The sequence below is a fragment of the Panicum virgatum genome, chromosome 3K, assembly GCF_016808335.1.
Source record: "Panicum virgatum strain AP13 chromosome 3K, P.virgatum_v5, whole genome shotgun sequence".
Taxonomy (NCBI): Eukaryota; Viridiplantae; Streptophyta; class Magnoliopsida; order Poales; family Poaceae; genus Panicum; species Panicum virgatum.
The window spans coordinates 387,484-446,258 of NC_053138.1; the positions used below are offsets into that span (position 1 = coordinate 387,484).

General features: G+C 46.6%; 7 protein-coding genes, 1 long non-coding RNA gene, 1 other non-coding gene and 2 pseudogenes across 14 annotated transcripts; 4 read left to right on the plus strand and 7 right to left on the minus strand.

Annotated features, from left to right (window-relative positions):
- Positions 1-6,045: 6,045 nt before the first annotated feature.
- Positions 6,046-9,686, minus strand: LOC120696520. Of its 4 annotated transcripts, none has more exons than XM_039979449.1 (9): positions 9,516-9,686; positions 8,838-8,915; positions 8,275-8,413; positions 7,948-8,152; positions 7,551-7,679; positions 7,391-7,440; positions 7,227-7,324; positions 6,853-7,140; positions 6,046-6,764 (listed from the first exon to the last, which is right to left on the minus strand). In XM_039979449.1, the coding sequence occupies exons 2-9, from the start codon at positions 8,883-8,885 to the stop codon at positions 6,282-6,284; spliced, it is 1,440 nt and encodes a 479-aa protein (XP_039835383.1). In that variant the 5' UTR covers positions 8,886-8,915; positions 9,516-9,686; the 3' UTR covers positions 6,046-6,281. The 4 variants fall into 4 exon arrangements, with proteins under 4 accessions (XP_039835383.1, XP_039835387.1, XP_039835385.1 ...); XM_039979453.1 differs by having other exon boundaries at positions 8,838-8,918; XM_039979451.1 differs by having other exon boundaries at positions 8,838-8,970.
- Positions 9,687-11,830: 2,144 nt separating this feature from the next.
- Positions 11,831-15,529, minus strand: LOC120696521 (RNA-directed DNA methylation 4-like). Of its 2 annotated transcripts, none has more exons than XM_039979454.1 (10): positions 15,214-15,529; positions 15,010-15,105; positions 14,733-14,830; positions 14,225-14,296; positions 13,970-14,011; positions 12,985-13,133; positions 12,783-12,910; positions 12,530-12,611; positions 12,385-12,455; positions 11,831-12,285 (listed from the first exon to the last, which is right to left on the minus strand). In XM_039979454.1, exons 1-10 carry the CDS (start codon positions 15,332-15,334, stop codon positions 12,134-12,136), a joined length of 1,011 nt encoding a protein of 336 aa, XP_039835388.1. In that variant the 5' UTR covers positions 15,335-15,529; the 3' UTR covers positions 11,831-12,133. The 2 variants fall into 2 exon arrangements, with proteins under 2 accessions (XP_039835388.1, XP_039835389.1); XM_039979455.1 differs by having other exon boundaries at positions 12,783-12,901; positions 15,214-15,508.
- A 3,739-nt stretch (positions 15,530-19,268) lies between these two features.
- On the plus strand, positions 19,269-22,966 carry LOC120700300 (annotated as a pseudogene).
- Positions 22,967-23,070: 104 nt separating this feature from the next.
- Positions 23,071-23,145, minus strand: TRNAP-CGG. Its single transcript has one exon. It is a non-coding gene; the product is annotated as a tRNA-Pro (tRNA).
- Positions 23,146-24,726: 1,581 nt separating this feature from the next.
- Positions 24,727-25,751, plus strand: LOC120696522 (transcription factor SCREAM2-like). 2 transcript variants are annotated; one of them, XM_039979457.1, is made up of 3 exons: positions 24,727-24,836; positions 24,959-25,090; positions 25,217-25,751. In XM_039979457.1, the coding sequence occupies exons 1-3, from the start codon at positions 24,780-24,782 to the stop codon at positions 25,526-25,528; spliced, it is 501 nt and encodes a 166-aa protein (XP_039835391.1). In that variant the 5' UTR covers positions 24,727-24,779; the 3' UTR covers positions 25,529-25,751. The 2 variants fall into 2 exon arrangements, with proteins under 2 accessions (XP_039835391.1, XP_039835390.1); XM_039979456.1 differs by having other exon boundaries at positions 25,214-25,749.
- On the minus strand, positions 25,652-29,245 carry LOC120696523 (BTB/POZ domain-containing protein At1g01640-like). Its single transcript, XM_039979458.1, has 2 exons — positions 27,107-29,245; positions 25,652-26,577 (listed from the first exon to the last, which is right to left on the minus strand). The coding sequence occupies exon 2, from the start codon at positions 26,311-26,313 to the stop codon at positions 25,828-25,830; it is 486 nt and encodes a 161-aa protein (XP_039835392.1). The 5' UTR covers positions 26,314-26,577; positions 27,107-29,245; the 3' UTR covers positions 25,652-25,827.
- Positions 29,246-30,665: 1,420 nt separating this feature from the next.
- On the minus strand, positions 30,666-31,856 carry LOC120696524. Its single transcript, XM_039979459.1, has 2 exons — positions 31,527-31,856; positions 30,666-31,410 (listed from the first exon to the last, which is right to left on the minus strand). The coding sequence occupies exons 1-2, from the start codon at positions 31,597-31,599 to the stop codon at positions 31,145-31,147; spliced, it is 339 nt and encodes a 112-aa protein (XP_039835393.1). The 5' UTR covers positions 31,600-31,856; the 3' UTR covers positions 30,666-31,144.
- Positions 31,857-38,158: 6,302 nt separating this feature from the next.
- On the minus strand, positions 38,159-39,224 carry LOC120696527. Its single transcript, XR_005684207.1, has 2 exons — positions 39,080-39,224; positions 38,159-38,976 (listed from the first exon to the last, which is right to left on the minus strand). It is a non-coding gene; the product is annotated as an uncharacterized LOC120696527 (long non-coding RNA).
- On the plus strand, positions 38,311-40,768 carry LOC120696525 (peroxidase 4-like). The gene is made up of 4 exons (XM_039979461.1): positions 38,311-38,629; positions 38,770-38,961; positions 39,066-39,231; positions 40,204-40,768. The coding sequence occupies exons 1-4, from the start codon at positions 38,411-38,413 to the stop codon at positions 40,593-40,595; spliced, it is 969 nt and encodes a 322-aa protein (XP_039835395.1). The 5' UTR covers positions 38,311-38,410; the 3' UTR covers positions 40,596-40,768.
- Positions 40,769-50,046: 9,278 nt separating this feature from the next.
- Positions 50,047-51,586, plus strand: LOC120696528 (annotated as a pseudogene).
- A 2,552-nt stretch (positions 51,587-54,138) lies between these two features.
- LOC120700301 (GDSL esterase/lipase At5g03610-like) lies at positions 54,139-55,548 on the minus strand. The gene is made up of 3 exons (XM_039984530.1): positions 55,263-55,548; positions 54,425-54,967; positions 54,139-54,341 (listed from the first exon to the last, which is right to left on the minus strand). Exons 1-3 carry the CDS (start codon positions 55,546-55,548, stop codon positions 54,139-54,141), a joined length of 1,032 nt encoding a protein of 343 aa, XP_039840464.1.
- Between the last annotated feature and the right edge of the window lie 3,227 nt (positions 55,549-58,775).

Consider the following 58,775-nt stretch of genomic DNA (forward strand, 5'->3'; position numbering starts at 1 on the left):
CATCCCGGCGTGGTGGAGCTCAAGCCACGTACAATCTTCTTCGGGCTCCCACAATCAACTTGGCAAGCTCCGCAAGAAACACCTTCAATCACCAAGATCGCCTAGGTGATGCCAATCACCAAGAGTAACAAGGTAGGGCCTTCACTTGAGCAAGAACCGATCACCAAGAACGGATGCACACAAATTTCTCTCTACTCAAGTCCTTAGCCTTACTTCTTGGATGATTAAAAGATCAAATGAGTGGAATGTGAAGCTCAAGGTGGCTCTCAATAATAGAATGAGTGTATGAGTGTTGCCTAGTGTCAAGAGACTTCAAAATGACTCATTGGAGGGGTATATATATGCAGCTCACGCGGATAGAGCCGTTGGAGAAAAGTTGCCAGAAAAGTACGCAACGCCGGTTAATCCGACGGCCCTCCAAAAGTCATCGTCGGTTTAACCGATGAATGTAAACTGTCCATTTGAAAAACTAGCCGTTACAACTCGGGCAATTTAACCGACGTATCATCGGTTTAACCGGTGAGTGTAGTTGTCCACTGATCAACTGAAAAACCAACTCTCTGGACAACTGCACCGACGCTAACTCAAATCCATCGTCGGTTTAACCGGTGAGTATAAGATTAGAAATCCCTGGAAAACCAATGTTCTGGACAACTGCACCGACGTTAATTTAAAATATTGTCGGTTTAACCAGTGTACTCAGTGTCCATGCTTCAGTGACAGCGTTTAACCGACGTATAGAAAATTGATGTCGTCGGTTAAACCGGTGATAAGACTTTTTCCTGATTTTGTCTGTTTTGATTTGAGTCTTGAATGAAACCCAAATATTCTTGAGATATGAGTTGAATAGCACTTGTTTGAGCTTCCAAGAACCTGAGTGACCAATGTGTGCATCCATTTTTTTGATTGACCAAGTCCATGCTCATGTTACTTGGCCTTAACCCCTCTTAATAGTGTGATCTCTACAAAACTATAAAACCTATACTAACCTAAGTGTCCTTCTCAACCTTGCGACACTTAGGACTAGAAAGATCCTTAGTCTTGTTATATACTTGAGTTGAATACCAAGATCGCCTTTTTGAATGATGAAATTTAGGGGCCTCTTTAACATATGATCCAATGAGCGATAAGATTTCATTATGCTGCACAAACTCATTAGTCACAAAAATGGTTGTCATTAATCACCGAAACATACCTAGAGGGCCTAGATGCTTTCAGCATGCACGGTTGCTCCAGTCAGTAGCTGATCATCATGACTCGTCGCCCATGCGCGCGGCGCTGAGTTTTTAATGCTTGCCTTGGTAACTGACGAGCCGCCTCGGTAACTGGCGGGCTTACTGTGTTGTCATTCGTGCCTGTCCAACCCGTCAGAGGGCGGCCCATGCCCTGCTCTGACAGCGCACGCCTCCTCCGCCCGCATTTAATGCGGCAGGCGGGTTGGCCTCCGGCGGAAGGCTTGCGCTTGTGGGACACGTGTTGGCACTGGACCCGGAGGTCAGCGGTCGTGCCCACAGGGACACGTGGCGGCGCCGGACCCGGAGGTCTGGCGGCCGCGCCTACAGTGGCACGTGGCGGCTCTGGACCCCTTCCCGAGCGGGGAGTGGGGTCCGGGCGCCCTGACTAGCTCGAAGGCTCAGGCCTCCTGGAGGTCCGGCTTCCACATGTGGAGTTCCAGGACCAGCCCACGGGGGTTCGGGACCTGTCCGCGGGAGTCCGGACCCGTGGAAGGCGGCCCTGAGCACTTCGTCCAGGTGGACACGTGGCAGCGCCGGACCTGCCACCTCGTGGGGAGCGGATCCGGAGGTCGTTGTCCCCAACTGTCAGGTCCGGGCTTTTGTGCCTAGCTGCCCAGAGGCTTAGTGCGAGGTTACGGATAACCTCGCTCCTCTTTGGGCTTGTTGCTGCGGGAGAGAGTACCCCTGTTTGAGTGTACCGACAGAGAGGCCCCCGAGCCCACCTGCGGGAGAGGTACGAACCCACAGGTGGGGTCAGAACCATGTCGCAGTTGTCGGGAAACACCGTACATCCGGACACGCTTCCGGAGCCATGTCCCTACCACCTTCTTGGCTGACGACAAGCCGGGCCTGCAGGGGAAGGAAGACCTCCGTTGGACCTGCCCACGACTTAGAACTGGCGTTTAGTAACGTACCCACGGGATCCCAAATCCTGTTGGCTGTGATCCTTTGAGATAGACAGCTAGGCTCAGTGAACGGAGCTCAAGGGGCCGGCCTTTAGGTTAAGAGAAAGTCCGGACCTCCAGGTTCCCAGTCCTAGGTACTACGGCACTCATTCATAGGAGGTGGTGCGCGCAGGCTTAGGGTACGGAACCAGGCTAAGCGGCTACACGGCTCCGGACCTCCCCGGAGAATGAGTGCGCTTCCCTGAACCTACAGGTTCTCAGGGGTCCGAACCCCTCTCTTCCATGAGGGGTCTCGAGCTAAGTCACTAGCTAGCCAACTCAATTCGAACCACAATCACCGCACAAGAGTAAGGAGCCACGTGGGGGTTAGTGTAATGCAAGGATAGAAGCTGGAATGTAACAACCTTAGGGACGAGCTGAGAGTAAACTTTTCATTCATAACTTGGTGTGTACGAGACGTGCGATGAACGCCAGAGGCCGGGTTTATGAGGACGGACCTCCACCGCTCTGGACCACACGCAAGTACTCCCTAGCTACAAAGGAAAATGTTAAGAGAAGGTCCGGACCTCCAGGTTCCAGACCTAGGTACTACGGCACTCATTCACAGGAGGTAGAGCATGCAGGCTTAGGGTACGGAACCAGGCTAAGCGGCTACACGGCTCCGGACCTCCCCGGAGAATGAGTGCGCTTCCCCGGGTCTGTAGGTTCACAGGGGTCCGGACCCCTCTGAAAGGGTTTTACTCTCGGTCGGCCCCCCAAGGATTAAACTTACGGGGATTGTCAGCGTTACCGGAGTTTAGCTTTCTGCTGGAGCGTGCCACCAGAGTGGGCTTGGTGCGACCAGAGTCGGATTGCTGCCGGAGCGAGATTGGTGCGACCAGAGTTGGCTTTCCGCCGGAGCGGGCTTGGTGCGACCGGAGTCGACTTTCCGCCGGAGCGGGCTTCCTCACATGAGTGAGGTATGTTGCGAGCTGGGATTTGTTGAAGCTATGCTCCCCCAGACCTGCTTGATGACGAGCTGGGAGAGCATGACCCGCTGTCGCCGTCCTGCTGACGCGGGCGCTTGCCGCGCGAGTTCTGGCCCCCGGGCGCTCGCCACCTGAAACATGGTGATGCCGAGCCGATGATCAAGCGAAAGCCAAGCAGTCCCCTACCTGGTGTGCCAAATGTCGGAGGATTTCTCTAGTCGGGTGGCGGAATGCACCCGCCTAATTCTAAGTGCAGGATGAGCTTAGGGACAGCCAATGAAAGCTCGATCTAGAGACGTATGAACACGAAAAGCACACAAGTATTTAGAGTGGTTTGGGCTGCCGGAGCGTAATACCCTACGTCCACTGTGAGTTGTATTGCCAGAGCTTAGAGAGTACTGTATGAGAGCATGCTAGAGCCCTGGGCTTGAGCAAGAGTGTGGAGGAGGAGAGAGACCTGGAAGAAGTCCCGAGAACTTGTGTCTGTGTGAATTGTCATCCTGCCGTGCGTGCTCTCCCTTTTATATGACCAAGGGGAGCACGTACACTGAGCGGGGCCCCGACATGTGGACCCGGCGATATATTATCTTACAACGTACGAATCTTCTGACCATGCGTGGTCTTGAGGTGTCCTGTAGGAGTAGAGTTTAGCCTTTGCAGCCGCGCGTCGAGGTCATGATGAAGCGCCGAACTACTGACTCAGTCCACTGTAGCAGCGTGCACGGTGGCTCCAGTCAGTAGCTGATCATCATGACTCGTCACCAATGCGCGTGGCGCTGAGTCTTTAATGCTTGCCTTGGTAACTAACGAGCCGCCTCGGTAACTGGCGGGCTTACCATGTTGTCATTCGTGCCTGTCCAACCCGTCAGAGGGCGTCCTATGTCCTGCTCTGACAGCGCACGCCTCCTCCGCCCGCATTTAATGCGGCAGGCGGGTTGGCTTCCGGCGGAAGGCTTGCGTCTGTGGGACACGTGTCGGCACCGGACCCGGAGGTCAGCGGTCGCGCCCACAGGGACACGTGGCGGCGCCGGACCCGGGGGTCTGGCGGCCGCGCCTACAGGGGCACGTGGCGGCTCCGGACCCCTTCCCGAGCGGGGAGCGGGGTCTGGGCGCCCTGACTAGCTCGAAGGCTCAGGCCTCCTGGAGATCCGGCTTCCACATGTGGGGTTCCAGGACCAGCCCACGGGGGTTCGGGACCTGTCCGCGGGAGTCCGAACCCATGGAAGGCGGCCCTGAGCACTTCGTCCAGGTGGACACGTGGCAGCGCCGGACCTGCCACCTCGTGGGGAGCGGATCCGGAGGTCGTTGTCCCCAACTGTCAGGTCCGGGCTTTTGTACCCAGCTGCCCAGAGGCTTAGTGCGAGGTTACGGATAACCTCGCGCCTCTTTGGGCTTGTTGCTATGGGAGAGGGTACCCCTGTCTGAGTGTGCCGACATATGTAAACATATAGTTCTGTAGTTGTTCTCAATCTTCGACGAGACAATGAGCTAGCAACAAATTCTTCTCAACCCACGATGTCCACCGCTTGCTAGTATCCCTCCTTCAATTTTCGGTCGCTTCGCTATAGCCGGATTTGTGGCCGCATTAGATTAAATTGATCACATTGATCCTCTTCCTTTTGCTCCATCTTTCCCACACTCACCACTATTTGACGCTGCCACATGGCAAGAGCCACCCAAAAGGTCAAGTCTCATGCCGCTATTAAATTTATCATATGGTTTTTCTTAATCAAAATGGTGAAAAGCCACCCTTCATGATTCATATCTCACAGCACATGGTGCATCATGTGTTAATGTGTGTACCTAGTAGGCATGTTTATTTATTATTAATTAAAATTTGTGTTTAGAATTCAGAACAATCGAAACTATATATATTTAATATTCATTATTTATTAACCACAGCGAAAATGTACTCTTTCTTCTAAAGCATATTAGGCTTTTGACAAAGTCTTTAAGATTTTACTTTGAATATCGGTATATGTTCTAATACAACACCATTAAATATTACAAATCTTTGAGTATCAATTAACCTTACAGTATGATGTCAAAACATTTGCAAAATATAATCTGTTTATATAAATTTCATATCCTAAGCACTCATATAATTTGACTAAATAATAGTTGAAACAAAAAACATTCTGTGCACCCAGCGACATGTGCCCACCCTCAACGTCGTTATCATCCGTTAGAGCACGTGGGTCCTAGGGACTCAAAAGTTTTCCCATTCGCATTCATCTCCATGTCAACATGTTACATCCAATGAGAAAGGTGATTCCTGACCCACAATACATTTTGGAATCAGATGGAAAATATTTCAAATTGAAACATCATCCATCTAGAGCGATTAAAAGCTTCTTTCTATCCATTGCAAGATGTCTTTTGTGCCGAGGAACCAACTTAACAGTATGACACTCCGAAAGTAAACAAGATGCGATTTGGGATTTGGAACGAAACAAATAATCTGACGAAAGGCAGCAACTTTAGTGGCATAATCTCAATCCAAACAAAATTTGTCAGAAAGTGTAGAATGTATTTGAGGTAACAAATGTCAGTCATTGGCCATCGCTGTGAAACTTGCCTTTTCATTACACCTGACTAATAAGTATGCACTTACAGAGAAGGAAATAGTATAGTATGCACTTACAGAGAAGGAAATAGTATCTGAAAGAACCTTTTTTTTACGCCAAAAGAACCTTATAATTCCTTTTTAAAAGAAAAGGATCTTACATTAAACAAGAATGAACCACGAGGCGCCAACAACTCAACACCTCACGCTTTCTTCCGAGTGGATCGTTCACTAGCAGGGCATGCCAATTCGATGACGAAGGTTTTGTCAACCTGACTGATGGATTTAGTTAAAACAATGTGCAGATCCTTTGCCTATGTACGCGGCACAGGCAATCTGATTGATCGATTTGATTTATTATACTCAAAGAATTAGCTCAAACAATCTGATATATTGGGGGCAACATGCCAACCGTTTCTAACAGCCTTTTCTATCCACCTTCAAAGTTCCACATGATAGGCAAGGGCATTCATAAGCTTCTGCAAACCAACCAAAAAACAGGTCCAGAAGCACTTTGAGCCCAACTCTGTACAGCCAACATAACCAAATTCCACGATTACAGGATACATCATGCATCTCAGGGCAACACTAACAAGTAGTAATACTCTCACTCATCTTTCATGGCCGTCTCGTGCCTCCTTTTCTGTGCAACCTCTACAATCAGGGTCAGCAGTGCTTCGCATACCTGCGATGTGTCCGCCTGATCGCCAGGCTCTTCTTTTAGAGAGGAATACACCATCCATGCGTGGTCTAGCTTCCCCTCTGGCCGGACCACGACCGATCCAGGAACCTCAGCATCCTTTCTCGTCACAAGACCATCACTTTTCTCACCATACCTTGCCACCAGAAGTTGAGAGCATGCTGCCATTGCAGCTGAAAGTGGCATTACAACCGGTATCCTGGTGGAATTGCCATCAGCAGCAATCGGGAGCTCCAAGTGCGCAACATGAGAAAGCGCGGTGAGCACACTAGGAGTGACGCTTGCCTCGGTGTGGAATGATACGATGGGAACCTCCTGAGGCAATGGATGCTGTCGCAGGAATTCTTTCCTCCTTTCATAGGTCAGATCTTCTAGAGCCTGCAAATCACCCTGAAGATAACAAAACGAATAGAATCAAGAACATTATCACTCTCTATCAGGCAAGCTGGTTAGTGGCTGGAATGGTCAAGGCAAATACCTTAAGGACTTTGGATACCAAAATCTCCATGATTTTACGCAATCTGACATAGTCACCAAGCTGCCCCTCTCGCAGGACATCTGAAGCAACTGGGCTTCCTCCATATGGACTTTGAGCTAATACCAAACCTGCAACTTTGTCTTTCAGCTGTGGCCAGTAGAGGGAGAGGGCTGCAGCCGAATCTACACCGCCCTTACTATGACCGAGAAGTAGCACTCGTTTCCTTGATCCCCAGTATATTTCTTCTATGTATTCCTTTATCTCTCGCGCGTTTTTACTTACTGAAGACTGCAAGGTGTTTTTTCATGTATTTCTTAATTAAAACCAATATCGAGAAGCAAATTACAGGCTAATGTATGGGCACTGGGCAGTACCTCACTATGAATTTTGGCAATATGGCAAGCTAGACCCATCTTGGAGAAGTATGCCTTTGTCTTGACAAAGTAAAGTGGTCCATGGTTACTAAACAGACCTATAAAAATGTTAGCATAAAAAGTTGAAAATTGACAGCTCACAATAGGAGTGGTAACCGACTAACCTGGAACCAACAAGTAAACAACTGAATCAGGTAGCTTGTGCTCATTTTTTCTGAAGAGGAGTGAGATGGCCCACATGAGATATAATTCAGATTACATCTTTCATTAAAAGCATTTTTACAAATCATCTGCATTGATGTTCAGTTTGGTGCTTTTGCTGACCTCACAGAGTCCAAGATCTCCAAGAATCTGGCTGTCCCATCGTCAGTTGTAGGTAAGCTTTGATCCCTCTGGAGCCAGCTGATATCATCTGCCGAACCACGAACAGTTTTCCGTGCACGCTCTACAAGGCTGCACAAAATATCAAAGGAACATATTATTTTGTGAAAGACTATTATATCCACTAAAATTGATTCCCCCCCCCCCAAAAAAAAGAACGCATCTTAATGGCGTCTGTTTTCTACTCTCAGGTGCAGAGTTTAATCTTCAGTATGGGCAAGACACCCCAGCATAGCAAATTCTATGAGAAGTGCAGCTCTACATGTGTTGAGTCCTTAATGCATAGATTAGAACTTGCATATGAAGGAACAAAGCATAAAGATTCAAGAACAAACTGTACCCTTGAAACAGCGAAGCCCCATTATGAAAAACATGTGAAGGCACCATTTGACCTGTGTTTTCTTGAGAGGGGCTTCCACTGCAATCTGTCTGACCAAGGGATGAATTGGTGCCAGTAGACACTACGGAAGAGGTCTGAACAGAAAGCCTGTCTACTGCCGATGCAGGTGGCAGTGTTACTAACTCTTGATCCTCCTCAGATAGACCTGCATTAAGATAATAAACACAATCAATTTGTTAAAATGGAATTACCATAAGAGCCTAGGTTGCTTATGCAATTGACATAGAGAATCTGAATCATTTTTCTGAAGAAAGAAAAAGAACTAACTCACATAACCAGGTACAGGGAGGCACTGGGTTAGAAATGAAGCTGTCTGGGCAAGATAAGATGCAGCTTGATTTAAAGCGGGTACAGAGAGGAATAATTGTGAATCTTCAACCCTGTCAGCTGAGCAACTATCATCAACCTGTATTAATCAAGTAACTGTTAAAGAAAGAAATAACCAAAGAGATTAAGTACAACTACAGAACTTTTGCCTAATATGAAACTTTACATATAAAATCAGTGGGATTAGTTATTCTGTTAATGGTGGTCATGTTTGAAGCATTTATGAAATCACCAATTTAGGTGGGGTGCAATATTATAACATTGATAAATCTTTACACTTAAATATTTAAAAATTTGGTATTCGAATAACAGGGGTGCCAACGATAGTGAGTAGACATGATCAGTCACTATAATCACTTTAAGGTTTACATCATGAGCAACTGAAAAAAGAGGGTCATGGTTAGTTGGTTCATAGAGTGACAGAAAAGGGATAAGAGTTGAACAAAGTTATGGCAATACAGTGCATGTGATAACAGCAGGAAAAATTTGGAAATTCAACAAACCGTAGCAGACGTAGATGGCTCCCCCTGTGTTGAAGGTGATTCCCTCATGTTTGGTATGGTTATCCAGAGAAGAGAAATCTGCTAGCAATGCTCCCATTTGTCAGGACATTCAATGTGCAACCAAGCAATGAAGCTGCATAAGTAGAGTAACAGGAAAAATATGGTGGAGCTAGCGACAGATCAGAATGCTATGACAAAAAAGAACTGAGAAGGAAACACAACTGAAGAGCAAGTGATGAGGTCCTTTTAGAGCAAAGGAATACAAGTGCACAAGTAAGAAAAAGGTGATGCTTTATCGTGAAGAAGGAAAGGATTAAACGCATCTCCAATCAGCAAAGGCATCGGAGCTTCCAGCAGGTGCATACGTCAGAAGCCAATTTCTTTATTTTCTTTCTTGTGTTAAGATAACATAAAATAAAATAAAACGTCAGGGCGAAGCCTGTGCTGCAACCTAAGAAGAAGCAGGTTTCTCTGGATAAAGGAAAGCTGCAAATTCTTGCACGGATAGAATCAGACGACCTTATGGTGATGCGAGATGCTAAGTGCACTCGGAAACGAAACGAATCAGGAGATGAAGTATTGAAGGGAATCGATAGGTAAGAGATCCAACAATCTCAACCAAATTGAATACGACTGGAAAACGAAAGAATAAAAGGCAACATCTATCTATATATTTACCGGAATTCAGAGCGGTGGATGCCGCCAGGACACTATGGTGGATGGGAGGGGAGTCTTCGTCTTCCGAGTTCCGGCAGCCGCGTCTCGGCTTTCATCTCCCACGCCACGCCACGCCGCCCTTCTTTACTCTGCAGTTTTTCTTCCCCGTTCGTTATCTTCTTCTTTGATGTGGCTCGCTCTCAGTCTAGCGGTTTTTTCTTTTTTATATTTAAAAAAATTAAAATTTTAAAAATATATGTACGTTTTGGAAAATTTCAAAAATATACCCCGGTCGCCCTCCCATAGGGCGACAGGCCCAAAATGTAATTTTTTTTTTAAATTTGCAACGAAGTCCCTGGAAAAAAAAAAAGAGGGCCTGTCCCCCCCCCCGATGGGCGACAGGGGCCTGTCGCCCGTTGAGGGGGCGACAGGGGCCCGGGGGGGGGCGCACATGGCGTGTAGGCGCGGGGATGTCTGCCGCGCCCAGGCCACGTCTCAACTCTGAAGAGGAAAAGGTTGGCAATTTTCTGGCCGATCGGGGAAAAAAAACGTGGGTGTCACTGCGGATCCATGGAGCCTGTCACTGCGTTCAGACTGTTCGTGCTTTTGTCAGGTAATGATCTGTGATGGGGATTGGAGCCTGTCACTGCTGGATCTGCATGTCTCTTCCTCCTGAGGATATTGTTTAGATCACAAATTTTACACCCAAACACCCAAATTCATCACATTGAATGTTTGGACACATACATAAAGTACTAAATAAAATTTAATTGTAATTTTTTTGCACGGATGGATTGTAAATCGCGAATACAGACGAAACAAAGGAATACCGGCGAATACATAAGTGATAAATAATAATATTTCATTACATACCGGTCACACCAATCGTGGTGTATAGAGATCGCCTCGCCGGGTGGACGAGGACGTAGCACCTCTAGGGCTCGGTGCTCAACAGCTGCAAAGTAAGACCTGTGGCTCGATTCGATCACTGGGTCTAGCAAGGAGTCCATCTCCATACCTGCATTCAAAAATATACGAGAACACATAGGTAAATATATATTTCATACAAACTGGACACATAAATACAATAATACTTCATTACATACCTGCAATATTTCATTACTACATATTACAAATAATGAAATACAATTGTGGATCATGACACCGAATGCCTTCCACGAGCAATTCTCGCCGATGCTCGTCTGAACGTAGGAGGTGCTCCATCTCTGGGATTTCCGGAAGGACCGACGTCAGCAGCATCGTGAAGTGCATTCTGAGGACACTTCTTGTAGTTGTGACTCAATGCTCCACATTGGCTGCAATGCTTTTGTGCCTTTGCCTTTCTTAGTGGCTGGATCAGGAATAAACATCTTATTCTCATTATCCTGAGTGAAAGGCCCCACAATTCCAATCCCGTATACCTCATGTCCCCAGGTGGATACAGCTGCTTCCTTGCTGAAGTACGGTGAAACAAATAGTCCTGGCTGCAACGCAGACTCTGCACATGCCGCAATGAGATGGGAGCATGGCATATGCAATAACTTAGGCTTCATACAGGAGCAGAAGGCATGAGAAGACTCGCGATTTACAATCCATCCGTGCAAAAAAATTATAATTAAATTTTATTTAGTACTTTATGTATGTGTCCAAACATTCAATGTGATGAATTTGAGTGTTTGGGTGTAAAATTTGTGATCTAAACAATATCCTCAGGAGGAAGAGACATGCAGATCCAGCAGTGACAGGCTCCAATCCCCATCACAGATCATTACCTGACAAAAGCACGAACAGTCTGAACGCAGTGACAGGCTCCATGGATCCGCAGTGACACCCACGTTTTTTTGTTTCCCCGGTCGGCCAGAAAATTGCCAACCTTTTCCTCTTCAGAGTTGAGACGTGGCCTGGGCGCGGCAGACATCCCCGCGCCTACACGCCATGTGCGCCCCTCCCCCCAGGGCCCCTGTCGCCCCCTCAACGGGCGACAGGCCCCTGTCGCCCCAGGGGTGGGCGACAGGCCCCTGTCGCCTATCGGGGGGGGGGGGGGCGACAGGCCCTTTTTTTTTTCTCCAGGAACTTCGTTGCAAATTTAAAGAAAAAAATTACACTTTGGGCCTATCGCCCTATGGGAGGGCGACCGGGGTATATTTTTGAAATTTTCCAAAACGGACATATATTTTTGAAATTTTAATTTTTTTTAAATATAAAAAAGAAAAAACCGCCTCAGTCTAGTCATCTGATGGGCCATGGACCATCACTGTATCGCTGGGCTGAAAATATTAGCCCTGCGGCCGGCAGTCCCACGGGCTTTCTTTTTCTCACGTCAGTAGAGATGCACATACGAGTAATATCATTACACAGTATAATAAAACAAAGCAACACGCATGGCATTTTCAAACCCCAAAGGATTCCTAGCTAGATTCTTCTCCTGTCCTCTGGTAATGCAGGGAACACCTTATCATACACTAAGATACAATGTATACTAAGTGATGTGATACACAGTGGTCAGTGCTGAGCACGCCCATTCCTTTCCCAGCATGAGCAACACAAAGATTCAGTAATCATCCCTTCATCACATCAAATTCAGCTCACACACTAGCATCCCTGCATTTACAACTGCACCTTTCCTCCGCAGTTTCATATCACCATTGCTTGTCGGCTTCCACCTCTACTTCTTCCTTTTCGTACTCAGAGCCAGAACCTTCCATGTCTTCAAAAGGATCCTCATCGTTGCTACCATCATCCTCATCCTCTGACAATTCTTCAGGATAATCAAAAAGTGGATTGTCTTCCGCTGCATGTTATGAGATGGAAAAGTTAAGCTAACTAGAATAACCAAGGACCTCAATTCTCTCACTGATCAAATATGTCAGCAAAATGATTGTACGATTACCATTTGAATCATCTGTTTCATAGGGGTAGTCATCATCATAGCATTCATCTTCGTCATCATCCACTTGTAACCTAACACTCAAAGATTGTTTAGAAGACACTCTTAGGGGAATGGAACAGAGGTGCCCCTTGCGATTCGTATTTACCGTGGATATGAAGCTGCTGACATATCCTCCATGTTTGTATCATCCACCTCCTTGACAGTATAGATGTCATAAACTTCTGAATCTGCTCATCAGAAAATTTATACTCATCAAAACCAGCGCTGGAGCTAAACTGTTCACCTTAACTATTTCAGCGTCAGCACTATTACAGGTTGAAATTCTTTTGTTACTAATGAAAGCAGCAAGAAAGTATCCACTACTGTTGAGATCATCTCAAGGCAAGAAGCTGGCATACCTTCTGATTGCGCCAATGAAATAATATCTGACTCGATTTCCACAGCAGCTGATGGCAAGTACTCCCGTATAAGTGGAAGAAAGTTGCATAGAACAGCACCCTCTTCGAAAGAAGTGATCCTGCTGGGACTACAGTGAGACAAATTACAATAGTACAACTCCAAATTAAAAGAACTGGTAAATAGTTAGAAAGCAACACTTGCCGTGGTTCTGCTGGATTCTTCTCTTCATCCGGATCTACTTGGACAGCATCATAAAGATGGCATATTTCTCTCAGTGATTCATCAGCTTCATCCTTTTCTCCTTTCCGACTCTTCCATATTTGTGCAAAGCGGGCATTTCTTCCCAAATCCTGTATGGTCAATGAACAAAACCATGCATAAGAATGCCCAAAGCAGAGCACCATGCAGTTTAAGAAAATAAAGTACTTGATCGCAGTTTTCTAGTTTCAGGAAAACTAAGGAATAGCACGGCTTCATGAAACTGACACATATAAAGAAACACGCAAAGGCCCATGCTACAGCAACTCCAGGGACTAGCCCTACTTAGCTAAAAGAGAATAAATTAGTACAAATAGGTCCTTGAGAATTATATACTTGTAACATACAACTATCAAATATTACTCAACACAACTAGTCAATCGCACATTTGCGTATATCCCTATTGGTCTAAGCCTGTGCACTTGGAACTATCAAATATGCCACTCTCAAAGAACCAAATGATCTTGTCGAAATAAGAAAGGAACCAAATGACCACATTGCTCAACACAAGTAGTGTCCAGAAACAGGGTTTGGCAGTGTACACCATAGAATCATTTATTTAGTCCACAAGCTTTGTAGCTGTAAGTCTGCATAGCTAGCTTGCCATGTGCTTGTGGCAAGGGTGTCCAGAGTCTAACTCCCAACCGATAAGCACATCTGATGTGCACAGTGTAATTACATGAACCACTAGATTCCTCCTGTAGTTAATTCTGTGCTTGATTCGCCATTGTAACTTGGACCGATCTTTCTATCTTTTAATACAACGACGCGCAGTTCTCCTGCGTGTTCAAGAAAAAAATATTATGTGCTTGATTTCTGGCACATTTCATGATCTACACCATGCATCAAACTCATTGCCTCATTAGTATTCATACACACTTGAGAATCAAGAACTGACTGCAGTGAGAAGGATGTGCGTACGGCGTACCTCATGCCTTTGCCTGGCTGCTGACCGCAGCTGGTCTGGTTTCTGTTGGCACAAGAAGGGTCCTTTTTAGAATTCCACCAACTAAAATTCATATAGACAGCTATAGATATGGAAACACTATTTCCCAGATTGTAAATGCGGACTGACAGCCATGTTCAAGGGAAATACTAAACGCTTCGATTAACTCATGGCCCTTGTGAGATCCAGCGGAAACAAAAATTAACGCGGTAGACAGTAGCACAAAGTTTCTCTTACTTTGTCTTGCTTGATTCTGTCATTCCACTCCTTCGTCTTGCTCTTTATCTCTTTGGTATCTGAGTCAGCAAGCTACAAAAACAAATAGAACTGTTTACCAAAAAAAAAAACCTCACATGCGTGTATAGAACAAGTATTGTCAATCCATCATGTAGCCATGTTTTAATCTGCAACTGAAACTGAGACCTCTTTTCCATGCAAGCGAACATTTAAAGTACAAATGTCAACATTTCTTTTATTTCAAAGAAGCTGTTCATTCACAGTACTTGAACATCAAAACGGCATTCGAGATGTGATGAAGATTCAAAGCCATCTCTATACAACCCTCAGCAAAGAAAAATACCAAGAGGTCATATGAAGGAGTAGTTGAATACTAACGACAAATGAAACATCAAGCAAAATTTAAACATGAGCCAAGAAAGAGCTATGCCATCCAGAGATGCCAAATCTGGATGCCAAACCAGTTTAACAAGAACATAAAATAAATGGAAAAGAATAGGAATATTACCAAAAGAGAGTGCAAAACATCTTCAACGGCTCGAGAATGATGCACTGTCTCTATGTGTTGAACAAGAAGCTTCTTAACCCGTGGTTGTTCCTCTGAAGCTGTGGGCATACGGCAAGACAGTAAGACTAGTACTACTACTATAATTCTTCGTCTAGGCGAGGAGGATTTGGTATTATATTATGTAGGACCCTATTATGTATACAGTATCGACGTAGGGCGACAAAGTTGTTTTGGCAAAGCACCATGGCGTCAAGGTTCCATTCTGTTTGGTCCGTACCTTTAGCACTGGATGAGGAAGAGGATGGTTCGGAGATGGAGAGGCTGGAGAAATCGAGCATCGCCTTCTTGGATGGCCTTTCATTAATATCTAGCCCTGATAGAGCAAACATTTTTTTGTGTGAAAACCTCTCCTTTTATCGAGTAGAAATTCAAGAACGAAGGGGACGGGGCAATGAGAAAGGAAGATAGAAGGGGAGCTCACAGAAAGCGTCCGGGCGGGTTTGCGAGGGCTTGCGCTTGACCCGGACGACGATGGGCTTCTCCCTCGCCGCCGCAGGCTCCGAGGTGGAGGCTTCGCCGGCGGGCGCCGCCGCAGCCGCCATGACCGGCGGTTGGGTCGTAGGGTTAACAAGGCGGCGCCCCGGAAGGACGAGTGGTCTGGTGGTCCCTCCTGTATTGGGTAGCGGGGCTCTTTTTCACGGCTCCGGCTCTTAAAAAATAGCTCCGGCTCCAGAGGTGGAGTGACTTCTTTGATGAAACTGGAGCCGTTTTAGAAAATATTTGGTAAAACAACTTCACTTGTTAGATTGAGGTTGTAAAAAGTCTAAATTACCCTTTTATTTTTTTCTTGTTTCCTTTTCTTTCTTTTTCTCTCTTCTTTTCTTTTCCCCTTTTTTCTTCCCTCCCCTTATCCAGTCGCCCGTCTCCTTCCCAATCGCCCAAACCCGCCGCCTCCTCCATCGCTTCTGCTCCCCACAGGCCGCACAGACAGGCCGCCGCCGGCCACCTCCTTCGTGCAGCCGCCGCCGGCCACATCTTTCGCAGATCGGGCCGCCGCCGGCCACCTCCTCCGTCCGATGCGGCCGACGCCTCGTGTCGGCCTGGGCGTCACTGCGTCCTCCGCCTCCTCGTCCTGCTCCGGCGGCGGCGGGGGATCTCCGGGGCCACACCCGCGTTGCGGCTCGGGCTGTCGGGGCCGGCCACCTCCTCCCCGCAGATCGCGCCGCCGAGGACCGCCTCCTACCCGCGACCACCACCGGCATACGTCAAGGGGCGGAGCTCGGCCACCACAGTGCTGCGTGCGGGGGCAAAAGAGGCAGCGGCTCCACGGAGCCGGACGAAGCCACGGTTTTGGGGCTTCTCCTCTCCAGCGTAAGCCGGTGCCGAAACCACCGTTTGTCAGGGCTCCGGCCGGAGCCGCTCGTGGAGCCCTGCCAAACAGGGCCTTAGCATTCTTGCGCACGGTATCTGACGGACGAGGAGAGCAGGAGCATGGTCGGTCGCCGCTCGCCGGAGTCCAGTCCGTCTCCAGTCCTATGGCTACTGGCCGGCCGGCCCCGGCGCGCGGCGGCTCCGCCCCGACCGAACCCGGGTGGCCTCGCCGCAGCGGCCCCGGCGCGCGGCTGCACACCGACGCGCGGCGCCCAGCCCGTCCTTGCCCCGACGCGCGGCGGCCACGGCGCGCAGCGCACAGCCCAGCCCGCTCCTGCTCGGCGCGCGGCCGCCCCTGCCCCGGCGTGCGGCGGCCCCGGCGCACGGCCACACGCCTGGCCGGGCGGCTCCAGGCGGGGACGGGGCCAGGCGGTGCCCTCCAGTCGGCTCCAGGTGGGGATGGGGCCAGGCGGCGCCGCCGGTCTCGCTGCTCGGAGGGGGATGGGGCGGTGGCGCAGGAGGTGCTGGGCGGCGGCGCACGGGATGGGGAGGAGGCGGGAATGGAAGCGGGGCAGGGCGCAACAGGCTGGGAAAAAAAAATAAAGGGCCACTCCCACTTGTGATATTGTCTTTTCCGCACCTCAGTCCCACCTGTCAGATCTTCTTTACCATTAACTTCTAACAGAAGGCCATATGGATCACAGAAAAAAAACACAAGGATATACAAATACGATCAAATTTTTTAGAGATATAAAAGTCGGTACTACGTAAAAAAAACTCCCAACACCAACACCGATCCTTTCAAAAAAAAACACCAACACTGATGGATGGAAGGATTGTTTGGAGAGATTCCCTCGACGCCCCCAACCCAAAATCCTAAATAAAGAGGAGCGGAAGATTGAATTCTTATCCACGCAGCATCTTATTCTTATCTAAGCTATCTATCATGGATCTGCCGCTCACGTACGTGTCTATGCAGCGGTGGCAAGCCCAAACCACCAGTAAGCCTTCTCCTTCTCCTCCCCTGTCTTCCTTGGCATCCACGCAGCATCTTATTCTTATCTAAGCTATCTATCATGTGATTCACTCGTTAAGTTACTTGAACACCGCCCTTCTGTTCTCCTCTTGTTGTGTTGCGATGTGAATTTGTTCATAAAAAAAACACTAGGAGGAGATTTCGATCCCACGGTATATTGATCTCAATGGCGGATGGTTTCCACCGTCTTACTCCTCCTGGCTTGAACTAGATTAAAGAGAGTCGGTGTAGATTGGAATGCGCTTGAAAAATAGTATGATCAATTGTAGCTTCCACCTTGAACTGAAAAAAAAACTTGGTCTTTTCTTTTTTTTGGAAAACAAAATGGTACTGTAGCATCGTTGCATAAAATTGGCAAAAGAAAATTTGGTTTTATATATCCGTGTGTTGGTGTGCTTGGCTTCGTTCTTCTGTTCCCCTTTATTTTTGTTATTCGTAGTAACTCAAGAATGCATGACGTGTTGCAGATGGATTGATCACTTCACCTTGAAAAGGAAAGGACTCACCTTGCCAACAAGACAATGATTCTCAGGGTGATGAAATAGAGACATACTCAGGACCCAGCCTTCCAGAGGTACAAAATAATAATGCAAGACTTACTTGAAGTAAAGTATCACAATTGCTGCTTAAATTGTACTGATAGATGGGCCCATGCTTGCTAAATACAAGTTTATGAACATAAACTTTTAAATATACATATATATGTAGTCTCCTATAGACCTAATATGCAGATAAGCTTTACTTTTTCATCCCCAGTTATAAAACACCAAGATCGTCCCATATAGAGCTTGCTCTTAAATATAGTAATGTTGCAACAATTTCCAAATCTCCGATTTAATCATTTGTTTGAATCGGGAGGCTCTAAAGTTACGACCAATGACAAGCACTTGCTGTGAATCTTCATTTTTCCTTCACCTTCCTTTAAACACAGTTCAGAAAAATGGTTGTTTTCTGTATCGGTCAGAAACTGTAAGCCTTAGACGGAATCAATATTTTCTACTTTCCACACAGACCAACAAATGTTATATGTTATGTGCGTCTCAATTCTCACCATTGCAGACAATACAATGTGACAATTCATGATGTACGATTGCACTCTTTTATCTGGTATGCTCAATCTATTATCTAGTCATTTCGTTACTGTGGTTTATGCACGTGTGTTGCACTGTACATGTCCAACTGACTCTATTGCATCCAAATTCAGAGAAACCAATATATTTAGGTACTGCATGGCTAATTCAGGTTGTAACATAATTATTTAGTTAAAAATTGAAATTCGTAGTGTCTAATCAGCTCTGCCTACTGAAAGTGTTCTTTAACTATCCACCCAACAACATTTTGTGCAATCATATATAGCACCTGAGTTACAGCTTTTCTCCATGGTAATAATTTGCCTTTTTTACAGTTCTTAAATTGAACTCCTCTCCCATGGTTTGCATGCAGGACATCTGGCATCATGTACATTCTCTGATGAAAATGAGAGATGCTGCCCGAGCTGCTCGTGTGTCTCGTTCCTTAGGAGCGTGAGTATCACAGGGCTCAGCAATGCGAAGAGCTTGGTTGAGTTGACATGCCACGTTCTCAAGAGTATAATCTCACTCGAGTGCTTGACATTGGAGGCCCTCAGAGTTGTTTCAGGTGCTCTGATCCTGCCAACAAATCTGGTAGGTAATAGCTGAGGATATTCTCATGGAAGGTCACAGAGCAGTCATGGCTATCAGAAAGTATATCGAACCTAGGGTCCCCGCCACAGTGAAGCTACATGTTTTGGAGCCATGCAGCTGCCATGCTGTATGAACTTTGAATTTTGATTGATGCCATGTCTATATCATAACTAGTAGGCGTTCAGTTGTGTATGTTTATAAAATTAAACCAGCCATGCAGCGCTTGCACTTGTGGTTTTTTTTTTTGAGTCACGCTTGCACTTGTGGTGTGATGCTGTCTCCTGGGCTGGCTTTGGGGGAAATAGTTGAGGAGGCGAATGAATAGATAGTTCTGTTGTTGGGCTCGGGCAGTAGGAAGGAAATGGCGACCACCACTCCATCTCCACCTGCACTCCTCGTCTCCTCCCGCCCCTATCCACACCGCCGCCGCCACTTCCCCGCCGACCCCAAGCCTAACGCGCTGCCCCTCTCGTCTCCTCCCTGCGCACCAGCCCGGCTGCCCCCCTCGTCCCCCTGCCGCGCCGCAGCCGCAATGTCACCGCGGCCTACGGCGGCGACGACGACATCGACAACGAGCAGGACTACGACCGCCTCCTCGCCCCCGTCAAGCCGCCGCCGCCAACTTCGACTTCGCTGCACGGGGAGGAGGGGGACATCGCCATGGCCGCCGCCGACAGCTTCGTCTCCACGCAGGACTCCGCCTCCGACACCGTCGACGAGGACGAGTTCCACAAGATCAGCCTGCTCCACTGCAACTTCCTTATCCGGAAGGTGCCCGACCCCGACGACGACGTCTTCGACTTCAGAGAGGTAATAAGGATCTTCTGTGCGTTCTGTGACAATTGCCTGCAGCATTTCATCAATTTTCCCCTGATGCATGCATTTCATCGAATTTCCAACACGTGCCTGGCGATGCTATCCAAATTTACATGATCATACTAGAAACGAGTCTCTTGAGTCAATTAATTACCCGGAGCTCATTTTTCTGAACATGGCATTTTCCGTGCAACAGATGTATGTCACGCCGCCAGACACTGATATCTACTCCATTCCGAGGGTTCTTGCCCCGATGCAGCAGAAGGTGCCCACTCAATGTTTCAGTCATTTGGTATTTCTGCTCAATCTGAACTGGCCTCACGTGTAACTAAATGTTGGTTTCCTTGTTGCATCTAGTACGTGAGGTGCACGAAGAAGGATTTCGGCCGTTACAACGTGACTGAGCCACCAGTTGAGCATTTGCGTGACCCCCTCTACAAGACTGAGAGGGAAATCATGAAGGTATGCTGACTATTTCATCTGCTCTCTTTAGTATTTTTGCTCCCTGCCACCCCTATTGTGCTTCTTTCTGCTAAAAGGCAAGGTGAACTTGGTAAATGTGCTTTGCAAGTTACTACCTATATTTAGCGCTTATGTTTAAGCTGCTACCCATATTTAGCAATTAGCACCTTCTGAAGCATTCTGCAGTGTTTTTTTTTAATCTTTAGCTTGTTTGTTATCCTAGTGGTCCAAATATTGAATATCCTAAAAATAAAATTGTTGTGGGCTTTTGGGGTACCCACAGCCGGGTGGCGGAATGCACCCGCCTATTCCCCGAGGGGGAGTACTCGGGGAAGTGCTAAGCTATTAGGCCGATCTAGCTTGGGGGCAAGAGCGCAAGAGCACACGGATTTAGAGTGGTTCGGGCCGTCGGAGCGTAATACCCTACATCCACTGTGTGGTGAATTGCTCTTAGTATGAATGAGCCTATCCTCTGCCCAGCTGGGGCTTGAGTTCTTTCCTAACGAGCGTCTCCCTTTTATAGAGCAAGGGGACGCATACACAGTCGTTAGACCCCGACAGGCGGGTCTAACGTGGACGTATAGTATACTGCACAGGAAGCTTCAATGGAGCTACAACGGGTGAGGATCTCTTCTCGGATATGCTTCATCGCCCTGTAGACTCTCTGACCAAGGGGAGTCCTTATTTGTCCCATCGGCGAGGCGTCCGTTGGGGCAATGTAGCTTGCGGCGTAGACTGACATACGCGGCGTGGACGGTGCCAGCGACTATACTATGCGCCTTGATAACACGCGACCAACAGTGCAACCTGGCAAAAGCCGCCTCGGGCTCTGCTGTGGCAAGGCGCACTTCCGTCTACCGCATTGAATGCGGTAGGTAGGCGAGTCTTCCAGTGGAAGCCAAGTGGTACCGCGCGCGTGCCCGGACCTGTGGACACGTGGCGGCTTTAGACCCAGGCGGGGTGTCAGTTCCACCCGCTGAGGGGTCCGGATAGTATATGGGGGTCCGGGACCCGGCGGGGGTCCGGGGCCCCCAGCGGTTTCGGCGGAGGGCTACCTCCTTCCCGGACACGTGGCGTCACCGGACCCTCCCCGAGCGGGGAGCGGGTCCGGGGCCATTTGCCGGGAGAGTAGGGCTCCAGACCACAGGGGTCCGGCTGCTCGGCCGTCAGGGCGTAGCTAAGGATAACTACGAAACCCTTGCCTAGACACAGCAAGAGGGGGTACCCCAGTCCTGGGGTACCGACAAAAATAGGAATAGATGAACAGTAAAGTGCATGGGTTTCTGTTTTTTACTTCTACAAAAGGCAGTCGTGGTCTTTTATGTGTTATAATTAGCAAGATTGGTAGAAAGTATAGATGGGTGACCTCTCACAACAGAAAATTTTCAATCAGAGTGCTATGAGGGACTAACATGCTGTTGCAGCAGAGAAACAAGATGTATTACAGTCTAAGATTAGAGGATAGCAGCATATGGTTGGGTGGCCCAGCTTTGAACCATACTGAGAACGCACTTCTCCCAGAATATCCTTGTTTCTGAAGAGCCTGAATCTTTTTCATTCCAGTCTTCCAGGTTGTCCAGATCAGTTGAATTAGAGATGTCTGCCTACGATCCTGTATTATCCTGCTTTGCTTACCCTTAATCAGTGAGCTTCTATTTTGGTCAGCTTTAACTTCTAACTTGATTCCACCCTGGAAGTGAAGTGTGGCTGTTGTTAATACATAGCACGTATTAAAGGTTTATTCGTATTGTTTATGTACAACATAGTTTGACACTGGTACATTGCTTCTCCATGTTATGATACAGTAAGAATTTGTGCTTGTGGCCTTGTGATTTTCATATTCAGAATATATGTCTCATGTTGTTTCGTATTGCAGGTTTTCCTAACCAAACACTACAGAAACAGGCGCGCTGATGGCCCAGACTTTTTCCTTGATTTTGAGGAGATATATTGACTCGAAAACAAGGTCAATCACAAGAGCGAAAGTTGTGGTAAGATATTCTGCGTCTAGTTCTATATATACGATTCAAACAATACTTCTTTTGACATATTTGGGTTTCACGAGGTGTGTTCTGAAGAATTTTGGAGTTTCTCTCCCTCTGTTTAATGATGTTTGAGATACTTGCACATGACACCAAGTATCAAAAATAAACAAATAAATAAAGGAAGTATATACTTAGGTGAGGTCACTGATATCCATCCATGTTTAACAGGTTAGCGTTCCTGAAGGAAAGAAAAGAGATAGGCGAAACGACCTGCTACTGATACGTGATGGAGGGGAGTCTTTTAGAATAATCGATAAGGTAGTCTGCTTGCTTCTGATATCTATCATTCTGTTTCGTTGAAGCGGGCTCCAATAGTAATTTTGGGTGGCTAATGATATCATCACTGTATGTCTGTATCAGACTAAACGGGACGATGCCACCACTATCATCCAAAGAGAAGAGTGGGCAAAGTCGAGACAAGATGTGGAGAAGCATTTCAGGAAGCTCAGAGATTTCGACTACTCAAATTGGTTCTAAAGAAACAGCTGTTGGATTTGTTGCAGAGAAGAATGGAACTCAGCGATTTTGCTGACTCTCCTGCTGAATGAATAGAGCAGGCTACTGGTGTGATCGAGTGAGAGATGCCATCTTGGAGTAGATAGGTTGTTGTAACATTAGTTGTAGCAAGTAGAATGTGTGCCATATAGGGATCGCTGTATGTAGGCACAAAGATTGAGATCCTGGTGAATGCACTACATGTTGAGTAGCCAAGCGAATGAATATGTAGCAGTTTAGGCTTTTCTTCTGCAGATTTGCACTCCTTTGATAGACCTCAGTTGATCAGGAGTGTGTTTTCAGATCTTCCAATCTTGCTGGAAAACAAAAGGAAATTCTGTGGCTCTTGCCCTTATTGTTTTTTTTCTGTTGCAGCAGAGGAGAAAACATGTTAAAACGTGAAAGAAATTCTGCTTATAGAAAAAAAAACAAGTAAAAAGTAGACGCGTGGGGTGTTGCGAGAATCGAACTCTTCGCGACCTCTCGCACCCGAAGCGAGAATCATACCACTAGACCAAACACCCTGTTTGTTTTGTTGTGGATAATTCTGGATATTAAACCCTATAACCCAAATATGTTTGGAAATTTCTCATACCGCGCAAAATCCTTGCACTATAATAATAATAACTATAACTAATATCTAAAACACGACAAAAAATATAAGAGAAAAATTGAGTCATAATCTTTTAGGGTTACAATGCGATACGAAACAAGGGGGAGTGATGATACTGATATATGGAAGAGGGAGACAGCCATGCTGATACTGATACACAGTAGAAGGAGAGCAGGGCAGGGCAGAGCAGTAGGGAGGTCGGAGAAGTGGAGAGATGCCCGTGAGAGGCAGGGATCGGAGTTTGGAGGCACCTACAGCTCACGCCCCCCACGAGAGCTTGTTGTATGCTTACCATGTATAGCCAACAAAGCACACAAGAACACAATGCAAGCGATCGAATATTAATAATCAATCTTTCTTTTCTTTTCTCCATCCTGCACGCATGCACGCTCTTGGAACTTATCAATCACGACACAAGTAGTGCATATATACGCGCTTGTTTGCGTCACCACGCAATGCAAGCATCTAAAAAAAAGTCTATCTATCTCTACGTGTCTCTCTTCCATCTTATTATTAAACCTTCCCCTCCCCAATGATGATCAGCTACCTAGCTAGTTACTCTCTCCATTTTATACATTTTATTTATTTGTAGCATGCATATATGTATCCCTGTAATTGTTTTTCTCTTCTTATTATTATGTCCATTTTTCTTGATGGCTTACTAGCTACTACTTGATAGCAATACATATATATATTTAGCAAGATATATAATGTATCTAGCTGTTTGATGTCAATTCCTTGATTACCTTTTTGGGTGCCTGAAAGCTACTCCTCCGCCATATTCAAAGCTCCATATATATATATATATATATATATATATATATATATATATATATATATATATATATATATATATCCATGGTTTAGTGTCTCGGATGATTGTGATTGAAACCGTGTTGATGCAACCTTTGGTCCACACAAAAAGAAAGAAAACGACTGCTGTAAAACATTGTACAAATATATTGCTAGGCTGCTAGCTACTTCCCTTAATTTGACCCATCTAATTGAAAATAGCATCGTTGCATCAATTGCTACTAACAAAAAAGAAGGGGAAACAAAAAAATGATCCAGAGGTTCAACAGCTGCAGGTAAATTTTCTTCCGATGCATACTAACAATCAGCAAGCAAGTCAGTAATATATAAGTTTCAGTATGTAATTCAGTAGTAGAGGCTCAGACCCTTTACTAGTTGCGAAAATACAACAAATTAGGCACTACAACTTAAACCCGGCCGATTGATGAGCACACCAAAATAGTACTTAGTAATAACTAAATTGTACAAATCATATCGAACCTTTGTCTTAGGATACTCCAGCACCCACTGTGCATGTCATGTGCGTGCACCCCAATGATGGATCAGTACAAAGTACAGTACCGTCTACTGATTTTCGAGAAAGGGAAAAATAAGGGAGATCATATTTGTCTGCTACTCAGTCGTCCGTGTATATATATAACTATCCTGAGGAGCTCCTTCCTGACTTCCTCATTATAGACCTGTATTACTTTGGGGAGGTTATTAATAGAGAGAGAGCGAGGGGAGTGTGTCATGTCAGGAAAGAAGAAGAAACTGCAGCTTCTCCGCTCCGTTACCAAGTCGGATGCGGTAATTTCTACTGAACACTGTATTTCTGGTTTATATATATGCGCAGAAGTGGAGAAAGATGTAGGGAAAAAAAATCCAGTTTCAGTTTGCTGAAAACTCATGTTTCTCTGTGAGCAATGCAGGCAAACAAGACGTCCATCCTGGTAGACGCGTCGAAATACATCAAGGAGCTCAAGGACAAGGTTGAAGAAGCAACCGCTGCTTCAGCACCTGACAGTAGCAGCTCCGGTTCTGGCAGCGCCGTGGCAGCAACAGTACGCAAATAAGTTAATTATGTTGTTGCTTGTCGTACGTTGCAGAGGCAATTGCATACAATTTGTAATCATCTCGCGGTTGATCCATGCACATTATGTACATGTATTATTGTGTTTAATAAGCAGGTGAGCGTCTCATCAGTGGATCTGGATAACATCAGCAACAGTAGCAGTAGCAGGAGAGGCTTCAGGATCAACGTGTCGATGGAAAGGAGCCGACCGGGGTTGCTGGTGTCCGTGCTGGAGGCCTTGGAGGACCTCGGCATCGACGTCCTGGACGCCGACGTCTCCTTCGGCGAAGACACCGCCTTCCGCCTCGAGGCGCTCGGATCAGGTGACGGCCAGCAGCAGGCTGCAAGTGGAAGCGTGGATGCGCAAAAGGTTCGCCAAGCGGTGTTGCAGGCCATCGGCAAATGCATCAACGATGGCGATGCATGAGTAACAGAAGACTCTGAAAGAAACCTGAACATTCCCATTGGTCCTTGAAGCGCAAGCGCAAGCTTGGCCAAGGAATTCATCAAGTTAAAGCTAGTTTTCTGTCGTTCCTCAGAGCATGGTTAATTTCAAAACGAAACACTCTGTGTGTGGAAATGTTTCGATCATCAGTTATGTGGTCACCTGTGTGTTGCAAATTGCAATGGATGTTTCAGAGTTTCAGACATGTTCATGTACACGTATCAGTCACACGATCAAAAGTCAAAACTAATTAAGCAAGAGCCGCTCTACACATCCTCGATCTATGCATGATGGGGATCCGATTTACTAGTTGTCGTCGTCGACATCTTGGCCAGCAGCGCCCGGGTGATCTCCACGCACAGCGCCGCGTTCCTGACGGCGAAGCCTTCGTACTCCGGCGAGAACACCACCTGCTCGGCGTGCTCCAGCACGGTGTCCATGGCGCGCTCCCTGAGCACCGCGCTTGAGCTGAGATCGGCCACCTCCAGCGTCCGCAGCGCGTTCCGGGGCTCCACGCTCGCCGCCAGCCTCGCCTCGCAGGCCCGCCGCAGGAACGGGACGTCGTACTTGTCGGCGGCGACGAGAAGCGCGTGCAGGTGGCGCTCCGGCAGGTCCTGGTCGAGGGCGCCGGTGTAGAGGAAGGCGAGGAGGAGGGAGAGCTCGGCGTGGGAGAGCTCGGGGAGGGAGAAGGAGTCGCCGGCAGGGGCCTTGCAGTGGTCGTCGGCGGACAGCATGTGCCGGAACACCTCCGACCTGGCGGCCTGCATTGCATTCCATTTCCATTTCCACCAGATGGGAAATTATTTTGATGAATTGGGCTCAACTGGAACTCGTCTTATTATTAGTAGTAGCACAAGGATGGCTTTGTGGGCTGGAATTGGGGGCCCAGTTCCAGGTTTCACGACGATGTCGGTGTGGATTCCCTCCTTCCACGCCAGCGCGAAGCCGTGCTCAAGGAAGGCGGCTCTCTGCTTTGTCTGATCCTCCCTGTCTCTCATCTCCTTCACCTGCTCCCATGCATCTCTCATTCCCTGCATTCAATCACCACAAAATGAATTGTGCCAGGGCTGAAAACATGGATGGGGCAGAAATAGCACAAGCTGAAAAACAGAGCTGTTCTTTCAACTTTCAAGGATCGACGCTGTTCCAAACTCAACAAAAGTAAAGAATGAAAATCAAGGAGAATCTACTCTGCATGGCAGAGCAGCAGAGGCTAAACTGTTACTGAAGCAAACTTGTGAAGCATCCATTGACATCCGCGTCAATTTAGAAGAAAAACTTTGAAATGAAGCATATGTCGTCCTGCGATTGCGACACGCGGCTAACTAGTAGGAGGCAAACGATGCTATCAAACCGAACGTCAGTGAACCATCACATCTTACAACGAACAAATGGTGGAACCCAATACTAAAATTCAGATTTGCAACAATTCTAGCCTTTAATTACCTTATTAATTGAGCTTCCAAGTCAATCGAGATTCGTCTAAAGTGGAAGCGCATGTACAGTTGAGATAAGAAACATCTGAAACCATAAGGAACAAATTAAGTTAGGAGCTCTTACCTTGTTTGAGCTGTTAAGCTTCGATGGCGCGTGGGAGATGGCAGAACCATGGCCGCCATCTTCTTGCTCCTCATCCTTGTTCAGGAAGCTGATGATGGCCTTGGCACCTTCATGGCAAGGAGCACAGATAGCGTTCCTCGGAAGCCTGTACATGGTGGCCATGGGGCTGCAGATGCAGCAATCCATGATTCTGCTACCTCCACTGATTCCTCCTTAATTGCCTTCCTTTGCTTTGCTTCGTCCTCCTCCTCCTCCCTCTGGTTCTGCAACTGCAATGATGCTAACAACAAGCTGTTCTCCATTGCTTTTACGTTGGGCGAGGGTATAAGAATGAAAGGAGGAAGAGGCAGCAGGATGGTGTGCTGCTATTTCTTTTTCCAGAACTGGTATGCGGTGGTTGCTGACTGAGACAATCAGGGGAATAAAAACCCTCCTGATTTTCTTAAATGTGCAAGTCATGAATGTAGTCGGTGCATTGACACTCTTTTCGTGTCAGGTACATTGACTAAACTGACCTTTATGTTGTAAAACCTTTAAACAATCTGCTGGGCCACTTCGGGGCTAATGAATGAAATTCAGGTGGGGGATTCTCTCCCCTCCCGGTGACCTTCAAAAAAAAAAAAAACTGACCTTGGCCGGGTTTTCTCCATTTTTTTAGCAATACTCCTCCATTTTCAAAAGGAATGATTGTTAGAATAGCAGTACAACAACCAATCATGCAAAGATGTTAGTAGTATTGCAGTTAGACACAGCACAAAGATTTCAATCCCATACCAGAAAGAAGGAAGGTATGGTGCTTAAAGCAAGAGCAGACATTGTCTTTGTGGATTTTCGTTTTATTTAGTGCAAGGTTTGGTACAATTGTCTAATGCTAGAACAGCCTGTGCTAGAACACCGTGTACCTAGAACAGCCTGTTCATTGCACTCTACCGTAGAGGTTAGTCATTGTTCTAACTATGGGGTTTACGGCATAATTAGTGCAAACGAAGATCTTAGCTGGCCCCCCAAAAGTACTCAGCACCGCTAGTAGATTACTGATACCAAAGTTCTAAAATTCATTAGTGTATTTTTAGTGGTACGGTTCCTGTGAGGTTGAAGACTCTGGCTACTCTATAGTATTACTCCAATTAAGTAATGTTTTGCCATAAATTTCTTTATGTAAACGTTTACTCGCAAAATGGAAGTTGAGTTAATGAAGACGGAAGGTCATGGCCGTCTTTTCCTCTCAAGGTATAAGTAGGTATGAGACTTAAATTCAGACAAAAGGATGATTACATGATTATAAGATGAATGGAGAGAATCATGCACCAGATGGTTGAGAGGGACTTTGTAACCTGCTAATTAAAAGAGACTTGTTTGGGGTAACTGAAAGGGAAGATGCGGACGTTTGGAGACTTGCAGGGTGGCACGCTTAGGCTATGCTGCGTTAACAAGCTAACCACTAGCCTCCCACTCACCCGACATCATGTAGGGCCCCAGCTAGCTCTTTTTAAGTCATGCTAGCATACCCACAAGAAAATATATGAATATACTAGTGTCATAGGGAAAAAAGGTATGTTTTTTAAATTAATCCCAAGTATCATTGCAGAAAAAACATGTCATCACGACTAGCTTGGCATGCCAGTTAGTGTAACAATTAGTGTCCCAGGAAAGGGATACATGTAGTATAAAGGGGGATGCCAGTCATAAAGTTATACCTGTTTGATAAAGGGCTAAAGTCCAATATATATAAAATATAATTCCAACAATTTTAGGATTTTACGTGTCAATACAATTAGCTGATTTTTTTATTGTAGTCTTGCTGGTGTGAAAAACTCTGATTGATGGATGATGTTGCAGAGTTTGCATGCAGTCCTGGATGGGATGACCCCATATGATCTACTACTGTACAAGCTTTTGTGATGATCGTGTATGTCTGCATCAGATTAATGCAATACATACAGTGTGAGTGTATTTTTCCTTTGTATATAATCCCTACGATTTGAGGATTTGTTGGGTTGGTTATTAGCACATAATAGTCGTATCATACGTTGCGTGGCAATACAATTAGCTGATTGTTCTATTTGCAGTCTTGCTGACAGGGTGTGAAAAACTAGTGTGACGGATATGGTGTTGCAGAGTTTGCATGCATGCCTGGAAGGGATGGCTCCATATTATATGACCTACTACTGTACACACTTTTTGTGCGGCTTGTGTATGTCTGCATCAGATTAATGCAATACATACATACATACAGTGTATTTTCCTTTGTGATTCGGTCACGTTGAGTCAGTACTCTGCTTCAGGAGCAATCAAAAAAAAAAAACTCTGCTTCAGGTCCATAACTGGGTCATCAGAGCAGAGCAGAGCACAACAGGCCTTAGCTCACGCGGGCTGACTCACGTGCAGTGCTTATGGACCATGGACCAATATTTTTTTTTTGAAGTAAAGCATGGCCCAATGTTGTGTGTGCGTGTATCGGGCCATATCATAGGCTTTGGGCCAGCCACCAGATGAAGAGAAGAGGAGTGTCAGAATTCAAGATGGCAACGGGTATGCAGTGGCCACCCGTACCCGTACCCGCTGTGGTTAAATTTTACCCGTTAGGTTACCCGCACCCGCACACGAGTAGAAAAATACTTCCATACTCATACCCAGCGGGTTGTACCCGACGGATAATCCACACCCGAAAACATACCCGACATTCACATGAAAATTTAAGACATTCCAAGCTTCATTCACATGGTTACAAGTCACTAATCCACCATGAATTAAAGAAAGACCACACAGGTTACACATTTCCAAATGCAATTAATAGATAAGACATCAAAAACAAAACAAATGCACATGCATTTCAACCTTGGCTTCGACTAGGCTTGAGCTTTGACTATGATGTGCGGGGCGCCGGGGATGGAAGCTCCAAATCCAGCCTAGGGCGTTGTGGTGGGGCCGTGGGGGCATGCTGCCTGCGGCGGCTGGGATAGGCGGCCGTGGGGTTGCGGGGGAACCTCGTGCTAGTGGATCTCGGCCTGCGCTCTGAGGGGCTGGGTGAGCGCTCGCTCAGTCGCTCGACCGCGCGACGGCCACGACGCGACCCCGCGATGGGAGGGGAGGGGCGCCGGAGTTTGGGATGGGAGGGGCTGAGGGTGCGCTGAAGTTGGGAGGGGAGAAGGGCGACAGGAGGAGGCGGCGACCCACGACGCGAGGCGAGGGGCGCGGGCTGAGGGGGCGTTGCGGCTTGAATCGTAGTCTCGCTGCCTCCAGGTTGAGGTGCGGCGGCGGCTAGGAAGTGGAGTGGGGTGAGGGAGGGGAATAGGGTTAGGGTTTAGAAGGGTTCACAATATATATACTAGGCTGATATAATTGGATTGGGCCAAATTTATGGGCCATATGGGCTAAAATATGTTAGAGATTTAGGCTAGTTTAGTTTATTTCTGCGGGTATTTTTTTACCCGCACGTAGACGGGTATGGGTAGTATGCATTCGTACCCGTACCCGCGTACCCGATGGGTAAGAAATTTTGCCCAATAACGTACCCACGGATAGAAAACTTATTCCATACCCGCCTTCTTATCAAGTAAAACCCGTCGGGTAATTGAGTTTCGAGTACCCATTGCCATCTTGAGTCAGAATGTCGTCATATACATCAAATGGTTCTAGCTGGTAGTACAGGGGAAGAACCGAAGAAGGCAGCAGCTTGTTGCATTGCTTCAGCTTCAAACCATGGAAAGAGAAGTGCTAACCTGCCTACATACATAACCAGCTGCCCATACATACAAGTATCTCTGCTCGATGGAGTCGTCTTGTCGTCTCCGGCTCCGGCAGCTCCGGCGAAACAGAAGAAAACCGTGGGCCAGCCAGCCGGGCATGATGTGGATGGATAATGTTAAGTAAACGAAACCATAGGCGAGGCTTCTTAGCTGGATGGATTAGGACAAATAATTAACTCGCCACGTCATGGATGCCCAATTATTGCTGCAACTAGTACTAGTTTATTCCCCCCAGTCCTTGTCTTGTTCATCGATCGGCTGCCTTGCAACAGATCGAGGAAAGGCAAGTTTACCAGCTCCAGCGCTCGTTCTCGTTGCCGTCGGCGTCGGTGGCCGGCGGCAGGTGCGCGTAGAAGTCGAGGTCCATCTTGTCGGCGTTGGCGCTGCTCTTGGTCTTGGTGTAGTAGTGCATGGCGGCGGCTCCCCCGAGCACGGCGAGGGTGAGAGCCTGAGCGTGCATCCTGGCGTGGATGAGGCGGAGGCTCGTCGCCCGCTGCGGCGCCCTCCGGCGGCTGTACGCCACCGAGGCGCCCACCGCCGCAGCCCACACGCCTCCTGCACGCATCGACCGATAGATAGATCAGTGTATGAAGGGAGAGGATCATATGCATATCGGAGAAGATTAACTGATTAATTAAGCAAGCAAAGCAAGAGGGGATGGCTGAGCGTACCGATGGTTGCGAGCTTGTGTTCCTCCACCCAGGACTGCACCGACGAGCTCATCCTCTCCATCTTTGATTCCATGGATGATCTGCTGCCTGGTGCCTGCTGCCGATGGCAAGGAGTTGTGTTTTGGATTTGGTGATGAAGGAACGAAAGGGAGTGCTGGATCTGGATGGAATTGGTGAGAGTGTGTGTTTGGTCAGATACGATACTTATAGGAAGGGAGGAGGTCACGAGTGGAGTGCTTGTGCCCACTGGTTTGTGTTGTGCTCACCTCACATAAAGCAAATCAGAAACCAGGGACAGCCTTCAGTTTCTCTGCTGCTGCTGGTTTACTTGGCTTCTCCTTGTGGGCGGCCACCCAAGGTTTGAGGCCAAAAAATAAAAATAAAAAGAGTTGCCTTGGCCAGACACAGACACAGACATCTGGGCCATGCTCCTCTGTCCCTTACTTCATGACACATCACCAACCATGTTAGCCACATGGGCCTGGCTACAGCCGTGGGTTAATGGCCCATCCAAAATATCAACGGTAAGTCAAATGCCCAATCAGACACAAAAGTAGGCCCACCACAATCTGCAAAGTGAAGCCCGGTCCGTCTACCTCCAATCTTTCTTCCCTTCAGAAGGAGAAAGCTAGAAGAGACCTTCCTGGCCATCAGTAACAAGGTAACTAGACGGCTCTCTCTCTCTCGATCGAAGCGTCCCGTTCCTCCACACAGTTGAGAAAGGGCGACTCCGAGGCGATTCTCGTACCTCCGCCGGATCCGCCGGCTTCCTCATCTCCGGTTGCCTCTTTTGGCGCCGGTAGGCTGGGGGAGTTGTGGATCCGGTGGAGGGTGTATATATTCCCCATTATTGTACTAGTTTTAGGGTTAGGGTTGGAGTCTTTCTCGAGCTTCTCCGGCGTCATCCATGTCGACGGCGAACGGGTTCTTCAGGTGGTCCGTGGGCAGGAGGTACACAGCGACGACTTCTTATGCAGGAAGTTTGGCTTCGGCGATTTTGTCTTCGTTTCCATTTTCTGCGTCGAGGCTCGAACTTTCTGTGTGCTTCTTTGCGTTGTCTGTGGATTTCTCGTCAATGACATCGCCGAATCCGTGCTGCACGACTTGGCTGTTGTTCGAAGGAGACTCGATGCTTGTACCGGTGGTGTGTTCACCGGGATTTTGTCCCTCCTAGGAGTTTATCCTTGGAGGTTAAGGTTCTACTTGCCCCTGTACGCGCGGTAGGTGTTCTTGGATCCTCTTTGTGGGATTGCCGCTTGGTGACTGGAGCTTGCCGGTGTTGCGACTGGCGTCTGTTTCCGGTAAAAATGGGTTTTGCCCGGCGCGTTCAACGGTCAAACAGTACTTTGTGCTGCTGATGGGCTTCAATTTTGACTCTTTGTCGAATCGGAAATCGGCTAGAAGCTTCATTCTGGATCTTCTTCATTCCGAGAGATGGAGGACCAGGCTGCGGCAACGAAGGTCGGCGACGGCGAAGGGCACTGGATGCTCCTGTAATGGACGTATATGTAATTTTATTTTCTTTCAGGGGTACCCGGTTAGGGGCTTGGTTGTAAGATTTCTGTATCAATAAAAACCAACCCTTTCTCAAAAAAAAAAGAAGAAGAGACCTTCCTTTCCCTTCCTGAAATCCGGAATCCTCTCCCTCCCGACCTCCTCCGCTTCACACACCACCATCGGAATCAATCCCAATGAGGCACCCCACCACCATCACCACCAGCACCGCCACGCCACAGGGCTTGCCGGCCCCGGTGCCGCTCTCCAGCCCCAAGTTCAAGCGGCAGTGGAAGGCGGCAGCGCCGCTCAGCGACGTCACCAACCTCCTCCTCCCCAAGACCCCGACCCCCATCAAACCCACAAGACAAGGACTGGACTCCGCCCCCTCCCCACGCCCTCCGACGCCTCCTCCACCGCATCGGTCAAGCCCGCGCCCAACCCTTCGTCCGCTGCTAGTGAGTCAGCCTCCTCCCATTTGTGCTCGACCTCGCTGCTACTGCTGCTTCTGTTGGCGGCGTCTTCCATCCCCATTGGGGCTGGGAATTTCTGATACTGCTCCTGATTCTTGCGCAGTCATCGAGGAGGAGCGCAGTGCTGCAGTTAAGATTAAATCCCCCATCTCCACGGTTTACGCGAGGCGCAGGGCCACCACTGAGACTCAAGGGAGGAGGACGACGAGGAACACACCACCCCCCAATCGCGGCATCTTGGCTCCATCCATCCCGTCCCAATCACCGCCGGGCGCCGTAGGGATTCTTCCCTTTCTTTCTTTTTTTTTATTTGTTTTCTCAACTCAGAGAATTTCTGCGTAGTTAATGGGCCACGGCCCAGATAATCTTAGAAGGCCCAACAACTCCCAAAGATGACTGGAGTGTTTTCTCGGCATTTCTGCATATCGATTCGATTCGATTCGATTTGATTGCACTCTATGGTGCTTGCTTGAGTAGCTTACTTAATATGAGAGCCTCTACTTTGGTTTCGAAACTGTTCGGCTGCATGGTTGGAGATTGTGTTGCGGCTGCTGCATTCAGCATGCAACTAGCCAATCGGCAGCTGCAGCCAGCTGGTTTGCTGAGCAGCTGAACGGTGTCATCATTTTTTTATGGCTTACTTTATTAATAAAAGTTTTTCAAAACCAATTTAAATTTGAAGATATTTGTATAAACTTTTTGAATAAGATGATTAGTCAAATTTGAAGTAAAAAAAATCAAACGGATTATAATTTGAAATGGAGGGAGTAGAAGCTATCTTTTTGAAAGCCTCTCTGTTGTCAACTGTTGATTGTCCCGTGATTGTCGCTGAGTTTTGGCTTTGACAAGTTTGCTTAATTATTGACTACACATGAGAGTGTAGTCGATCAGCAAATAAATTAAAGGCTGGTCGGTCGGCGTCAAAAATGTGTCAAAAGTCACACTATACGTACAGCTGCATGCCATATACATAAACTAAACTAGTCCGCACTCACAGAGGTTAGGGGACTTTTGTATATACACCCTAGGTTAGGGGACTTTTGTATATACACCCTCCTAACCTCTTTGAGTGCGGGCTAGCTTAGCGTGACTTTGAAGCCAAATTACCTGCTCACACTGGGACTGTTGACTCCTGGCCACGTACATTATTGCTGCGACTAAACAAAAAAATGGAGATTACTAACGCATTGCATGACGACTTTAGAGAAACAGAGCATGCAGGTAAAGTTGAAGGGAGAGAATCTGTAGCTGACTAGTCACTGCCCCACATGTTTGACCAAGGTCCATATGACCATATGCAAGGCTTCCAGAGCAGGGCAGCAGGAGAAAATTTTTGTCCGAAAGTGATCAGGTGCTCTAGACTAAGAGGAAGAGGGGGTGAATTAGGTAACATAAAAACCTTAACCTATGGCTCCAACTAATTTGTACAAAACTTAAACTAAAACAAGCTATTTAGATGTGCAACTACGGTTCACCTTAGTGTGAAACTCTCATCCCAAAAGAATTTAGCAACTTTTAGCCAATCCTATCAAGAGACTACTCTATAAAAATAAAGACACAAAAATTGCAATATGAAATGCGGAAACTTAAAGGAGGGATGAGAGGAAGCAAACTCTTGATGCGAGGATTTATCCCCTGGTTCGGATTGCCACCAAGGCGTCCCTACATCCACGTTGTTGAAGCACTCACGAAGAGTATCGCTTCCCGGCAATCAAGTCTCTTCCGTAAACACAATCACGGTCACCTTGATCTCGATCTTCACTAAGGGAGATTGCCCACGAAGGAGGGGTCTCCGTCCCCCGCACAAGGTTATCGACGCCGCTCCACACCAAGCCGGAGTGTCGTTGACGTGCCGGCGAGCCACCAATGCTCCAAGGATGCCGGCGCACTGAGATACAAGTTTGGTTCACTCTAGAACCACAGCACAAGGATCTAAACTTTACTTGATCACTCACTCAAGAGCTAACTTAGCACTAACACTCACAAAGCTTGTGCTAAGGACTAAGGATTTAATCTCTATGCTCTTGGATGGCTTGGAGATGTTCTTGGATGTGTGTATGATGTCTTGGGACTCCAGCAAACTCAAAATGGCCGGGGTGAGGCATATATATAGGCCACCAACTCAAGGGAGCCGTTACTAGCCGTTGGCCAGTTTTCTGCGTAGGCATCGGAACTTCCGGTGCTAAAGGCATCGGTTCTTCCGGTCACTCACAGACTGAAATTAGCCGTTGGCTTCACTGACACAGCTGCAGCAACTCTAGGGACCATCGGTTAAACCGATGCTTAGGCGTCGGTTCTTCCGGCGACACTTGATCTTCACGTAGCCGTTGCACTCTTCCTTTCTTGCTGACGTTATTGCACCGACGCTATGCTCCGATGCACCGTCGTTCAACCAGTGCTGAAGACTTGGCTTCTGCGCGCTTGACATCGTATCTGGACAATAGTAGATTGAATGCACCGATGTCTCTGAGTGACCCGTCGGTTCAACCAGTGCTATTGAGTTTTCCTCATTTGGTTCAGTAAGCACGTCCAATTACACCGATGCCTGGGGCGTCGGTTCTTCCGACAACCATCGGATGTTCCGATGGTGTGGTATCAGTTAAACCGGTGCGGCTGAAACTGCATCTTCTTGTCCAATTCGTCGCGGCAATCATTTGGATCCTTGAAATATATTCTCTCTGGATTTCCACTATACTTTGGCATCTCTACGGCTGATTGGACTTGTCATCTTGATGGTGGATTGGACTTGGCGTCTCGACGATAGATTGGACATTGCGTCTCGACGATGAATTAGACGTGTTAACTCATATCCATAGGGCCTAATAACTCCTACAAGTGTGATCTCACAAACTCATTAGTCCCATTGATTATGTTGTCACTCAATCACCAAAATCACAAACGATGACCTAGGTGGGGCCATGTTCCTTACATTGTCCCTATCAAGCTTCTTCCAGTTCCAGAGCAGGGCAGCATCAAGCTTGACCGTGCGTTTGGAAATTGCCAGAACGCTAATCCAAGGTGATGACAGAAACTAATAGGATACATGCATAATGGTGCGTGTTGTCTCATGCATAACAGAGGGCCGCGCGTCATCAGTTTACCAAAAAAATAAAAAAAATAAATTACATCCAGATGGACTACTGACGATAGCACGGTATAACAGAACCTTGTCGACCAGCATCAGTTTGGTTTGTTGATCCTTCCAAAAGGTCCAAGTATTCCCATTCACCAGAACCCAACAACTCATACCAGAAACCCAAAGTCGCAGGCGGCCTGCCGGCTGGCAATCAGCGACCATTTAATTTGGAGCCTTCGCATCCTTCGAATTCCCTTGAATTAGAAGCAAGAAGAAGACAGAGACATCATCAAGTCTAGAATAATGCACAAACGAAAAGGACCATGCACGATTCCAAGATCAGACGGGGGTTATTGGTCTGGTGAACAGCGAAACCTTCGTACCTAGTTACTTTATTATCATATACTCCCTCTATTCACTTTTGATAGCTATATTTCAAAAACTTAAATGTTCAAAAATGATAGCTATATTTACTATTAGCATGGGTATTTGCAATAAATAGCACTAGTTACAAGGAGTTCCTAGTTAAAACATTGGATGACCAACAAAAAAGTCTGTGGCATTTATTAGATTGATAAGCACACTTGTGGTGCCCTTGGTCATTGTGTCATATGGAAATATATCTATCAAAACTGAATGGAGGGAGTATTTTTTTTTGACCAACAATGACAAGCAAATACTATTTCAATGACATACAGTAGCAGATAGTTCTGGTACAGGGTTAGGTATGCATGCATCCTACAAACTTCACAGGGTTGAACTGCTCTGAAAATGCGGATCTATATGCTTTTCCTAGCTATTCCAAATAACTTAACTTTTTTTTGAAGAAAAAAACAACTTAACTTTGAAGCAAGTCATTCTGAGGATGGAGACTGTTGAGTCTGTGGCGAACATAGGGAGATAACTACAGTGCATGACGACTTTAGAGAAAGCAGAGCATGCATGGGACATAGCATATTTTATCGTACAAAACGCGGTAGACACATGCAGGGTACCATATTTGTAAAGTTGAAAGGGGACTTTATAGTTGAATGAATAGTGGGTCAGTGCCACACAAAATTGACCATGGCCGATGCATGTCTGCAGCATGAATGAATTGTATGATGTGGATGCCAAGAACCATTCCATTTGCAGCAGTCAGATTAACTTTATTGCAGGATCTATCGGTGAAACTAACCTTTACTATCAGAGATGTTGTCACCAACCAAGTAGGCGTGGATTCAGAACATATTACATAGTAGACAGCAAGTAGCTGCAGAGCGTGTCGGCCGGCCTGCAGCTTGATTGTATACTACTAGTACTAGTACTAGAGAGGTCCAAGTGTTCCCACTCAGCAAGCAGTCAGTGGTGTTCAGGGGATGCATGGGATAGTGCCCAAAGTCGCACAGAGCAGGCGGCGGCCGGCCTACTTGGCAAGGCAATCAGGACTTGCCTTGCCTCGACTCCACAACAACAGTGGCCATGGTCTGAAACGCGTGATTCCTGCGCGACCAACACGCTTGCCTTGCCTGGCCTGCCTTTGTAATTGGTCCACTGCTTTCTTTTTTCAACTCAAAGTCCAACTTCATTTACATAATCATGCACGCATGATTTAAATAATCGAATCAATCAATCATATATTATATATATGCTTTAGTCGTAGTACGATACTGTTGTAGTCTAAACATACAAACCGACTCCAGGTGTTATATTAGTTTATTTTCTCTACTATAAATATCCGTCAGTGTCGTCCAGGCTATCCAGCTCCAGGCAGCAGCTACCACTCTGCTAGCTCTTCCTGCATCTTGTTAATTAGCAGCTAATAGCTCACCCTCAAGCAAGAGGCTTAGACGAAGATCGCCATGGCTGCTCGTGCATCAGCAGCAGCTGCAAGATGCATCGCTCTCCTCCTGATACTGCTCGCCGGCACCTCGTCGGCGCAGCTCTCCAGCAGCTTCTACTCCAGCTCCTGCCCCGGCTTGTACAGCGCCGTCAAGTCGGTGGTGCAGTCCGCCATCGCCAGGGAGAAGCGCATGGCCGCCTCCATCGTGCGCCTCTTCTTCCACGACTGCTTCGTCCAAGTACTTACTAATACTACTAATAAATATATGATCAATATTTACTCACTCAAAAGTCAAAACTACTTGCTGATCATCATGAACTTGATCAGATCACCTATTTATTCTTCATTATTGTCTGCAATTTTCATTATTCTCTGCAGGGCTGCGACGCGTCGTTGCTACTGGACGACACGGCCAGCTTCCAAGGCGAGAAGATGGCCAAGCCCAACAACGGCTCCGTGAGAGGCTTCGAGGTGATCGACGCCATCAAGTCCGCCGTCGAGAAGGCCTGCCCTGGCGTCGTCTCCTGCGCCGACATCCTCGCCATCGCCGCCAGGGACAGCGTCGTAATCGTAAGCTAGTCGCCCCTGCAGTCAAGAACTGATGCGGATCAGCAATTTAATTAACACTACTGATCGATCGATCGATAAATATATATATATATATATACATGCAGCTTGGGGGGCCGACCTGGAACGTCAAGCTTGGGAGGAGGGACTCGACGGCGGCGAGCTTCAGCGGCGCCAACAACAACATCCCACCACCGACGTCAGGCCTCGCCAACCTGACCTCCCTCTTCGCCGCGCAGGGGCTTTCCCAAAAAGACATGGTCGCGCTCTCTGGTAACGTCAGACTACACATTTTCCTATCTTCGTAAACATCTCCTGAAAAAAAAGTTGCACTAATTGCTACTTTGCTAGCTATGGACTTACGTATCTTTTTGGGGGAAAAAATCAACTATGGTGTAGAGTGGGAGAATAAAGAACCACTCCACACTTTGCTTCTCGATAAAGTTAGCTTTAGTGATTAGATGAACAATACAACTGGTAGACACTATCGCAAACGGAATTGACAGAGAAAGGTTTTGACTTTAACCTTCTTCACATACTTCTCTAGTAGTATATACGACATACGAGTCGTGCATGACAGGATCATTTACCCTATTGGTGATTGGTGAATTGACCAGATAATGAAGCTTCCATTATTAATTGTCGATTATTACTAACACATAACACACGTCTAGAACGAGAGAGAGTTGGTATAGGTATGGATGGAATGACAAAAAGTTGGTAAATTAAAGGTGACAGCGATGCCACACATATGCTGTCGCCTGTCGGCATGGGTTTGTAAGGAAAGGAAGTTTGTGTGTACAGCTTTATGCTTTTGCATGTTACAAACCTGGCCATAGTACGTAGCAACTTCAACGAACAGTGCCTGTCTAATTGAAAGATCAATCAACCATCAGATATGCAAGCATAAAGTCAATATAATCATCGGTCGACATCTTCCAGATCAGCTAGATAGCAATCAAGTTAGTTGCAACCACACACATTGTTCCCTTTGGATTATTGCTAGAATCGAATATTTTTTCTTTCTTAATTATCTATTTGCAGAATCAAGAACAACTGTTTTAAAAAAAATTATTTATGTTATAAACGGGTCATTTGATTAAGTAGTAGAGTGATCCCTGCATCTTCTTTGCAAAATAATAAATAAATAGGTCAACCATTCACTTCTTTCATTTTAAATACTAGTTTAAAATAATGAATTATTTTCTTATTGCATCTTGATTAATGAACCCTTAATTTTGCCAGGTGCTCACACCATAGGTCTAGCACGTTGCACCAACTTCAGAGCCCACATATACAATGAAACCGACATCGATGGTACCTTTGCAAGGACAAGGCAATCAGGTTGCCCTAGCACCTCAGGTACAGGTGACAACAACTTGGCACCTTTGGACCTTCAAACCCCGACTGTATTTGAGAACAACTACTACAAGAACCTTGTTAGCAAGAAGGGACTTCTGCACTCTGATCAGGAGCTCTTCAATGGTGGAGCCACCGACGCACAAGTCCAATCGTATGTTAGTAGCCAAAGCACATTTTTCGCAGATTTTGTGACAGGCATGATCAAGATGGGTGACATTACACCTTTGACGGGTTCTAAAGGGGAGATAAGGAAGAACTGCAGAAGGATCAACTAGAGAAGATGGAATGTGAATTAGGTTTGAGGCTTTTTCTTCGGTACTCACATTCAACAGCTTTAATTTGTACCCTTTCTAAATTTTCATTCAAAAATTGTAAAATCATCATGGTGTGTCAATGTGTTCACATGTTGGTTCATTTAAATAAGAATGCATGTATCAATTGTTTCCTACATCATCTCTTTTATTGTGTCTAATATAACTTGCATGAGATAATATAATGTATCACTTGTGATGTCAAGGTAAGCACGCCTCCTTCCATGCATGTTTGTCCTCCCTCTCAACACAGGATCTATCGATCCGACTTAATTTGACCAAAGCCAACTATGAGCCTATTTATCTACCTAATTTTTTGTTGGGAACAAACTGAATAAGCAACGCGGCTATACATATTGGGTTGATACTAGAACTGGTTAGGTCAGCGTGCTATATTCAGATGCGCACAAATGGTGGAGCATGAAGCAAAACATGTGTGTGTGTGGGGGGGGGGGGGGGGGGGGGGAGGGGGGGGGGGGCAGGGGTGAAACTAGAGCTGAATCGAGAGGGGTGCCCTGTCTATGATTTTGCTACTAGCTCTTTGATTTATGAAGTGAAAATTTGATGATTAGCATTGAGCTTTCGTTTCGCCGTGGGTGCCCGGGCACCCCCCGAGACAATGTAGCTCCGCCCCTGGGTGGGGGAGGGGGTGGAGGAGGAGGAGGATGTTCCAGTGCTCCAGGTCTACAGTGCTCCCGTGCACTAGGGCAGTTGCATCCCTTCGATGCATCTTGGACGATTTAGATGGAATGAATTATTATTGGACTGTGCTCAATTCATTGAAAATATAGAGGTTAAAATGCAAAATGTGCATCAGGTTACAGTATTGCATCTGCACCCTGACTGGGATCGGAGCAAGCTATGCTGGAAGTACATACCCTTTTGTAGCTCATCATGTGGCTAACGTGCTTGTAGCTTATGGGCTAATGTGTTTGTGGTGGCTACTGGCCTGAATTAACTGGACTTCAGCATGAGGTTTAAGAAATTTTTGCGAGGCGCAAGGGGGGGATCGAAGCCCAGTATGATCCATATAGGGTTCTGCCACTGGATATGTGGTCGCAACATCATCTCCACGTGTTGTTTGTACTAAGACTTGATGTATTGGCTTATGTGTGGCCACCAGCTAGATCAAATAGTAGTGTAATATATTGAAATGATTGGTTATTGGATTGATCTCCTTCCTAATAGACCCAACGGTCTATTAGGGCCTTAATCCGCGCCCTGATCGGGGGCGCCCAACCCTTAATGGTTGGTGGGCCCCCGCTGCACAGCGCCAAAATAAAAGGGGGTGAGGGGCCGGGGCACGTAGCACAAGGTTCGCTGCGCCGCCTACACCCTCACCCACAGAAACCCTAAGCCGATCTACTAGGGGGCGCTGGAGCAGTGGGAAGTTCCGCCGCCGCTGCAGTCGACTCCGTCCCGCCGTCGCCGCTACCGTCCTCGACACCGTCGCCCCTGCATCGACCTCACTGCGTCACTCGTCGCCGCCTTTGAGCGGATCTCCATCAGCGAATAAGGGATGGCCGGCTCAAGCTCCTCTGGGGGCGCCGAAGGTTTCTCTACTCTCTTTCTCTCTATGTGTTTCCGTAGATCTGGGATCTCTTATACTCAGAATCATAGAAAAGAGAAAGAAATCCCGCTCGATCCATGCACAGTGTTGATCCTAGAAGACTAACAATGGTATCAGTCGCCTACACACGTGTAGATCGAGGTCGGGATAGAAAGATTCGAGTGCGAATCGAAACAAAAGTCAAAGAAAAATGAATCGATTTCGAATCGAACAGATATGGTCCAAACCCTAACCCTAGAGTAAAGATAGGCGGCCGGACTCACCTGGGTCTCGGCGCGCCTCCCACCGCCGGCTACCGTCGCGCGGGGAAGTTCTGTGCCACCGCTCGCGGAGGTGCAGTCAAGAACAGGGCCGCCGCTCGTCACTCCGGGTCGCTGGGGTAGCACGCGGGGCTCGAGAGCGTGGCTCCGTCCTCGGCCGGCTCGACGGTGGCGCGCTCACCCTCTGGCGAGCGCGCACACCGGCGAGCAAGCTGCGGCGGTGCCGTCCTGCCCGCTCCGCCCGGTCACCGTGGCTAGAGACGCCGCCGTTTCCGCGTGGAGAGAGAAAGGAGAGGGAAGAATGAGAATAGGGTTTGAAGGGGACGACGCCGGCGTCGCCGGTTTTTTGTTCAGGCGAAAAGACCGGACGACCGTCGGATTTGATCCGACGGCCGGCGGCGGCCGAGCGACGAATGGGCCACAAGCGGCCCGAGAGGGATGCCGCGGCGGGCCAATTCGGCGGCCCGGCCGTTGGCTGTCGGGCCTCGGGCCCACGAGGAGGCGGCCGAGCAGGCCGCGGGCCGCTGGGCCGAATGATCAGTGTACTGTTTTATCGTTTTTCTATTTTCCAGAAGCAATTTCAATAGTATTTTGCATGAATTTGTTTATAATTTGATCTCTATTCAATTTTGCACCAACGTGTATATTGTTTAGAGCTAAAAGTTCACAGTATTGCTTCTGAAAATAGAAATTTTCTACTTGTTTCCGCTGCAAAAGTCATTACAGTTGCTCTTTACTTTAATTCGAACCAACGAGACAATTAAAGTTTAAGAGCATGGTTAAAAGATTATTTTTGAGCATTATGGTATTGTTAATTTTCTGACCAACGTTGTTAATTACAATACTGTAATTTCATAGTTTTTGTGCATTTACTTCTATTTCTGCCCAACGGTGATATAGATTTAATTGCATAAACAGTTGTATGTTCTATTTTGACCAACGTTGGAATTTTACATGCAATTATTGTTATTATGTTCTCACTATTTTTTGAAATTTTCAGCGGGGATGAACTTGATGGGATTCATCAGTCACATCCCGACTTTAAAAGGAGACAACTATGGCGAATAGATCAAGAATGTTGATCTTGCTTTCGTCTGTGGAGAAGTGGATGAGATAATCACCACTCCAAAGCCCACTGAGCCACCGGCTCCAGTGAGAGGAGATTCTGACACTGATGCTGAGTGGCAGAAAAAGCAAAGGGACTATGCTCCCTTAAAGATGGCTTATGATCTCGAAAAGACAAAGTGGAATAACGCCAACAAGAAATGTGTGGCAGTTATAAAGAACACAATTGATCCTAACATTTTGGGTTCAATTGGAGAGTGTGATTCAGCTACAGAATACCTTGCAAAGATAAAGAATCAGTTTACTGGTTCTTCAAAGACTTATGCCACACAGATAATAGAGCAGTTGGTCACAAAAAGGTACTATGGCAATGCTGGTACGATAAGAGATCATATCATGGGGATGTGTGCTTTGAACTCCAAGCTCAAACCAATGGACTTGGATCTCAAAGAAGAGTTTATGGTGCACCTGGTGTTTGCCTCTCTGCCAAAAGAGTTTGCAATGTTCGTTGTAAACTATAACTCACAGCCAGAGAAGTGGAACATGGAAAAAGCAATTGCAATGTGTGCACAAGAGGAAGATAGACTCAAGAAACAGAATGGTGGGTCTGTCAATTTTGTGCATAATAACAAGAAAAGGCCTTTCCAAGCTGCTTCTTCCTCTAAAGCTAAAGACAAAGCCCCTATGCCACAGAAGTATCAGCAACAGCGTCAGCAACAGCGCACTCCAGCTCAAGATGAGTGCTTCCACTGTTTTGACAAGAGGCATCGCAAAGCAGATTGTCCCGCTTATTTAAAGATGATAATGGCAAAGAATGGTGAGAATGTAATTTCATTTGTTAATGAATCCCTGTATTTAAAGTTTTCTAAATCTACTTGGTGGATTGATTCTGGTGCAACTGTGCATGTTGCAAATTCTTTACAGGGATTCCGTTCGACAAGGACTACGCTAAGAAGCGAAAGACAAATTAAAGTCGCGAACGGAGTACAAGCAGATGTGGAAGCTGTTGGCGATGTCTCCCTCGAGCTAGTTAATGGTTTCATGCTTGTATTAAAGGATGTTTTATTTGTTCCTCCGCTTCAAAGAAACTTGATCAGTGTATCACGCTTAGACACAGATGGTTTTGGTTGTCATTTTGTGAATGACAAATGTGAACTATGGTTTGATAATAATTGTATTAGTGATGCTGTCCTTTACAATGATCTTTATTTATTATCTATGCGTGGTAAAGTGCATTCTGTATGTAATATGAATGTGAATGAATCCTTGTCAGAGAAAGAAACAAAGAAAAGAAAGAGAACTCAAGATACTTCATCGAAATTATGGCACTGTCGTTTAGGCCATATTTCGAGGGGGAGAATTGAAAGATTAGTGAAAAGTGAAATTCTTCCACAGCTAGAATTCCCTGATTTTGAACAATGCGTTGAATTCATTAAAGGAAAATTTGTAAAGCAAATTAAAAAGGGTGCCAAACGAAGTGCAGGAACGTTAGAAATAATTCACACTGATATATGTGGACCGTTTCCTGTGAAAAGTGTGGATGGCTATGATTCGTTCATAACATTCACAGACGATTACTCCCGCTATGGTTACATTTATCCAATCAATGAAAGATCTGAAGCATTGATAAATTTAAAATATTCAAAGCTGAGGTTGAAAATCAGCTTGACAAAAGAATTAAAATAGTAAGATCAGACCGTGGAGGGGAGTACTACGGTCGACATACCCCTTATGGACAAGTTCCTGGACCTTTTGCAAGGTTTTTACAGGAAAATGGAATAGTTGCCCAATACTCTACACCGGGGGAGCCTCAGCAAAATGGAGTAGCTGAAAGGCGCAACCGTACACTAATGGATATGGTGCGCAGTATGATGAGTTATTCCTCATTACCATTGAGTCTGTGGATGGAGGCGTTGAAAACCGCCATCCATATTCTCAACAGAGTGCCAAGCAAATCGGTGCCCAAAACGCCGTATGAGCTATGGACAGGAAGAGAACCCTCACTGACTCACCTACGGGTCTGGGGGAGCCCAGCTGAGGCTAAAGTGTTTAATCCAAATATTGGAAAACTGGATCCCAAAACTGTAAGCTGCCATTTTATAGGCTATCCTGAAAAGTCGAAAGGTTTTCGTTTCTACTGCCCAGACAGACATACAAAGTTTGTAGAAACGAGACATGCTGTCTTTCTAGAAAGTGAAATGATCAGGGGGAGCATGGTACCTAGAGAAATTGACCTTGAGGAGAAGCGGGTGTATGTGCCTACTCCTATGATTTAAGAGCCATTTTTCTCACTACCTGTTGATGCTGCACCAAAAGTTCCTGAAATAGTGACACCAGTACCTTCTTCGGTTGTTACTGCGCCAACTATTCCAGTTATTACGGTGTCAACACCTGTCGCAACTCCAACCATACCAACAGTGAGCGAAGGTTTGGAACCTGTCATCCAGGAACCGCCCGAACCCGCGATTGGACATGAGGAGGAGGAGCTACAGCCCCCTATGGAAAATATGCCAGAAGTTGAGGCACAAAATGTGCCACAAGCAGTGGTCCTTAGAAGGTCACAAAGAGAAAGAAGGTCGGCTATTTCTAGCGACTATGAAGTTTATAATACAGAAGAGGTTCATATGGAGGGTGATCCCACTTCATATGAAGAAGCCATGAGAAGTATTCACTCATCTAAATGGCTGGAAGCTATGAAGGATGAGATGAAATCAATGAGTTCCAATGGTGTTTGGGACTTAGAGGAAATTCCTAAAGGAGCCAAAACAGTAGGCTGTAAATGGGTTTACAAGATAAAACATGACTCCAAAGGGAATGTAGAAAGGTTCAAAGCACGACTCGTGGCAAAAGGCTTCACGCAAAGAGAAGGGATAGACTATAACGAAACATTTTCTCCGGTTTCGTGTAAAGATTCCTTCAGAATTATAATGGCATTGGTGGCACATTATGATTTAGAGTTACATCAGATGGATGTAAAGACGGCATTCCTTAACGGGGATTTGTATGAAAATATTTATATGGCTCAACCAAAAGGTTTTGTCATGAAAGAAAAAGAACATATGGGGTGTCGCTTAAAGAAATCCATTTATGGATTAAAGCAAGCCTCTAGGCAGTGGTATTTAAAGTTTGATGAAACCATAAGAAAATTTGGGTTTAAAGAAAATGAGGAGGACAATTGCATTTATGCAAAGTTTAGAAGTGGAAAATTTATTTTCCTGATCCTATATGTGGATGACATTCTACTTGCTAGTAGTGATGTTGGTCTGCTACTGGAGACAAAGAAATTCTTGTCCTCAAACTTTGATATGAAAGATCTTGGTGAAGCTTCATTTGTTTTGGGAATTGAAATTCACCGAGATAGAACAAAGGGGGTATTGGGACGGTCACAAAAGGCATACTTAGAAAAAGTTCTAAAGAAATACAGTATGCATATGTGCAAGCCTTCACCTGCTCCAATAGTCAAGGGCGATAGATTTGGGAAATTTCAATGTCTCAGGAACCAGTATGAGATCGATCAAATGAAAGCGGTTCCATATGCTTCAGCTGTAGGAAGCATACAGAATGCTCAAGTTTGTACACGCCCTGACTTAGCTTTTGTTACCGGGATACTTGGCAGATATCAGAGTAATCCAGGACAGGCACACTGGATTATGGTAAAGAAAGCATTACGTTATGTGCAAGGCACAAAAGGCCTCATGCTAACATACAGAAAATCCGATTCCCTAGAGATAGAAGGGTACTCAGATGCGGATTTTGCGGGGGACATCGATGACCGAAAGTCCACGTCCGGTTATGTGTTCACACTCGCAGGGGGAGCTATATCGTGGAAAAGTTCCAAACAAAGCGTCACTGCATCATCAACGATGTACGCTGAATTTGTGGCATGTTATGAGGCCTCGGGGCAGGTTGAATGGTTAAAGAAATTTATATCCGGTTTAAGAGTGGTAGACAGCATTCAAAGACCACTCAGAATGTACTGCGACAATGAACCAGCAGTGTTTTATGCTCACAACAATAAGTCAAGTGGTGCTGCCAAACACATTGACATAAAGTTTTATGTTGTGAAGGAGAAAATCCAGAATCACTCTATTACACTCGAGCATATAAGTACAAAGAAAATGCTTGCGGATCCGCTAACTAAAGGCTTACCACCCAATGTGTTCATGGAACACATAGCCGGCATGGGTTTAAGGGAAAGCCTGTGATTTCTGGAAAACAAAAGGGCCCAAAACATAAAGAATTTGTTTCAAAACAGTGATGTATATGGTAGCTGTTGAGTCTATCGGTCTTGGACCGTGACGATAAAGCATGCTCTATTTATCAATCTGTGATGGAACAACTAAAGGAAAAAGTTTCATGTTAAAGTATAAAGTTAAAGTACAAAGTGAGATCAAGGGGGAGAATATTGGATTGATCTCCTTCCTAATAGACCCAACGGTCTATTAGGGCCTTAATCCGCGCCCTGATCGGGGGCGCCCAACCCTTAATGGTTGGTGGGCCCCCGCTGCACAGCGCCAAAATAAAAGGGGGTGAGGGGCCGGGGCACGTAGCACAAGGTTCGCCGCGCCGCCTACACCCTCACCCACAGAAACCCTAAGCCGATCTACTAGGGGGCGCTGGAGCAGTGGGAAGTTCCGCCGCCGCTGCAGTCGACTCCGTCCCGCCGTCGCCGCTACCGTCCTCGACACCGTCGCCCCTGCATCGACCTCACTGCGTCACTCGTCGCCGCCTTTGAGCGGATCTCCATCAGCGAACAAGGGATGGCCGGCTCAAGCTCCTCTGGTGGCGCCGAAGGTTTCTCTACTCTCTTTCTCTCTATGTGTTTCCGTAGATCTGGGATCTCTTATACTCAGAATCATAGAAAAGAGAAAGAAATCCCGCTCGATCCGTGCACAGTGTTGATCCTAGAAGACTAACATTGGTTTCATATATATGGCTAGTTCATCGAACACATTGTTTTAAATTTTATTTGGCTAGGTTCATATATGCAGACATCTCAAAATTGAAATCATCATGCACTGTTGCCTGGTTTGGAAGGATAACCAAACCACACCAGCAACCTACACAAGTATTATGATATACTATACATATGGGTTCGCCATAGTACAGAATTACGAACACTGAGATATAATTGATGATGTTCTTTGTAAGAGGAATTAATTAACACAGAAACACCAGGACTCTTTCCAACAATAACGATCTTAGACCGGCCGGTGACTATAGCTTGCTGGAAGTACATACCCTTTTGATTAGCTTCGAGCATAGTTTTTTTTATATACTCTATGAGCATAGGTTATTTCCAGTCTGCCAAACACCCAACAATTGAGGTGGAATAAAGTCGCCAAATTCGGCACGTAGCATTAAACTCATTTTGACTTCGTGACCTTACTATATGTATAGAGGTCTGTCTAGCTAACTATTTCAGTCATCATCAGTCACAAGGTTATCAGGCGAACTGTTCTCCGTCTACCTTCTCCCATCGTTGTCGCGTTGAAAAATTTCGCTTGTTGGCCTGCTTGCTTGTTTCATTCATGTGATGATTTGTGTTTTTTTTTGACAAATTTGTTCCTGTTTGGATGGAGCCGAATTATTAGTCCGAATTGGACTGTGATTTGTGGTGAGCAGAGCAAGGGTAGGGGTAACATGAGCAGAGCAAGGGTAAGGGGGCAGGGGTAATATGGCCTTTGTGCAGCTAGCTGTATTAATAATATTTAGTCCCTCCATCCAAACAGGGTAAACAGGGTAGGGATTAAACTTTAATCCAGGGACTAAAGGTATGCAAAGGTGTTGGCACGCAACTCTCAGCAAAGGATCGGTAGCCCATATACTACAGGCTGCAGCTAGCAGAAACAGGCAACTAATAAGACTTAAAAAGGGCAGGCAAGGCTTTACCAAACCGTGTTGTGTGTTTTTTTTTTTTGAGATAACCAAACCGTGTTGTGTGGTCTTGCTCTTTTTTTGCCTTGACACGAACTGCAGGCAGGCCCAAGCGTTCCCATTAACCAAACTAAAGCAGATCGAGAGCTGATGAGCTCCATGCATGCTGTCCTAAACTTTCCTAATAAATTAAACTAAGTATAGTCTTCATAGAGAGATGCTGCTGGCCGGGGAACCCCGTCAATCAAGCAGGCCTCAACTAACTCTTTCGTAGCTCCTTCAATGCAGTCATGTACCATTGACTCTCTAGTAGCTAGACACTACATACCAAACTCTCGAATTCAATATTATTACACACATCTTGTGTGAAAACGTGGCTGTGATTCTGGCCGGCCTGTTGCATAATGCTGTTGGGCAATAATTATTTATGCAAGCACGCCGTACCCTTGATTGGCGGATGATCGGTCGATTGATTGCTTTATTTTCAACTCAAAGTCCAACAGAGTAGGCGATCGAGTACAATACTATGTTTTTTATGCATGCATGGAGTGTTTATATTCTACTCCTATGTAGTGCTAGCTAGCTAGCTAGCTTCATTCTGCTGCAAACAAAGACCAGGGCTCTCGATCGGCTGGCTATAAATATCAATGCATGTTCCCCAGATTATCTGACAAGAAGCACACTGCCCTGCTGCACGCAGACAGCACTTGCACACAAAGACAGATCACCAGATCGAGATCGAATAGCTAGCTAGGAATACATATATCATCCATTACATTATTGATCGATCGATCATGGCTGCTCGAGCCGCATCATCAGCTGCAAGATGCGGCAGCGGCGCCGTCGCTGTCCTGATCTTGATGCTGCTGGCCGGCGGCGTGCCCAGCCCCGGCGTGTACGACGCCGTCAAGTCGGTGATGCAGGCCGCCATCGCCAGGGAGCAGCGCATGGGCGCCTCCATCCTCCGCCTCTTCTTCCACGACTGCTTCGTCCAACACGGCCAGCTTCCAGGGCGAGAAGATGGCCAAGCCCAACAACGCCTCCGTGAGAGGCTTCGAGGTGATCGACGCCATCAAGTCCGCTGTCGAGAAGGTGTGCCCCGGCGTCGTCTCCTGCGCCGACATCCTCGCCATTGCAGCCAGGGACAGCGTAGTCATCGTAAGCTAGTCCGATCCTCCACTTGAAGAAATAACATAATTAAAATGGAACTGAATTATATTAATTGAACCAGCAAGCTAGGCTTGTAATTAATTAATATATATGCAGCTGGGCGGGCCGAGCTGGGACGTCAAGGTTGGGAGGAGGGACTCGACGACGGCGAGCTTCAGCGGCGCCAACAACAACATCCCGCCGCCGCCGTCGGGCCTGGCGAACCTCACCTCACTCTTCGCCGCGCAGGGGCTCTCCCAGAAGGACATGGTCGCGCTCTCCGGTGTGTGTTATTATATACGTATATATAAGTCCCTAGTCCTCCATTCATGTTCACCAAAAAAATGCTTAAAACTTTATGTGATAAATTAAGTTTGTAATTCTATATTCTGGATCATCATCAATGCTTAAAAAGAATGCTAAAATTCTAAACACAGAATATTATTTCTTATGTGTTTCTTTGCCTAATTTGTCAGGAGCTCACACCATTGGCCTAGCACGTTGTACCAACTTTAGGGCCCACGTCTACAATGACACCAACATCGATGGTGCCTTTGCAAGAACAAGGCAATCAGGTTGTCCTCCAACCTCAGGTTCAAGTGACAACAATTTGGCGTCCTTGGACCTTCAAACCCCAACCGTATTTGAGAACAACTACTACAAGAATCTTGTTTGCAAGAAGGGGCTTGTACACTCTGACCAGGAGCTCTTCAATGGTGGATCCACCGATGCTCAAGTCCAATCATATGTTAGTAACCAGAGCGCATTTTTCGCTGACTTTTTGACTGGCATGATCAAGATGGGTGACGCCACACCGTTGACGGGCTCCAACAGATAAATCAGGAAGAACTGTAGAAGGATTAACTAAGAGGCAGGGCACTAATACACACTCTGTTGAGACTTCTCAACAACGACACTATATATCTTGCAAGTTTGTTATCTCTCCGTTTTTATCTGGCACACAACTGTGAAATAATTGTGGGTACCAATGTGTTCATATATATATATGAGGTTTGTTGGTTTCAATGTTTAAATGCATTTTTGTGCACTACAGTTTTTATTTTTTCACTTCAACACACACGCGCGCGCACTTTAGATTGCGCAATTGAATCATTTTTATGCTTTGCGACCAATGCGTTCATAACTTCCGATATGATGTCTGTTCATTTAAATAATGTTTAGTCGATTATATTCTTTTCTGGCATGCATGGATTTATCCCGTACGTGATGATATATAGGTGTATGTGCGATGATTACATGGTGAACTGTCATACCCGAAGCCACGGGATACCTGACATGGCACAATTCGGTCCCAGATAGTATAAAAGAAAATCACCAGACTAGTACTCAGGGTAGACTCCTAGACTTATACCGATCTAGGGTTTCATGTAACCTTGCCCCCGCCCGGCCTATACAAGGGCGGGTAAGGACCCCTCCAAAGGATAGACTTATCACCTACAACCCTCAGGCAATACAAACCACCCAACACGACGTAGGGTATTACGCAATTCGCGGTCCGAATCTGTCTAAACCCTCGTGTTGCTTGTACCATCGTGTTTTTTTATCTCGGCGATCCCCCACGATCCTTCTTCTACCTTAAGGTATCCCTCGGTAGGCATGACAGTAAAAAACGGACAGCTGGCGCCCACACTGTGGGGCAGATCTCTGACGACCCTCAGACGAACGCGATGGCCAACTTCAACTTCTCCGACACCATGGCCGAAGGAGGTGCCACTTTCATCTTGGGATCATGGATCTGCGTAACCAATGGCCATGGAGGCTTTTACAGCCACCTAGCCGAATCATCTGAACCGGAAGCAAATCAATACAATGCATCCAACGACACTACGGGACTTGCCGACGATCTCAGCAAAGTCCAACTTTCTGATCTACTCGAGGAACAAACTTACAGTGATCGGAAAGACACCCAATCATCAAGGACAAGGCAACCAGGTTGTCCCCGAACCTCTGGTTCAGGTGACAACAATTTGGCGCCCTTGGACCTTCAAACCCCAACCGTATTCTAGTACTTCAAGAAGGGGCTTGTACACTACTCTGCCCAGGAGCTTTTCAACGGTGGATCTAGCGATGCTTAAGTCCAATCATATATACGTTAGTATATATCCAGAACACACAAACGAGAACGATACCGAGGCATGATGTTTTTTAACAAGGTTCGGCGATGTGCCTACATCCTCGGGGCACGACTACTGGCGCTCCTCCCCATAAACAGCAGCTACACCGGCATCCAGGCACACCGGCATCGAGTCCAATATTCCTGCCAAACAGGAAGGAGATCTCATGCCAAAGTAAGGATGACACACAACTCTCAAAAAACAAATGGTTAATGGATTCTGGTTCAGTACAAAAGAGACAAGATTTATCAAGTCCAATCATATATACGTTAGTATATATCCAGAACCCATATTTCGCTGATTTTGTGACCGGCATGATGGGTGACATCTCGCTGCTAACAGGCTCCAACGGGGAGATCAGGAAGAAGTGCAGAAAGGATTAATAACCAATTAAGAGGCAGTGCACTTGGACACTAATATGTTGAGCCACTTCATTAATAATAATATTATCTTGCAAAAGTTTGTAACCTCTTAACTTTATTAGATCGTCAAGAAATTGTGAAATCATTTGTATAGGTGCTGTGCTGTACTACCAATGCAATGTGTTGAGAACTTGAGACATACATGATGTCTGTTCGTTTAAATAATGTTCAATCTACTATATATTTTTGTGCTCTATGTTATTTAATTGTTTTCCACTTCAATATATTTAATATGAGAAAAATAAAATGAATGTTTAGAATAAATACTCTAGGGATTGTGTGTGAATCTTATTTTTTTGAGATTACATAGTACAACGTAGACACTCACAACGCACGCATATTCACACCCCTATGAACACACGTACGCAAATCCTTATGTTTATATAATCTCTGAAGGCCGGCCGGTAGGCATTTGCATATATACCCAAGAGTGATGACCTCCTTGGCAAACATTTGACCAGTCAGCGCCTTACTACCCCTTTGGGCCAATCTATCTGAACATCTCCCTATATATTATAGTTGCCTCTGACATAATATACGATTGGTTATATTCTTTTAATTTGTGGCATGCATGCATGGGTTTATCGTCTGTGATGATAGGCGTGTAGTCCGCATGTATATTATATATGATGCTTACATGGTGAACTATAAAATGTATGTACTTATGATAGGGTGGCTTTATTATTATGATCATTGCAAGAGATCAATGGACTATTGAGAATTATTATTCGCAAGCTTAAAGGTGATCATGCATCATCAAGCACGCAGGCTGATAATAATAATAATAATAATATAATCCCCACAATTGATTAATCTGATGCATGATGATATACATATGCATGGTCTGTGATACAATCATATCGAAGCTGGCATGCCCAGATTGAAGAACAAAATAGCTAACTTAACTAATCCAAATGAAACCTAGCTACTATCTATCTCGAAAGGACACGAACTGTACTTGCTAGCTAATAATTATAATAATAATAGTAGTAGGAAGGTAACTAATATATATAATCCCTAGCTAGCTAGCTAGCTAGAGATGGCCAAGAAATCCTGGATGGGTCCTCGCAGCTGATCCATGACGGCCTCCCATCCGGCCTGCGTCGGGTGCATGTAATCCCAGTAAAAGTAGCTGTCCGGGTTGGCGCACAAGCTGTACTGAGCTCTGCCGCTGCCGTCCTCCTGTCCACAATACCCATTGGGGTCCGAGGTATCACAGCACGGCGTCGAGCCTACGTACGTAGGACGCACAGATCGTTGAGATGCAATAATGGATCGAAAAATTTAAATTAAATTAATTAAGACGAACAAATACCGGATTTGGATCGGGCGACGCTGTCGAAGGTGCTGTAGAGGTCGAGTAGCAGGACGTCCTCAAATCCAGACAGCTTCTGTGCGAGGAGCATGTTGTGCGTGTTGGCGATGTTGTTGCCGCTGCTGTCACACCGAGCGTAGCTGCTGAGCCTGGAGCGCCACGGCGTGCAGCCGAGAGGCGGCAGCGAGTTCACCAGGACCTTGGAGACACCAAGGTCCTGCAACCGCTTCACGGCGTCCACGATTCCATCCGTCACGTCCCTGATGTAGGCGTTCATCTGCTCGGAGCTGGTGGTGTCGCTGACGTGCGAGTAGTCGTGGCCGTTGGAGACGGAGACGAGCGCGACGGAGTAATCGTCGTCCAGGTCCACGTCCCGGCGGTTCACCATCCTTGTCAACTGGTCGATCTGGGTGCCCAGGGCCGTCTCCTCCTGTGGGCCGTTCAACACGCCGGAGAAGGGTAGGGCGAAGTTGACGCCGTCCGACCCATCCTCGCCCGGACTGTAGGGAGGAGGGGACTCATCATTGTTCCCAAGCATCCTCGCTGCATTGCATTGCATTGCATTGCATTGCATTGCATTGCATTGCATGCAAATTTAAATAAAATTAATTAAACCAATGCATTATTGCGTGCATGCGATCAACAAAAGCTACTGCTACTACTTTATTCATCAATTCATTCAGCAAAAAGCTGGTACTACATCATAGTCATGCATGCATGCAGTTAACTTGCAGATGGCCAGACGATCCATCTAGTTCTAGCTAGCTAGCTCATCAGATCGATCGACGATTGATATGCAAAGATACAGCAGTATATATACACACACGTACGTACGTACCGAGGAAATCTGATTGCACCAGGCCGTCGGAAAGGCGGCCGGTTGCTCTGTTGCGGTGAGCTGAGTCAGAGCTGCCGTAGGGGTAGTACCACCCACGCGACGCCCTGCTCTTTGCTGATGATCTCATCAGACGGTTGCCGGCGTCGGCGAACGAGTCGCCGAAGACCAACAGCATGTAGTCCTTGCGACGCTCGCGGTGGCGACGGGCCTCCACGTGATGAGCGCCATTGAGAAGCAGCAGGAGGAGGAAGCAGCAGGCGGCCGTCAACACAAGCTTCGTCGACATCGTCGTCACAAGATCGCCAGACGAAGCTTATTTGTCAATGCCGCCGCGCCCACGGCGATCGACCTCTGATCTGTCGTCGTTGCCTTGCGTGCTCTCAACCTAAGGCGTCCAGGGCTGAATTTATAGCACCGGAGGAGGAGGAATTTGCAACCGCGAGGATGCATGAGAACGGCCGGACAAGCAAAAGATTCTTTTCTATCTCTACGTAGTACGATCGATCGACTTATTAATGATAGAGTCCCTGCAACTTTTTTCTTAAAAAAATAAAGCACCGGTTATATAGATTCCAGAGTTATCATGACAAATAAATCTTCTTTCGCGCGCATTATTAATTATTGTTTCATGCATGCGTCCTTCCTTATTCAATTCAAATGCAACCCGGCCGGCCTCTATCTCCAACTAAGCAGGGCATGCAGTTGGACGTCAATACGTGTCGTGCATGTACTAACAAGCAAACTACTCTCTACTACTCCACGCTGAGGTTTTTATTATAGGATCTGTCTCTTTGTAAGGTGACTTACACTTACATATCGCCAGGGGCTGGCCCAGGATTTTAAACATGGGTATTCAAAATCTTGAAAAGCAATTTTTTTGGCAGTCTAAATCATAATTTTTTGGCATGCGTAATTGATTATTGCATCAATTTAACACTAATTGACTAGCTGTACAATATGTAGCAGTACAACCAATTTTTTCTTACATTTGTAGACCGATATACAGTAAGTCTAAGAAGTATAATTAAATTTTGGAACGACGACAAACTTGAAAGGTAGGAAGAAGAGCAGATCACTAGCTGATGCCCCTGTTGTGCGCCCGCCGCTGCCGCCGGCCACCGCGGAAACGCGGAGCACCTTGGTTCACCGGCTGGCTTCTTGCCGTCTTGCTCAGTTGCTCTGCGCAAGTGCTCGTGCGCCCCTGGGCGGCCCTACGCAGCGCTGCGTGGGCGCACCGTGCGTGGCAGGCCACCGGAGCCGGGCCCCTGCCGCCCTACGCGAGCCACCAGCGCGGCGTGGTCTGCGCGCGTGCGCCCCCGGGACAACGAGCGCCGGGTGTCCAGGCGCTAGCCGTTGGGGGCGAGATGGCCGGGCGGCGGCGAGGCACAAGGCGGCGCCCGGAGGGGGAGACGGCGGACGGGCGGGCTAGGGCAGATGGCGAAGCGCGGCAGGGAGGGAAAGGGAAGGCATGGAGAGGGTAGCCGGGCCTATGACATATATTTTGGGCCGTGTGGGCCGGAGGTGGGGGATGGTAGGTGAGCAGCTGAGAATGTTTGTGCCATAATGGGATCATAGGAGCCTGTTTTGTTGTGTTATTTTCATCTTTTTTGAACCATATACATGGGTATACTACACATAGAATTTTGTTTCAAAAAAATAGGTATTCAATTGAATACCTTTGAATTCAATGGGGCCCGCCCCTGCATATCTATAAGTCACTGCTTTTTGGGTGACTTACATTTTGGTATATGTAAGTCACTAGCATGTCCATCCAAATATCCATGGAATAGTTATTCAAAATTTGAATACTAGTTTTGGCAGTGAATTTACCGGCTACCGGTCCTGTCTGTACTGTAGCTGTGCCTGTTTTTGTTAACGGGTCCGACTGTACTGTTGCTGCGCCAGTTAGCAATGTTTTTGGACTGTTTTGTCCTGTTGTGGGCTATTTGTTGAGCTATGTGCTGTCTATTAAAGGTTGAGCCCAAAACATATGAAGCCCAGCACTGATTTTTACTTAGTTAATGAATTTAAAGCTTAAAAACAAATAAATTATGGTATTTCAAAACATTATGAAAACAGCATTAATGGGCTGTAAGTTGAGAATCTGTTAGCTAAAGTTGAGCCTCTGTACCTGTTTACCGTCTTGAGCTTTTGGATACTATTTTTTTCGTTGGTCTCTGTTGGGTCACTTTCTGTGTACTTGTTAACGGGTCTAACTTCATCTATTGGCTTTACAAAATGACAAAACAGACCATTAAAACAACAATAAATAAAAATATTTTTTCTTTCCATTAGTTGGATGTAATACAATTGAGATTGTAAAGTAATAAGGCATAGTTTGAAAGCCAGTAATTTAAGTATCAAAGACAAGGATGTAAGCATTGAGCATAACAGACATGGTTACAAAAGACTATAGAATCTGGATCAATATTTCCAAGGACCTGTCTACTTCATACCCGGGTGTTTCGGAGGTATCTGACACCCGAGCATTTGGACAGCATGGAACACTCGAAAAATATGATCAGAAGAATTCGGGTGTTACGAGAAGATCTGACATCCGATTTTTATCAATAGTAAATTAAAATCTAAGAGTGTTGACGCTCGCTAACGACTCATTTCAGGCATTATCTTGAGCCTAAAATCATGAGGATAAAGTCTCATACCTGCTGATGTTATCCAGAAAGAGCCAATTCCATGTTTTCTCTTAGAAATATTGCTATATCGGAATTCAGGCAGAAATGCAAGTAAAACAGGCTCAAGCGTCAACATACAAACCCGACCATCAGAGCAAGCCATCAGCTCTTGCATGAGCGTATGAAAGACGAGCGTCAACACTAGTGGTAAGAGTTATTACTAACGAGTTCCACAAAGTGTTGGTGTACATTTATGTGCAGGTTGCTTATGCTTCGAAATGAGAGGAGAATGCACCCCAAAAGTAAGGTGACACGTCGTTGATCTAAGGCAACAACTCCTCGACGAATCAGACACGTTCACAAGGATCTATGGGCCCACCAGAGCTACCAAATAGATTTAAGACAGACCCTTACCCATATACCTGACATGGGGGCCCACCTAACAGTCTTCTGACCAAAGATCGGGGCAAACGGGGCCAGCCCACGGTCGGCCGACCTGGGACCCCCCAGGTCGGCCGACCTAGTGGTGACAGCCCACGGGCCCCACCGCTTCTCCGATGACACGTGGCGAGGTGTGGTTGGTTCCCAATGGTGGTTTGGCTCATTTCCCGGGCAAGAGGCTAGTGGCTCCCTCCTATAAATACAAGGGGAGGGGGTTAGAATTAGACACACACCACACTCATCACATTACACCTTCTCTTGAGTTCTCACTTGAGTGAGCGTTGTCTTAGGGAGTTCAGGAGTAGAGGTACTCAGGAGGGGCGCCAGTAACGGCGCTCTTCTTCAATTTGTACCTCTACACGAGAGTGAGGAGGAGTCGGGGAAGTGCCAGTGCAGTAGGGGGCCGGGGCAGGGCGGGGCTGCGGCGGAGCGTCGGGGT

Excerpts from the sequence above, each read along its gene's own strand:
- LOC120696522 (XM_039979456.1), top strand. The coding sequence starts at position 24,780 with ATGTCAGGAAAGAAGAAGAAACTGCAGCTTCTCCGCTCCGTTACCAAG. Across the intron at positions 24,837-24,958 it reads CCGTTACCAAGTCGGATGCG|GCAAACAAGACGTCCATCCT; the intron begins GTAATTTCTACT and ends TGAGCAATGCAG. Across the intron at positions 25,091-25,213 it reads GCAGCGCCGTGGCAGCAACA|CAGGTGAGCGTCTCATCAGT; the intron begins GTACGCAAATAA and ends GTGTTTAATAAG.
- LOC120696524 (XM_039979459.1), bottom strand. The coding sequence starts at position 31,599 with ATGGAATCAAAGATGGAGAGGATGAGCTCGTCGGTGCAGTCCTGGGTG. Across the intron at positions 31,411-31,526 it reads ACACAAGCTCGCAACCATCG|GAGGCGTGTGGGCTGCGGCG; the intron begins GTACGCTCAGCC and ends CGATGCGTGCAG.
- LOC120696523 (XM_039979458.1), bottom strand. The coding sequence starts at position 26,313 with ATGCAGGCCGCCAGGTCGGAGGTGTTCCGGCACATGCTGTCCGCCGAC.
- LOC120696525 (XM_039979461.1), top strand. The coding sequence starts at position 38,411 with ATGGCTGCTCGTGCATCAGCAGCAGCTGCAAGATGCATCGCTCTCCTC. Across the intron at positions 38,962-39,065 it reads CCAGGGACAGCGTCGTAATC|CTTGGGGGGCCGACCTGGAA; the intron begins GTAAGCTAGTCG and ends ATATACATGCAG. Across the intron at positions 39,232-40,203 it reads AGACATGGTCGCGCTCTCTG|GTGCTCACACCATAGGTCTA; the intron begins GTAACGTCAGAC and ends TAATTTTGCCAG.
- LOC120696521 (XM_039979454.1), bottom strand. The coding sequence starts at position 15,334 with ATGGCGGCTGCGGCGGCGCCCGCCGGCGAAGCCTCCACCTCGGAGCCT. Across the intron at positions 14,831-15,009 it reads TTCCTCATCCAGTGCTAAAG|CTTCAGAGGAACAACCACGG; the intron begins GTACGGACCAAA and ends GTATGCCCACAG. Across the intron at positions 14,012-14,224 it reads ACAGAATCAAGCAAGACAAA|AAACCAGACCAGCTGCGGTC; the intron begins GTAAGAGAAACT and ends TTGTGCCAACAG.
- LOC120700301 (XM_039984530.1), bottom strand. The coding sequence starts at position 55,548 with ATGTCGACGAAGCTTGTGTTGACGGCCGCCTGCTGCTTCCTCCTCCTG. Across the intron at positions 54,968-55,262 it reads GGTGCAATCAGATTTCCTCG|CGAGGATGCTTGGGAACAAT; the intron begins GTACGTACGTAC and ends AATGCAATGCAG. Across the intron at positions 54,342-54,424 it reads CGTCGCCCGATCCAAATCCG|GCTCGACGCCGTGCTGTGAT; the intron begins GTATTTGTTCGT and ends CTACGTACGTAG.
- LOC120696520 (XM_039979449.1), bottom strand. The coding sequence starts at position 8,885 with ATGAGGGAATCACCTTCAACACAGGGGGAGCCATCTACGTCTGCTACG. Across the intron at positions 8,414-8,837 it reads AGCCATCTACGTCTGCTACG|GTTGATGATAGTTGCTCAGC; the intron begins GTTTGTTGAATT and ends TGATTAATACAG. Across the intron at positions 7,325-7,390 it reads TGTTTACTTGTTGGTTCCAG|GTCTGTTTAGTAACCATGGA; the intron begins GTTAGTCGGTTA and ends ACATTTTTATAG.